Source organism: Dasypus novemcinctus, chromosome 17, assembly GCF_030445035.2.
Source record: "Dasypus novemcinctus isolate mDasNov1 chromosome 17, mDasNov1.1.hap2, whole genome shotgun sequence".
Taxonomy (NCBI): Eukaryota; Metazoa; Chordata; class Mammalia; order Cingulata; family Dasypodidae; genus Dasypus; species Dasypus novemcinctus.
Genome location: NC_080689.1, coordinates 91922510 through 91994598, shown reverse-complemented (window position 1 = coordinate 91994598; position 72089 = coordinate 91922510). Strand labels below are relative to the sequence as shown.

The 72089-nt window shown below is 38.2% G+C and overlaps 3 protein-coding genes across 3 annotated transcripts; all 3 read right to left on the bottom strand.

Annotated features, from left to right (window-relative positions):
- Positions 1-43306: 43306 nt before the first annotated feature.
- Positions 43307-45016, bottom strand: LOC131273823 (syncytin-1-like). The gene has a single exon (XM_058277986.1). It carries the CDS (start codon positions 45014-45016, stop codon positions 43307-43309), a length of 1710 nt encoding a protein of 569 aa, XP_058133969.1.
- Positions 45017-48097: 3081 nt separating this feature from the next.
- On the bottom strand, positions 48098-48691 carry LOC101434719 (endogenous retrovirus group K member 7 Pro protein-like). Its single transcript, XM_004476084.2, has one exon. The coding sequence runs from the start codon at positions 48689-48691 to the stop codon at positions 48098-48100; it is 594 nt and encodes a 197-aa protein (XP_004476141.2).
- A 179-nt stretch (positions 48692-48870) lies between these two features.
- Positions 48871-51090, bottom strand: LOC131273822 (endogenous retrovirus group K member 9 Gag polyprotein-like). The gene has a single exon (XM_058277985.1). It carries the CDS (start codon positions 51088-51090, stop codon positions 48871-48873), a length of 2220 nt encoding a protein of 739 aa, XP_058133968.1.
- Between the last annotated feature and the right edge of the window lie 20999 nt (positions 51091-72089).

Genomic DNA, 72089 nt, shown 5'->3' with positions numbered 1-72089 from the left:
ATAAATGTGACTTATTTTTGTAATATATAGTGAAATATATGGTATTTGGAATACCTGCAACACTCTGTGAACCAATATTTTACAGTTAAAACTTCATGATATTATGAAATAATGCATGAGTAAAAGATATACTCAAAAGGCCTTAATAGAGCAATGAATTTAAATCTTACAGAGCATGAAACGGTGTTAATATGATGTCAGATTAAAAATTTCAAGCCTTCTTTAAGAAACCGCTCTTTGCTGACTTTTGGAGTAGCATTAGAAAAATATGACAATTTTCTGAAAGTGCTATGACTATACTCCTTTAATTTTGTAACCATTTTTTGTGTGAGACCATATTTTCTTCATATTTTTCAACCAAGAAAATATTGCAATAGCTTAAATGAAAAAGCCAATATGAGAATCCAGTTCAATTCTACTAATCCAGAAATTAAAGAAGGTGTAAAAATGTAAAGGGGGATTTCCGCTTCTATAGATTTGATTTCTAATCACTATTCACAAAACTTCAGCCTGACTTTTATAATTCTGGTGATAAACTGTAAAGGTATAGAAAGACATCTAGTTTTGAGCCTTCATTTCCAAGATTTTCCACAGAGTTTCTTAACCTCTCACACATTATACTTCTCTCCAGATCCCCAGACATTAATAAAAAAAATTGGAACAATGACTATTGACTCCTTCCTTAAGAAAGTCTTCTTGGGGGTAATGATTTACATTCTGAAGGAAGCTTAAATTTAGTGATCACAACCTATGTGTGAAGACCTGTTCAAAAAACATTTGGTGAGCGAGTCCCACTCTGCACCTCAAACACTTTTTTTTTTTTAACATATTTTCCTTTTAAAATCAATTCTAGAGTATTTCATTTTCTTAAATTTAGTAGCTTGTCCAAATTGATTTTTATTTTTTCAGTAATTTTTGATATGCATATGATTTTTCTTAATGCCATAATGTTAGTACTCAATTGTTAGAAAATGAATTTTTTATAGTTAACAAGTTTATGTATTTTCTATATAAAAATGACATTTATATTCCGATATAATATTAAAAATATACTGATTTGTCTGTGAATTTGGAAACTAGAAGGAATAGTTTGTTAAATTCAACAAAAAAATTTACTAATTTTATTCCAAAGGAACACTACTACAAATTTAATTTACCTCAAGGGTATAGAGAAGGAATTCTTACCAAGCAGGAGTTGAAGGAAGGTGGTTCTCCTGAGATTGAGATTGACAGTAAACCAGGTCTCATGAGAGGTATGACCCATAAATGTCCTTACAAAAGGAAAAAACATTTATATAAAGAATCCAGAATCAGAATGGTTGTTAAAAGTGTATGTACATGATAAGGGATTTCATGAATTTTATTCAATGAAGTAAGAGGCAGGATCATGGATATTATCCATATTTTATATATTTCAAAGATATACTCATGTAATGGAAGATAATCTCTCAACTTTTCAAGTATATTTGTATATTATATTTAATTTATTTCTTTAATATTGCTAATGAATAATTCTCTGACACAACACTGTTATGCCTCAAGATTGTTTGCACACTTGTTTGTTCCCCCTCTGACATATTTTTGCTCATAAGATAGGCTGGATTTTTCTGATTCAATTGTTAACTTCATGTTATTTTTTAATATGGTAACTGAAGATTTGTCTGTGAATACACAGTTTGACTCAAAATAGTGAAATATAGTGATACCAAAATTTCCTTGATATTGAAAGAGTGGATGCAACAAGTATGAGATATTTATTGACCCAGATTTAAAAGTAGAGCAAAGAAATTTACAGGCAAAAAAGAGTGATGGTGGCATGTCATGGAAATTTATCAAAGTAAATAAAAATCAATATTAAAAAATCAATGGAAATGTAGATTTCCAGTGGAGTTGAGCAATTTCTGATATTTGTTTGTTGGATATTATGAAGCAGGCATGCTTTATACTGATCATTTCAGTACATTATTATATATCGACTTTTAAAAAATAGACAAGGCATTAGCAATCCAACTCATTATTCTACTGTCCACAATTTAAAATTGTGAAGTATATGCTTCCTAAAGGCCCCTGAGGTATTAAGGCATAGAGGAAAAACCCTGTACTTTTGGTGTGGCCATAGCTTCATTTGACCATTGTGGTACATTTTGAGGGAGAAGTTGTGTGGTAAATTTAGGGTAATTAAACTTGAGAATTTCTGTAGGCCAAGGAGAAAGATGATTTCTGAAGAGATGGAAGATAGGAAAGAGACTTTAACGATCAAGGGCTAATGCATGACTCTGATAAAGCAAACATTTAATAAAGACCAAAATGTACATCTGGGTTAATTTAGTAACATTCATTTGCATTCACCTTAACCACTGAGTAATGTTTTCATAGCTAATAAGGTATCTGTTTAACATAATTTCTTTAGTTTAGAAATTGAGAATATTAGAAAAAACTACATATAATTGAAAGGATGATATAGGAAAGAATTTGCACAAAATATTTTGCAATAAACTAGAAATTCATCTGGATGAAACCAATGCAAGCAAAACAATATTTTCATTACTGTATGTAAAAAAGGGTACAAAAATTGAAAAAATGTATTTGTAAAGACAAGGCATTTTCTATAAAGAAAATATCAGTAAAATACAAATTCTAAACATGTATAATTATAATTCCTTAATTCTAGGTTTCTGACAAATGAAAATTAAATAGTATTAAAATTCTACTTCAATAGAACTAGTTTTAGAAATAAAATATAACTTTGAAATAATATTTCTTTATGCATTGAACTGCTTCAAGACAAGCCCAGTTTAGTACATTATAGTTAGCATAATTATTTATGAATGAGGAGATTTCTACAGACTAGAAAAGCATATTGGAAAGAGACTTGGCCAGAAGTGAACCTTCATTAAATATTGGAATTCATGCTAAATGGTGAAAGGATGGTGTGTATAGGAGGATTGTCAACTGGAATGCTTTTTTTAGATGCTGTGTGCAGGTGAGAAACTTAGAGTGAAAACAAGGAAACTCAAGATATACACTCGCATTTAAATCAAATATAATTTTATGAACAGCGTCACAAAGAAGGAATGAAATAATTCATCTATGTTTCCTATAAAGCATCTAAAATTAAAGAATGTTGAGGAATAATCATTTGTCTCATTTGGAATAAAATCTCTGCTGATCCTCAAAACTATTCATTAACTTTGCTAGAAAAACAATTTCTATGTTATTTTGCCGTAGATGGGAGGTAAAGAATTCCTTGTTCTCTGGTACATGAAGAGATTCAGTAAGAGATATGTAGTGGCAGAATTCTCTGGTCTATATATAAACTTTCTCACAGGGCATGTCTGCTTTAATATTTGATATTGTAGAAAATAAGAATATAACCACTGAATGTGTTCAGGATTGGTTTTAGGTATATTTTAAGAAATACTGTAAATAAGAATCCATGATTGAAAGGTTGTTCAACTTTAAATCTCATAGGAAATAGCTCTTTAATATTATCTTATAATTTTATACTTTGCCTCCCAGGTTGATTTCAGCATATAAGTACATTGGGCAATCTTATCATCTTCACAGAATTTGTCCTCATGGATATTTCAAGCTCCCTGGAGCTACAGCAGCAAGGTCTGCTATTTTTAGTAATTTATCTGAGAACATTGACTGGGGATCTTGTAACTGTTACTGTTATTGTGACTGACCCTTATCTACACTCTCAAATGTATTTCTTTATAGGAAATTTGTCCCTCATAGATCTTTGTTGCATTTTAATTACTATTCCCAAATTCATTGTCAATTATCTGACAGACAGTACATTAATTTCTCTCCCAGCATGTGTTGTTCAGATTTTCCTGTATATCTTCTTTGCTGGGACAGACTTTGCCTTCCTGGTGGTGATGTCCTATGATCGCTATGTTGCCATTTGCCACCCTCTGCACTATGGGCTCACCATCACCCCATGTCTGTGCACACAGGCAGCTGGTGGCTCATGGGTAAGTGGGTTGCTGTATTCTTCTATCCACACAGGCACAATGTTCAGGCTTCCCGTCACAAGGTCCAATGTGATCCATCAATATTTCTCTGATGTACCTCAAATTTTGAAGATCTCATCTTCAGATGTTCACTTTTCTGAGTTCATTATCCTAGCTATAAGTGTAGATCTGGGCTTCATATATTCTGCCTTATTGTTCATGTCATATAGTAACATATTTTCGATGATGCTTAGCATGGATTCCATGGAAGCCCATAATAAAGCTTTATCCACCTGCACTCCACAGTTGGCAGTTCTAGTTACATTTATGATTTTTGGAATTATTGCTACCTTAGGTCCCATTGCAGACAAAGCATCTCTTAGCAGTCTGCTCACAGGCATGTCCTTCTCCATGATGCCCCCAGTTGTAAATCCCCTCATCTACAGTCTCCAGAACAGATTAACATGGCTATAAGAAGAATGTTCCACAGGTATTTTGAGTTCCCAAATAGGGCTCTCTTTGGGTAAAAAATAAAAATAAAACTACAATTTCAAAGAATTTTAATTCATATTTTGTATGTTTTTAAATTTAATTCTCTCCCTATAAAATTCTAAGCCTTTCTGGTCTGTGCATATCTTGTTATTAACATGTAACTGTAATCTAGAAAACTCTTGTCATAATTTTTCATTCTCAATTCTATATTTGTATGTAATTCATGTATTCTTCTTGAATAGGTTTTCAAATTCTAAAAATGTTTTGGAAAATTTTTATGATAGTTTACAACAAAAACAAAGTATGGCACCATAAGGAAAAGACTGTGCTTTCTATATCAGTGCCTGAACAGGTGCCTATGCTTTTTATGTATTTCCATGGCACTGGATATTGTTACCTTGGAAGAAAACGTTGCATGTTTCAATTTAGAGCAAATTGCTCTCCTTGATTCACTCCTATGCATGTGTCTGCTCAAAGTAATAAAGTGATTAGAACTAAGAGACAACTATGGGATTGAAGACTCGACATGGGTATAGCACAGAGACGTGTATTATCGTTGGAATACTGGAGATTTGTTTCCCTCTTTCAAATGGGGGCATATGAAAGCCCTGCCCTTTAACAATATAATTTGCAAATTTTAGGTTTTATTTATCTCTGTGTGAAAGATCGATGCTACACTTATTTCATCCAAGCTTTTGCATGAAGAAAAACAGGATTCATTAGTTATAAAAAGAGTAGATAGAACAATGAATGCTATTGGATTTGCCTGCAGAATACCAGTCTTGCTAATACTATGTGATTCCCTTTTCCCGTAAGTAAGAAATAAAAGTTATACTCTCAAGCTTGAATGAGTTTTATTTTTCTGATTCCTAAATGCTTAGCCAGCATTCTGATAGCCTAAGAATACACTAGACCCTTTATGTCTAAGAATTTAATTCTTTGATGACTTCCTTTTTAACTCCAGGATCCTAGATAGAAAATGTTTACTTTGTAGAAACTTAAGCTCAGTTATATTCAGTTACAAGTTGTACAATTTACCAAGTCTCATTTTGGCTCAGTATGGATTATTTGACATAGAAGCAAGATGTTGATGATGAACTCTGCTCTCCTTTCATGAAAAGTAATAATCCTACGAAAAATCTGAACTTTCTTCATATTCATCTAATGTCTGAAATATGTACTTATATTGTCAATGTCTTGACAACTGAGGGAAGCATCATATTTCTTTGTAAAAACTGCCTGAGGTTTTTCCTAGCTATTTCATGGGTTAAGGCATCCCTGACTGATTTCATAGTCAAGTAACAACCTTACAAAGATTAGCTACACCCTTTCTGAATCAGTGCATGTGTGAATATGTCTTCATATCTCATCATGTATTATTTATATTTACGTTTATGTTCACATGTATATTTTCTGTCAAAGTTAATTCTCTCCAGATATTTGACTATCTAGATCTATTGAAGTCTATTTTCTCAGTGGTTCCTGATAAAAATCTAATTGTCCTCAGATTCTACTTCTTTCATTTTCTTGATATTATGTATTATTTTATTTTATGCATCCTTAATATTCAGTATTTCTAAGCATGTGTTTTAATCAAGTGTCTGGCATGTAGTATGCTATCTTAATCAGAAAACTTAAGTTTTCTATTCCTGAATATTTTTTCTATGGATTTTATTTATGTAATATTTAATCACCAATTTCATTTTTATTTCAGGAATAGTATGATCATTTAATTTGGCCACCTTTTCAACTTTCAACATAATTTTATTATAAATATATATCATGAAAAACATTTTTAACTGTTTCTTCAAACATATGAAATGAACTTCTGATTAAAGAAATTCGGTACACATATATAATATCCTCCAATACTTTTTCTCTCTTTAGTCTGTAATATATATTTCTCATGGCACAATACAGATGCAAATTTATCCTTTATCTCTTTGAATATATTAATTAGATATCTTAAAATCTCATACTTTCCCAAGTAGTGTCTCAGCATACTTTCGGTCCCTTAAAAATGGTTTATGTTTATTCTCATCCAAAATCGTAATTTCTGCCAATGGTGTGCTTTATTGAGATCTTTGTTCACAATTGTAAATTAGAGGATTTGATTTTCTCCGTGCAAACTCACAATGTTCTTACCCTTTCTCATAGGCTATACGTTTCTGATTTTTAAGGTGTCCAAAACCATCTGTCCCTCAGCCTGCTTCCATACCTAACACCTAAGGCTTCCTTGTCCATTCATTGGACACCAGTTTTCTTTTGCTGATTTCAAATTTATCAAGTCCACTCATGAGTATCTTCCTATGCTGTTTACCAGTGATATGCATAAATTCATTTTTCCTTACTATTATTTTGATGGTGTATACATCACAATTACATTCAGCTTAGACTAAATATCTATGGAAGATTTTAAGGGGACATATAACATGTAGAAGTGTGCATTTCATTAAAAAATGAAGAAATGATTTCTGAATCTCAAATAGATAATCTGATGTTTAGAAACTGATTATATTTTAATTGTTTGTCACAGGAACTTGGGAACTACTGTTTCATCTTAGAGCATTTATTTATAAGTCTCCTTAAGTCCATATTTTTTAATTCTTGCTATGTTAACATGTTAGAAACCTGGCTTCAGGTCTAGTTGATCTGTGTGTCCCTCTCCCATCATTCTAGAGATTAGGAAATTCAAAGTTGAAATATGTCCAAACAAGAAACACATAATCCACTGGTGAAGTAATGAATTAGTAAACCCAGCTCATGATGCTACTTCTGGTCCTATATTCACCTGTCACATGGTTGTATGCTAAATATTCAGTAAGGCCAACAGCTCACAGGGGAAGATTCTCAAATATTGAGCAGTTAACAAGGTGCAAACTTGTTTCACAAGATTAGGTCCATGCACATTTATCTATTACATCAGCGAAAATAATTCCATAGTTCCTGGAAATGTGAATTAATGGAGTGAGCCAATTTTAAAAGAATTAACTAGGAAATTTAGTAGTAAAGATTTGTGTCTGTAACTGTCTTTCTGGCTTTAAATGCTGCTTTATCCTGGGATCCCTAGTTTCAGTGGCCGTTAAATAGAAAACTTGTTTCTCATTCATAGTGAACGTCCGTTATGTGTTGCCTGTACAGATCTTTCATTTTAATAGACTGTGCTTCATATGGTTTTTCTTAGGCTTAATACGGTCCTCAGTGGAGAGGCTCCTATAGAAAGCCTGTGGGAGCCCCTTCCCACCCCAAGGCTCCTAGTAGAAGTGAAGAGAATAGTCCCTGTGTCAGTCACAGAGGACACCATGTGCAGAACCCAGTGGACAATGAGTTTTAGGGGATAGGGACAGAGGGAGGACAGAGACCAACTGAGCATCTCTTTCCCAGCATAACTCCAGAGGTGGCACTGGGCCAGGAGCCCCAGAGCTCAGACTTCCCTGGAAGGAGAGACAGTAACTGGAAATCTGCAGCCAGGCAGCCAGAACATCTGTCCTGCTGGCAATGACATTGCTCCTGAGCTGGAAGCAGCTTAGCAAAGGTGGTGATTGTGGGGGGATGTTGTCACTTTAGTTTGCTCTCTCTCTGCAGTTTTATCTTGGAAAGCCCTGGTCACACACACAGACCACACCATTGCCCCACCAGGGAGCTGTGTGCTTATGACATGGGGCAAATGGGCTTCTGGTCACCTGGCAACACCATGACAGGGACACTTCTGCCACTGCAGTCAGCTCTGATATGGCTGTGACTCAAGTGTGTGCAGAATGAGGCCTCTTCCCTGTGGGGCCATGTGGGATTGGACCACTCCTTCCTCCTCTGTAGCAGCCACCATTGCTGTCTTGGTGGTTGTCACCCTCAGAGCACTCTCATGGGGGGAGAGGCTGTAACTTAGCCCACAAAGTAAAACACTCCCTTACTAATTTTAGCAAGATTTTAACAATTGATATTTTAAAAACTTTTTGTGCAATAAATCTACCAGGGCCAGGGATCTGCTTACAGTTGCTCAGCTCATGTGTTCACCCAACTTTCTGTGGTTCCACTGTTAGGGGCCCTTAAGTAGTGAGGGGGAACTCCTTCAACAGCCTTTCTCAAATCCCTCTTTTGAGTAAATAAACTGACCCATCGTCACATACTACCAGGGAGTCATGACTAGTTCCCCCCTTGGAATCCAAAACTGATATTCCCACTCCCTAAGCATTCTCCAAGAACGTCACTTGTCCCTGGTAGCATTTCCACAGACCATTGGCATGGCTGGAGAAATGCCCCAGGATCCACTAACATCTCTTCAGAGGGCTCCACAGATTCTGCCACGTCCTGCCATAGGTGTCCCACAGCAGCTTCTGGTTTTCCAGAACACCATCGTGCTTAATTGGTTATGATGCTTCCTGTGCAAATTTTATTAAGAGATGAGTTCAGCTGCCAGGTGTCAAAAGTAGCTGATTTAAATACTCAAAGCCAAGATAGTAGTAACAAGTGGGGACTTTAGTAGCCTTAGTCACTTAATTTAAGCAGAAGGGTAAAGAGGAAAGACAGATTTAATCCTGTCTCATTATGGTCTGAAAAGCTGCTACTGGGGGAGGGACAGATGGGTCAGCACAGACATGGGGATCAACTCACTGCTGAGGGAGCACCTGACAAAAGGCTCCTGCAGTTGTAGGGCCCAGGAACTAGGAGTTTAATATTCTGAGGACTGAGAAGGAGAGAGAGAGTGGCCTCAAGGTCTCCCCCACCTGCCTCCAATAAGGAGCTCTCAGCTGAGGCACCTGAGGAAGGCCTGGGTTTGGGGCCCCTGATCAGAGGCTCCTAGTGGAGGCACCTGGGATGGGAAGGCAGCTGTGCTCAAGAGCAAGCCTGGTGAGGGGTCCTGAGTCCTTGACCACAACTTCCTTCAGGGACTGGGACGTGCTGGGTGAAGTCTGTTGTGGTGAAGGCACCTTCACATCTGTGGACCGCCAGGGAAAGCTTTCGTAATTGTCCATGGTCAGCAATGAAAAAACACTCATATATTTTAATCAGGAGTTTGACTCCTTAGAGGGAACACATATTGATGAAATTAGAATCAATACATTTCAGAAATCAGCGACAAGTGTAATACAAGCTATCCACAGTAACCTCAAATAAATGAATAAATATTAATGAATATGTGGTGACTTGACAAAGTCACTAAAAATTAACACTAAAGTTAATCCATATTTTGCAGGTGATTTGGGCTCTACATTGTTAATCAGAAAGTAAGAATGCATTATATTTCAAATCACACTCAGAGTTGAGCCCATAATTTTGAAAGTAATCCTAATGTAGTTACCTTAGAATCCTAGAGAATTTCTGTGTTTAGCTCCTTTTTCTCACACTTTATTCCACCATAAAGGTAACCACTCACTCTCCTTACTGGAAATGCAATGTCATAGCATGTGTTTCTGAAATGTAATATATGAAGGCTAACTTGGATCATTATTCAAAACATCAATGTATTTTGAGATACCCCTCTCTGCAGTGCCCTTTTAAGTGTGAATTATAATGTCCCAATTCATTACTGCTAGACTAGGCTGCATGTGTGCATCTTAACAATAACTTCTCGTTCTGCCACAAGAACCAGTAACACCCCATATACAAGCTGCTCCGACAGCCTGGACAAAGAATGTGAATGGTGTGTAGCGAAGTAGAGCCAACACACATGGGGCATGTGTCATAAATCAAAAGTAATCTTTGTTGCTTTCAGCATCATGAATTAAGACTAATTGGTGACTGCAACCTAACAAGGACATAGCTGACTGAAAGAGAAATTAACAGTTTTCCAAAGCTTCTGTTCTAATTTATACACACACATCAATAATCTATTAGCAGTTCCTTTGCTACATGTCCTCGGCAACAACTGGTGTTTCTAGAGTTTTTTTTCAATCTATTGAGTTTGCTGTATTACCTCAATGTAGTTATACTTTTTATTTTCCTTTGGTATGAATGTCATTAGGTGTAAATGAGATATTTGTGCTTCTTTGAAATCCTTTTTGAGGCCTTATAAGTGACATTTATTTTCACTTGATTAATGGTGTGGGTTTCTGTGCTCTTGTTTTGTATCTAGAAAAAAATATTCTTCATCTTAATGCACTCAAATTCACAAAAGGTTTCCAGTTGTGTTTTTATATCTTTTTCCTCAATTTCCTATTCCTACTCTTCCTCCATCTATATAACTCTTTCCTACTTTAAGGTTCTGAAGATTTCTTCCAAAATAGTATAATATTGTTTTTCACACTTTATTATTCAATCTACTTAGAGTTGATTTGGACAGGTGGGAAATATGAATATAATTTGAATTTTCAATATTTTTTAGCCAATTGTCCTGGCACCATTTACTAAAATACACATATTATTCCTACACTTAACAGCACTGCATCTTTAATTACTTGAGTTTTCTTATATGTACCCTCTATTCTGTTGCATTGTTTACTAGTCTACTTTTGTCTCTATGGCACAATGTTTAATTACTCTTATTTGATAATAAGATTTCATACGTGTTAATTAAAATCATGTAACTCTTCCTTATAATTGTTTAGATTATTTGCTTTTGTATGAATTTTTAGGATCTAATTGTCAAATATTAAATGATATGCTGAGATTATTATTCTGTTATCTTTTTTAAAGTAATATCATTTATATCTTTATAATACCGAGTCTTCTAATCCATAAATATGGTCAATCTCTTTGTTAATTTAATTCTTCTTTAATCATTCACAATGAAATTTATAATTTCATACATGAGGACTTGTATATATTTCATATTATTTTCAATTGTTTCATTTAAATTACATGTTTTTTGTTCATTGTTTCTAGGTATTTGATAGTTTTTGATGGCTTTCGGCATCCAATTTGTTTTTTGAAACTATTCAATTAATAGTCTCACAATATTTGCACAGATTCTTTTTTACATTTCCAGGTATTAACATTCTTAATTCAGTCTCCTTGGACTCCTTATATGGAATCTTCATACATTAGTATGAGTTCACTACTTGGGTGTTTACAATTTTTTTATTATAACAGTTCTATATTTACAGAAAAATCATAGAGAAAAATAGCACTCCCATACCGCCATAAATATACATAAACAGCTTTTCCTGTAACTAATAATTTACATTAGTGTGATATGTTTTTAACAATTGATAAACTGACATTATTACAATTATATAATAAACTGTAGTCCAAAAATTAAATTATGATTTACTGTTTGTATTAAACAGTCTAATTTCCTTTAAATTTAGGTTTATATATATATGTACACAAATATTTTTATACCCAAATTTACCCTTTCAGTAACTTTCAAGTGCACAGTTTGGTGGTGATGAATACATTCAGAATGTTGTGTTCCAAACACAGCATTACCAAAACATATCCATCATCTCAGCTCTCATTTCCGCACCCCAACCATACCCCTGGTAAACTGTGTTCTAATTGCTAATTTCTCTTTGAATTTGCATATGTGAGATCAAAATATTTGTGAGTTGTGTTTGGCTTGTTTCATTCAACATAATATCTTGAAGGTTCATCAGTGTTGTAGAATATAGAAGAACTACATTTATTTTTGCAGCTGAATAATATTCCACTGTATGTATATGCCAGAATTTGTTTATCCAATCTTACATTGATGGATATTTGAGATATTTCCACAATTTGGCATTTGTGAATAAAGCTGCTATAAATACTGCTGTGCAAATATCAGTTCAATTCCTTGTTTTCAAATCATTTGGATATATACCTAGGAGTGGTGTTGCTGGGTCATATGGTAATTCTATACTTACCTCTCTGAGGAAATGTCAAACACTTTTTCACAATGACTGCACCATTTTACAATACCAACAACAATAAACCAGGACACCAATTTTTCTACATGCTTGCCAACATAAATTTTTCATTTTCTAAATAGTAGCCATTCTAGTGGGTATGAAGTCACATCTCATGTTGGTTTTGAGTTGTATTTTCCAAATAGCTAAAGATGTTGACTGTCTTTTCTTGTGCTTATTGGCTATTTATATATCTTCTTTGAAGAAACGTTGATGTCTTTGTTGTTGAGTTGTAGGATTTATTTTTTAACACTTGATCCAACATGGTGGCTGAGATATTCTACTGGTCTGAGTTGACCCTTTTATTTGAGGTCTCTTTCCAGTTGCTTCTCCAATTAATGATTGGTAGTAATCCCTCAGGGCCAGGAAGCTCATCCCCAGGAGTCACATCCATTGTTGGGGGGAAGGTAATGCATTTACATACTGAGTTTGGTTTAGAGAGTGGCCACATTTGAGCAACATGGACTCTCTCAGGTGGTAACTCTTAGGCACCCTACAGCTCTGGACCTAGTTTATATTTCACTCACACAGGCTCCTAAGCATAGTCATCAGTATCAAAGGCTCATTATTGGGCCATCCTTCCTTGTTGATCTTTGCCATTGCACTTGGGGTATTATTGTTGTTCCATTGGGGAATGTGACAGAGCTTCCCTGGATGGGAACTCAGCATTCCCTCACTTGATGTTCATAACTGTAACTACTATCCTAACATATTTATGTTCCCTATATACACACCCTGGAGAACTTTCCCCCACCCAAGAGCCTCCCATCAATAACACCCCACAACAGAGTTCCTCCCCTGCCATAGTTGAACCTCTCTATGGTGCAAAACTTCTTCAACAATGAATCCTAATATATTGCCAAATTCAATTAATAGGAAATTGAAATACAGTGATGGGTTTAAAGTTTAGAAATATAATACATATTAATTTAGAAATACTAAAATAAAGTATGTCAAGCTCGCAGCATTGTTGCAATATCTGTAAATCTGGTTCCTCAAGTAGTGAAGATTGAGTGTCATGTTGTGCCCTGAGGGGAGGGGGAGAGAGGTAAAGCATGGAGGGAAGCAGGGCAACTGGGGGGCAATGGAAGTGCTCCACAAGATCATGCAATGATGGACACGTCAACTTACATCTAAAGTGTATAAAAGTCTATAAACTAAAAGGTAAACTATAATGTAAAACATAAGGAAACTAAAAATTTAGAAATTGGTACAGTCTAAAGTCTAAAAAATAATGCAAACCCAAATGGAACCATATTTGATAGTTATGTTTCAAAATTTGTGCATCAGCTGCAGTGAATATAATATGAACATGTAAAGAGATCATTGCTGGGGAAGGGCAAAAGGGTTTGATGTTGGATATCTGGGAGTCCCCTATATTGTGTGTGTGAATTGCTGTGATCTAAAACTTTTTTTGAAGACAAAATTAAAAATTAGAAAAAAAGAAGAAAGGATGTAGATGCTGAGGAAGAAATGAAAGTGCCTTGCCACTGTACATACAGGGCAACACCAATTACAGTGATGAAAGGCAAAATGTTAGAAACAAAGCTTTATAATATATTTCATTTTAATACACATTTACTTTTAAATCCATAAAACTTTTGATGTGTCAAATGAGGGAGAACAGGCCCGAATATGGCTAGAGAGCCTGGCTGAATCCAAGGTATGAGATTGCATTCGTCTCCCTTGGCAGCAAGGTGGTACAAGGTTGATTACACCTCCTATCATTGCTCAGCCCGCTCGCTGCTTACTGGACAGTTCTAAGCCTCATCTACCCAGCAACTAGAAAATCATCCAATCATCCCCTAGACGCTCCTAACCAATCACCTTGTTACATGCCCTATAAATTGTTCTCACTTCCTCATTAAATCGGATCGGGGCCATCAGCCTGTCTCCGTGAGTTCTTCTCCCGTCAGTTCTACCTGCTTCGAGGCCCTCCGACCACTTCCCTCAAGTGGCACCCGAACAGGGACCCTCGGCGATCCTCAGGTAGGACCCCCGCCCACATCATGGGCTCCGTGCTTTCTAAACGACAAGCCCCGCAGGTATGGGCCCTTGCCGTGCTTTTAGATTGGCACCGCTGCCGGGTTTCTCTCCGACAGCTTCAGAAATACTGGGACCTACTAGTCCCTTTTAACCCCTGGCTAGCAACTGCAAATCTATGGGACCCCGATACCTACCGTATGTTAATTGATCAGGTCTCTGCCTCTATGGAACGTGAGAAAAGAGTTTTCCCCCCGGGGTTAATCCCTACTTTAATTACCATCAAGGCCTGCCTCCAAGGCGCGTCCCCGCCAACCGGCACATACAATCTTGATAAACAGGAGGCTTCCTCTGAGGAGGAAGAGGCTCCGAACCGATCGGATGTCCTTAGTCTTTCAATTAAACAATTTGTTAGAACAATCCCCAGACCTCAAGCCCGACTCCAACCTCCTCACAGGGAAAAAAGAAATAAAGCGAGGTGGAGCGCTAGACGATTCGCCTCCAGAAAAGGGAGAAAAGGGCCAACGCCCGCAATATGGCGAACTTTCGCCTTCTTTTTCAACAAAAGGGCAATATGGTGAATTTCCGCCTTCTTCTTCAACAAAAATGAGGAAGTCCTTATACCCAGAACTTCCTGATTGTGAGGGTGCAGTCACCTCCCCCTCGCCATCTTATGGTTTTGGAGCGGAACCACCATCTTACGGCTTTGGAGCGGAGCCCCCTACCGACAAGCCTAACACTTCTCCAAAACCACAGGCTAGTCCCCTTTTAGCTCTTTATGAGCTATCCTCTAACCCCTGGCCTCCTTCCGTAGAATTGGAAACCTATTTTCAAGCTATGTGCCATGCGAGAGATCACAACCAAGAGAGATGGGGGACGGAGGTAGAAGGTGCGTGTGGGGTAGAACACCCGCCTTTATGGCCCCCTGCCGCACCGGTATACAAACCTATATATCCAGTGAATATGAATCGTACTCCGCAGCGCCCCCTTCCGTGGTATCCACAAGAGCATAATGACATCAAACGCCTCCAGGACGCAGGACGGGCTTAATAGTCCGTATGCTCAACAGTTATTAGAAAATTTAGCAATCAATCTCAATACTCCTCTAGATTGGAATCAATTGTCCCGAGCGGTCCTTAACCCAGGGCAATATGTTAATTGGAAAGCTCACTTCCAAGACCAATGTGAGCAGCAAGCGGAGAGCAACCGGCAGAGGGGCGTTCAACTTAACCTAGACTGCTTGCTAGGCATTGGAATATATAGCAACCCAGCTATTTACACGCAAGCACCCCCGGCATATTTTGATCAAGTAAAGAATTGTGCCTTGAAAGCCTTTAAGAACTGTTCAGCGATAAAAACAGATAAATTTACCAAACTATTACAAAGAAAGGATGAGGATTTTTCTGCTTTTGTGTCTAGGGTACAAGAAGCATGTGCTCGCAAGGTAGATAACCCGCAGGCTCAAGAAGCATTAGCCCGCGAGCTTATCCTAGAAGGGGCAAATAATGTATGCAAACAAGCAATAAATCCCATCCGATCAGCAGATATAAATGAATGGATATTACACTGTAAAGACCTAGATCAAACCACACAGGTACTAGCCACAACACTTGCTAACACTTTAGCTCAGGCCTTAGCAATGAATAGCACTGGGACATGCTTTCATTGCAAGGAAATGGGCCATTTTGCTAAAGAATGCCCAAAGAAAGGAGCAATAAGCAAAGCAAAACCGCCCACTCCATGTCCTAGATGCCAAAGAGGTTATCATTGGGCAAAAGATTGTAGATCCAAAACCGACAGGCTAGGTAAACCTTTAAACTCCACAGGGGGCAGACCCCAGCCCCACAACAAAGAGGTCCCTCTGTTCAAAGCTCCAAAACCGTACTGTGGACTATTCCCATACGACAGAACAAACCCCTGTTAGCAATTAAGGCTGGAAACCAATGGTTTCATGGGACTTTGGATTCAGGAGCAGAGATCTCTTGTTTTCCTGCTTGTTATGAGCACATTTGGGAAACCATACCTGGACCCCCAATCCAAGGGGCAACAGGGGAAGCTGCATCCCGTCAGACTAAGAAATTTATCCCCTGGGAAGATGAAGAGGGACACTCTGGCGTTTTTCAACCTCTCTTCATACTAGCCCTTCCCACTATCTTGTGGGGGCGTGACATACTGGAACAAAGTCAGGCAACAATCTCCACTGATCACCCCCAATAATGCAGGCCATTGCTCCTGTGGTAAAACCACAATCTGTTCCTCTACTATGGGACACAGAGGAACCTATCTGGGTAGAGCAATGGCCACTCCCGTCCCATAAATTGCATGCCTTGCAAAATTTAGTACAAAAGCAGTTGCAAGAGGGACACATAGAGCCCTCCACTAGCCCATATAACACTCCAATCTTTGTCATCCAGAAAAAGGATAAAACTGAGTATAGGCTCCTTCATGATTTGAGAGAAATTAATAAACACATCTTGCCCATGGGCTCCCCACAACCAGGGCTGCCACATCCTTCGGCTATTCCACGTAATTATCATATCTTTATAATTGACATCAAGGATTGTTTTTTCTCCATTCCCCTTCACCCTACTGATAAACATAAATTTGCCTTTATGGTACCTCTCCCCAATAATCAAGGAGCCAATCTTAGATACCAATGGAAAGTTCTTCCACAGGGTATGAAGAATGGCCCAACTATATGCCAGAATTTTGTAAATGCTGCTGTTCAACCTTTAAGGAATCAATTTTTCATTATTCATTATATGGATGATATACTAATAGCTCACAAAAGCAAAGATCAGTTGATAGGAGGACTTAAACAATTGCTGAACAATCTCACAACCATTGGACTGCAAATCAAGAAAGAAAAAATACAAGAAGTGGCACCCTTCTCTTTTCTTGGCTATTATATTACCAGTCATATCAAGCCTATTTTGCCAAGATTAGAGGCACCAGAAAGGGCCACACTCACACAGCTACAACAAATTTGTGGACACATAAATTGGCTAAGACCTAGTTTACCCATCTCAGCAGCCCATTTAGAACCTCTTTTCAGCCTTTTGCAGCAACCCACCAATGATCCTGAATACCCTAATAACAAAATCAGACTCACCCCTCCAGCCAAACAGGCCATAGATCATGTTTCGGATGCTCTTTCAAAAGTATCAAACCAAAGATATGATGCCCAGAAACCTGTCATGGCCTTAATATTAAACACCCCTAACATGCCTATGGGGTTATTGTGGCAGGACGGCCCACTCCTTTGGGCACATTTATCAAAATCAAAACTTCCAAAAATCACTCCACTCATTGAGGCATTTATTCAGCTGGCTATGGACCTCCTTTTCCTCTGCCGGCATACATACAACACAGACCCAAGAGCAATTATATGGCCACTTACTCCCAGGCAAGTAAATGTGTTGTTAATTGACAATCTTCACATGCAAACACTTCTTTCCACCTTCATGGGCACATTTGATAACCACTACCCAACCAGCAAAATATTACAAGCAATAACTCACCTGCCATTCCAACCTGGGCATGCCTTTCCTTCAGCAACTCCTATTCCCCGAGCTCGAACTGTGTTCACAGATGCCTCAAAAAAGGCCTACGGATATATATCGTTTATACAGAATCAGGAAATACCTGACCAACAGCGCTTTCCATTAATCAATGCAGTACAGAGGGGAGAAATACTAGGAATAATAGCAGCTCTTCAAACCTATTCTCAGGAAGCTCTAAACATATTTACAGATAGTCAATATGCCTTCCAACTCTGTAAAGTTATCGCCTTTAGTGTTTTCTCGCCACAAGAGTCCCCCCTTGATCAAGCTTTGCAAGTCCTGCATAATACTATAGAACACATATATATCCCTTGGTATGTTGCACACATACGTAGCCACTCCCACCTTCCAGGTCCACTTGCCACCGGAAATGCCTTGGCCGACGCCCAAGTAGCTGCAGTAGCGATAGCCAATCTATCCAAAGATTTAGTTAACCAAGCTAAGACCTTGCATACTCGGTTCCACTTTTCTGCGGCTTCACTCCGACATCTCTTGCTGGAGCTCCCTGCAGATGTCTGCAAGCATCTTGTACGCTCATGCAGTATTTGTGCACCCTTTCTGCCGCTGGGGCCACTACAACCTCAAGGAGTCAATCCCCAAGGACTAAAGCCCAATTCGCGATGGCAGATGGATGTTACACATATCCCTAGCTTTGGGAGACTCAAATACGTGCATGTCATAAAGGACACATACTCTACTCTAACTTATGCCATTGCCCTTTCAGGGCAACGCGCAAAACACTGCATAAAAGCCATGAGACAAGCTATTCTTTTTATGGGAGTACCTTGGGATGTAAAAATGGATAATGGTCCTGCTTATCACAGCACCTCCTTTCACCAATTCCTACAATTATACAATATTACTCATCACTTCAGTATCCCGTACAACCCACAAGGGCAGGCTATTATTGAACATACTCATCACCAACTCAAACAAATAATACAAAAACAGCACTCTTTATACCCTCAAGCAGGCCCAGATGAGTTAGTAACCATGGCACTAATCCATATCAACCTCCTAACTTTTGATAAAAATGGACTATCCCCCTTACATAAACACTGGGGCCCTTCAACAATACAAACACCAGTTCCCCTAGTCCATTGGAAGGACCCCCAAAGCAACCAGTGGAAGGGTCCTAGTCCCCTGTTAACCCAAGGGAGAGGGTTTGCCTGTATTTTTCCAGATGATGAGCCACAGCCACTCTGGATCCCAGGATGAAACATCAGGCCCGCCACTGGTGAATCAAGGAGCCTCCCGCTGACAACGACGGAGAATACGGACCCTCACCCACCAGATGGCCCGACTTGATCTCACCCCCGAGACCACAGATGACCCGCTTCGTCGTCAACTGTTGGGGCTCTATAGCAGAGCTCGCTGTATGCATCCACAACCGATAACTCTCCGTGCCCTCCTCCTCCTTCTCTTATCCTTACTACCACCTAGCAATTCTGTGCCAGTATGGGGGGCTGTCCGCCACCCACCTGGATTTCTTTTCCTCACCTCCGAGAGCCCTAACTATCCCAAACCATACTCTACAAACTGTAACGCCTCTCTAACATGTAATCCACATGTCCCCGTTACTTCAGTAAGATTCAACCACACCTTAATACCCCCCCTTGATGCTATACTTCTTTGCTACAATTGCTCTACAAACACCAGCATATCTTTTCACGGGTATCTCAGTTCTATATTCTTTACCTTAAAGCCCATGGGAGACTTCTTCATCGGGCCAAACCATTATCAAGGCCATGACAACACCGCATACAACGGTTCCGAGGCTCGTACAGGGACATATATCGCCATGAATGGCTCCTGGCCCTGGCTCCCCAATTGGGCAAACCGCACCCTACGGGGAACGGACCCTCCCCCAGCGCTCCCACTCTGTGAGGCCATTTTTAACCAATCCTCCCGCCTGGACGACTTTACATGGCAGCCCTGTTTAGCCACCATGCATCCTCATACACTCTACTCTCCCAATCCTACCGGCTCTCTCTGGGTGAACCCCGTTGCCCTAGTCAACCAGTCTACCTATCCATACTCAGTTCTTAATCGTACTATCTGCGGATGCAATTGCCTCCAACCCTTTTTTCTGCGCAACCCACGCCTACATATCTGCACCGTCTTCGCTGCCATGCAATATTGTGGAGGGTTAGGTAAATGCCTTGACCTCCGTCCATTTCTCTGTTTTCCCCATTGTGTCATTCACAATGGCACTTATACTACTAACACAACGAGGAAGAGCTTTGAAACCACACTCCACCTCTCTAGCACCCATCAACGTAACTGCTCTCGCGCTCTACCCTGTGTCAAGGCTCCCTTTACCTTTTACACCTGCCCCTCCCTGAATTTCACAGAACCCCAATGTAACATTTCCAATTGCTGGGACCCAACACACCCCTATGCTTTCCTCATACAACAACCTATGCTCCTCTGGTTACCTATCAATATCTCCACTTGGGTTGCCCCCATTTTTCGCGAATATCCTTCACAGGCACTCATCACACCACGGACGAAGCGAGATTTTGGTCTAATCGCCATGCTCATCGTGCTATTCATCACCAGTCTAGCCGCTACCACAACTGCTGCCCTGGCACTCACTCAACAAGTTCTCACCGTGAGTGCCCTGAACGACATCACCTCCACCGTTTCCCACGCGCTTCACCAGCAAGAACAGATAAACCTCCTCACCCATCAAGCAATCTTAAACCTTCAACAACAAATGGATCTCTTGGCCGAGGAAACTGCTGCGCTGTGGCAAGTGTCTAGCACGCTCTGTGATGGACGCTACCCTTTTTCATCAATCTGTGTCACGCCTGTCCCAGCGATAAACTCCACCAGATACCAGCTGCGAAATTGGCTTGTTACCTCATACAACAGCACGTTCTGGAACTATACCCTGGCCCTCCAAGCGGACATTAACACTTTAGAGACTATCCAAATTCCCACCTTCTCCTCCAATTTGTTTGGTGATGTCATATCAAAATTAACTTCCTTGTTCTCACCTTCTTCCCTCATAGCTTATGGCTTTCTCTTCCTAGTGCTGATTTTCCTAGTTGTTATGGTCAAATGTGTACATCGGTCTGTAACTACCGTTAAACAAAATCAAAGACTTATTGCTGTAGCCACCCTTGCCTTAAATAAAAAAAGAGGGGGAAATGAGGGAGAACAGGCCCAAATATGGCTAGCGAGCCTGGCTGAATCCAAGATATGAGATTGCATTCGTCTCCCTTGGCAGCAAGGTGGTACGAGGTCGATTATGCCTCCCATCATTGCTCAGCCCGCTTGCTGCTTACTGGACAGTTCTAAGCCTCATCTACCCAGCAACTAGAAAATCATCCAATCATCCCCTAGATGCTCCTAACCAATCACCTTGTTACATGCCCTATAAATTGTTCTCACTTCCTCATTAAATCGGATCAGCGCCATCAGCCTGTCTCCGTGAGTTCTTCTCGCGTCGGTCCTACCTGCTGTGAGGCCCTCCGACCACTTCCCTCAGTCAAAAACACTCTCACCCAGAGCTTCACCTCTTATAAGCATTTGAGAAACTGTGTCCAGTGGTGATATTTGAATATCTTAATTGCCAACACTCACAATGGACTATCAGTGCCATCTTGATTAGAGGAATTAGTCATTAATATCTATCTTTGAATCTAATCAATGTAGAGAACCAATTCCACAAACCCCAGAAACAATTTGGAAATCTCATCCTTAAAATTCTGTTTCTCAAGAATCACTCTAGTACCAAAGCTGTATTAGTCAAAGGTCTCTAGAAAATAGGAGCAGAAAATTTCTGCTTTCATTTCATTGGCCAAAGAAATTCAAGTGGTCAAGTCTGGCATTAATTCTCTCTTAAAAGGGACACTGCAAGAAAGCCATTTCAGAAGGCACTTCAGATATTTTGAATCATAGTGAAATTTAGGCTTCATGTATTAAACTTGTAGATGGCAATTACTTGTAAGCTGGAAAAAAAGATTTATGGAGTGAGAAAGGAAAACAAATCTTTAGGACTCTGTTCTTTATAATTATTATTTTATATAAGGACTATTTTTATAATTATGGATTAGTTTCTAAACTTAGATTTGAAATATAATAAATTATTTCTTTCCTATTTGTAGTAGTTTGATATAGTTATGAATTCCAAAAAAAGATTTTGGATTATGTTTGTAAACTTGTCTGTACCTAGGCATGATTAAATTATGATTAGGGCTTTGATTGGGCCACATTAGTAGGGTGTTGAGTCTTGCACCAGGGTGGGTGTGGACTCACAGATAAAAGGCATGGAAATGGACAGAGTGGGAGTTTTGAGCTAGAGCCCAGGAAGTGAACACACAGGAGAAAAACACATGGCAGAAACCCTGGGGAGAGAGACAGAGCCATTTGTCTGATATTCTACAGCTGGCCCTGTGGAATGAGCACAGCAGCTGAGCGTGGAGAGAAATGCAGCCCTGGAATGAGAGGAACCCAAGAAACCTGAACTCTTGGAAGATATTGGCAGTCATCTTGCCCCAACATGCCTCAATGAGGGAACTAACTTATGCTTTGTGTCCTGGTAACTGTAAGTTTCCACCCCAAATGAAAGTCAACAGATTTCTGGTATTTTGCATCAGAACCACTTTGGCTAATACACCTATCAACAGTATATTTGGTCTTGCCACCCAGCTGTGTATGGTATAAATTTAGAGGTTTAAACTTGGTTTAAAAAAACAATCAAATATCTATTAATTTATATTCATTTTCTGAGATTATTGTCAAAATCTTGAATTATAGTTGGACTTTAGTTATGAAGTAAATTGAATCTATTTTTACCAATATTGGTTCAAAAATTGCAAAATTCCTTCAATTAATAAAATAGTCATAGAAAACCTGATCACTTAAAATCCCCCTTTGCATGATTTGATGGTTACTTTCATAGATCAGCTTGGCCAAGTGATTGTGTCCAGTTGTTTTGTTAAGCAAACACTGGTCCTGATTGTTATTGTGTGGGCAATTCATGGACTTAAATCATTAGTAAGTTGATTTCATCTGTGGCTGACTAGATCTAGAATCAACTTAGGAGATATCTTTGAACAATTATAGACTTCACATTCAATCAGTTAAAAGCTTACAAAAAGAGAAGTAATGAGTTCAGCAATCAGATGATGGAATTTTCATGTCTAAGTCAGCCAGTTACTTCTTGGGAATTCATAGAAAACCTTCATCAGAGTTCCCAGCTTGCAGGTTACCCTATGGAATTTGGACTTGTGCATCTCCATAGTTGTGTGAGACAATTTTTATAAAATATCATGTTTACAGATATCTCCTGTTGCTCCAATTTTCCTAGAGACCTTTGACTAATACAGCAGAAATAAAGAGAGAAGAACTAAGATATCTGTATGACTTTAGAGCATCTTTTTCTTCTTCAATTCAACCTGCAACATCCCACATAGAAGCTGTTCCAATAGCCTGGGCATAGAATGTAGATGGTGGGCAGCAAAGCCACAGTCAACACACAAAGGATATGTGTCATTTGTGAAAAAAAAAATTTGTTTTGCTCTCAGCACCAAGAGGAGTTAATGAATAACTGGTACAAAGTTTCAGTGTGGGGAGATGGGAAATTTCTGTAGTGTATGATGATAGTGGTATCACAACATTGTGAATTTCATTAAAACCATTGTATTGTATAGTTGATAGTGTTTTAAATGGTATAATGCAATATTTACTGAAATAACTGTGATATATCTCAATATGGAAAATATAATGTTATAGATATTAATAAGAAATTAAGCTAGTGAAAACACTAATAATGAAATATTTCTTTACCTAGTTTGGAAAGGGTAGATAGCTATGCATTCAGAACAATAGTGAGTTACCATAGTATCACCATGTAAGCAAATATAATTTTTCAAATATATATACATTTGTTAAGATACCAAGTGAGATATTTACTATGAACAATTTCATATAAATATAATTTCTTGGATATTGGGAACTAGATATGTGCTAGTTAGATTTTAAATATAGTATATTTTGCATGTTAAAATTTCCCACTCTCTTTATTGCTTTTTCCTATATTTTAGAATTGTGTAGTAAACAATTTCTAAATATCCCTGAGGTAATAAGGAGCAAGGAGAAACCCTGAAATCTGTCTTTCTCTTACACCCTAGGCTTTGCGGTTAACTATTGCAATGCACTCTGAAGTAGACGATAAATGGGAACTTTAGCATAAGGAAACGTGAGAATTTGTACAGACCAAAGAGAAAGATGCAATCTGAAGAAATGGAGGAATATTTCTAGGGTCAATAATAATGCAGTGGAGACACACAGGTTCTATGGTCATGGCAGACGGCTCTGGAGTTCAGCTCCTTGTCAGTGGGCTCTACTTTGGAATTTGTGTTCCTGAGTGTGATGGGGTTGGACCCAGATGTGACCTTTCCACACATGCCTCTTCTGTCATTTTTACTGAACCTGTGGTTGGTGCTGGGGTTGGTGTATACCCAGGAGACTTCAATCTCTGGACTGGCCATGTGTCAGCTGGGCCTTGAGCCTCAGCAGAGTTGCAACTCCTACTCTCTGGTTTGTTGGGCTCGCCCAGGTCAGCTAACAAGGAGGTGAAGGTGGTCAATCAACACACAGGGAACTGAGAGTACCTACAACTGCAAGCAGGAGAATCGCATCCACAACCATGTGGGATCTAACCCCCTCTCAATATAGCTGTGAAGTGGCATCACCAACCCAGGGTCCACAGGATGGAGGAATAAAATATGGATTAGAGTGGACTTATTCTACTATAGAACTACTGTGACAAGTAATGAAAGAAACGGTAGCATTGATGTGGAGAAAATGGCCACGGTAGTTGCTGAGGGCAGGTAGAGGGAAGAAGAGTTGGGATGTGGGGGCATTTTTGGGACTTGGAGTTGTCTTAAATGATATTACAGGGTCAGATGCTGGACATTATATATCCTGCCATAACCCACTGAAAGTAGCAGGGGAGAGTATAAACTATAATGTAAACTAAAATGCATGCAGTGTAGCAGTGCTCCAAAATGTATTCAGAAATTGCAATGAATGTGCCACAATGATGAAAGAAGTTGTTGATGTGAGAGGAGTTTGTGTGGGGGTAGAGTTTGGGGTATATGAGAATCTCATATATATTTTGTAAAGATTTATTTATTTATTTCTCTCCCTTTCCTCCCCCCTCCCCCATTGTCTGTTCTCTATGTCTATTTGCTCTGTCTTCTTAGTCTGCTTCTGTTGTTGTCAGCAGCACAGGAATCTGTGTTTCTTTTTGTTGTGTCATCTTGTGTGTCAGCTCTCTGTGTGTGTGGCACCATTCCTGGGCAGGCTGCATATTCTTTCACACTGGGCGGCTCTCCTTATGGGGTGCACTCCTTGCGCATGGGGCTCTCCTGCATGGGGACACCCCTGTGTGGCAGGGCACTCCTTGCGCGCATCAGCACTGCACATGGGTCAGCTCCACATGGGTCAAGGAGGCCCAGGGTTTGAACCACAGACCTCCCATGTGGTAGACGGATGCCCTAACCACTGGGCCAAGTCCTCCGCCTCATATTTTTAATGTAACATTTTTTTTGTGATCTATATATCTTCAAAAAAAACAATAAAAGTTTAAAAACATAATGTATGATTTTGATAAAGGAAATTTTAAAAAAATCTAGGTTATATAAATGTCCAATAACCTGCTCTTAGGTCAATAGTATAAATTTAATCACTGAATATTACATTTGATATTTAATAAAATTCTATGCTAAAAGTAATATTTGTCTTGATAAAAATGAGATTGATAAAAGAAACATGCTTGTGAAGGGTTATTTCAGAACAAGTAATTTGCATACAATATTTTGCAAGTGCACTTGAAATTCACATAGGTATAATTAAGGAAATAAATGACAATTAATATTACTATTTTTTTGGACCTAGACAAATTGCATACTACATTTTGTAATTATGAAAAGATTAAATACAAATAAAGTATCAATAAGAATATGAATTCTAATATTTTATAGTTATTATCCTCTCTTCATAGTTTTTCTAATATAAAATTAAACAGTTATGAAGTGATAATACTCAAGTTAATTAGTTTTAGAATTGAAAGTATAGTTTAGACTGAAATTGGATTTGTGATTCAGAATGTTTCAAAGAAAGCACAAGTAAAATATTTGTGGTTACATAATTATTTTGAATAAGGAGGTTTTAGTAAAATCTAGAAACACAAGTAGCCAGGACATCTGGATATAAATTAGTCCTTCTCTTTCATCTATTATTGGAATTCATGCATGATTGTAGGAAGGGTTAGGTGAGGAAGAGTAGTATGTGGAATGCTTTTCTTGGATACTATATTCAGGTAACAAGGTAAACTAGAGAGTGAGCAAGGGAATTCTGATACACAGTGCAACAAAAAGATGGAAGCAATTATATCTGAATTGAATCAAATCTTTTGCAAATGAGGAAAGAAAGTACTCACAAGGATGTCTTACAGTACAACTAAAATGAAAGAATAGTGAGGCATAATCTGGCCTCCTTTAGAAAAACATTTCATTGTTATACAGTCCCACATTACATTTTTTAGCTTTCCTACTAGTAATAAAAATGTCCTTAGACTTTCTGTTTCAAATGACCTCCCAACTCACTTTGAAATCCCTTGACCATAAAAACTCATTTGTCTTTAGTATTTCCATCTTTGGGCCAAGGTGTTTTTTCCCAGATGCATCACTAGTCAGTGCTTGGAAAAAGTAATATGTTTATATGCTGACTTTGGCTTGGAGTAAGGCCACATTTCAGCAACAAAGAGGCTTTCAGGAGATAAATCTTAGCATTAGATAATACTAGGTTAAGTTTCAATTTCACAAGAAGAGATTCTTAAGTACAGTCATCAATATTAAGAGCCTTAGCCTGTGCACCTTCACTAGGCACTGCCCCTGTACCTGGGGGATTTGTGATGCTCTATTAGAGAATATAGCAGGACTCCCTACGGTGGGGATTTGATATTCTTTTGGTCATTGTGTGGATCTTTGAGAAAATGCCCCATAAACACTTGAACATATTCATATGCTTTAGAGGCATGCCCCAGGTTAAGCCTGTTCTCATTCAATTCATAATTACTGATGGCATTGTTACAAACCATACTGTGATAATGAGATAAGAAGATCTTTTTCTGAGAGAAACAAACTGATAATAAAAGACAGATAGTGGCAAAAGTCAGGAAAAGGTCATGAAGCTTGTTTGGAACATCTATTTTAAGAGAGGGCATTGAAAACTCAATGTCTAAAGTGGAGAGATATAGTTTGGAAAAATTAACTACAGACCCCCTGGTACAATATGATTTTGCTCACTTTGAACAGGAAAACTGACAGGATAGAGATATAGACAAGTCCATGCTGCTTTTAGTTTGGGCTGCAGAAAGCTTCATAGTTATTTTTCCAACTGCAGATTTCCCAAGCAGTAAAATCTTATGTAAAACTATGCATAAGTCTATAGTCACCCTAAACATAAAGGCAGTAGACACTTGGCTATAAGGCATGGCACAGGGCCAGGATATGGATTAGCTTATCCTGGCTAGGACAGCATTGAAAGTGTTCATGAAAGAAGGCCTTTGCCAATTGAAGACCCCCCTTCCCATTTGTTGTCCCCAGTGATGATGGTTGGGTTAGGGGTAAGACAGCTTCACCATATAATATTGAGCTTTAGGGTGGATATAACAGGGAGGCGCCAGCCGTCTTCACTGAGGCAGGTCAGGGAGAGAGGACCCAGGAGCTGAGCACTGGGAAGCCCTCCAGTTGAAGGGTGATAAGGGAACACAATGAGCAATGAGGGAAAGGCAAAGGAGGGGCAGGGCTTATTCAGCTTTGGCTAATACAACAGGATATAAACAGAGTGAAATGCAGTGAATTCCTGTGGAAGAACTCTACCACTGCTACTGGGCAAAGGGTGTCCCTATAAGTGCAAATATAGTATAGTTTAACACAACTGATATGCCACACTATATTCTAAACTGCTTGTACCAAACATTGCACACATCATTAGTGTTGAGCTACAGTTGCTCAAAATCCTCATTAATAATTTATATTGTCAGATATTTCAAATGCTTCTAATGAGCTTAGTTTGAATATATATGTTTGTTTTTAAGTTTTAGCATACTTTAAAGTAAATCTGGGTTTATCTACTATGATATTCCTGTCTACATTTGTTGTGAAATATACATTTCCTCAGCTTGTTACATAAAATTTTGAGCATTTCTAAATTCTTTGAAGAACATTCTCAATTCAAATATTATCAATTTTTTTCATTGTAGTTTGTGTTTTACTTCTTACATGAGAGATATTTTCCTAGGCTGCTATCCTGAAGATATTATCCAATGTTAGTTACTTAGCCACTATAGTTTTGACTTCTGTGTGTTATCCTTATACTACATTACTTGAGCAGGATTAAAGACAGGTGTGAAATTTCTTTTTTATTGTCAATGAATATCCAATTGCCCAATCACCATTAACTGAAAGTATATATACTAGCATATAGTACCTTTATCATATATTGTTTTCCTAAATGAATTTTTCTGAAGCTGTGTACTTATTTCTGTACTCATGCCACATATATGCAAGTGAATTTAATATAAATTATATTTGGGGAAATAATATTGGAAAAAATACATGTTGTTCTTGACTTCATATGTTCCAAGGAAAGCACAAGGAAGTAGTTGAATTTTTATTATGGATTTTTTTAAATTGGATAATATGTTTTATAAAAATAAAAATGAATGGACAATGCTGTAGAAAAATGATTCTTGGAAGGATATGATATATTCATTAAATGGTGGATAGCATTACATTAATTTACAAAATTATGATTTTGGGAGGAATAATTATCAAGTGCTTTATTTCTCTTAAATGTTGATTTTCAAATAAAGGAGTGAAAACAAGTTATAAGTGTTTTGTATAATTATTTGGTCTGATGGATATGTGCACCTTTCAGGCAACCAATTCTGATTTAACTAGAATCAACAAATTTCAGCAGTCATGCCCAATTGCAATTCTACTTTTCAACAGTAACCTCAAGGAAATGAATAAATATTAATGGATATTAGGCTACTTTGCTGAAGAAAGCTTTAACACTCTAAATTTAATCATAGTCACCAAGGATACTTTAACTGTATATTTTTAATTGGATATCATAGAAACTAATATAGTCCAAATCACACTGAGAATTCATTGAGTGATTATAAAAATTGTCTTTATATATACACTTGAGGATACTTGAGTTTACCCTGTTTATCTCTTGGAATGTGGGTTTAATAACCAACATATGAGAACTTCTTTATAACTGTGAGGGTAAGGCCACATTGGGAAAATAGGAATAGAACTACATTGGGAGGTGGGAATTGCAGGTGCCTTCAGATAGATAAATGACTTAAGGCAGCCTCCAAGGAGAGTGCTAGTAAATAATTTAAGGCAGCCTCCAAGGAGAGTGCCAATAAATAACTCAGGACTGCCCACAAGAAAAGTGCCAATAAATAACATGGGGCTTTTAGAAAAAAATAGATATGCTATCTTCACTAACCACAGTGTTCCGGTTCTGTGCCTGCTTGTTTGCTTGTATCCCCCTCCTAAAAGGCTATAAAAACACCCTTCCCTGAGACTCGGGGCTGCTCTCTCTCCTGTGTAGGATGAGACAGTTGCTGCGTGGCTAATAAAGCTCTCAGAACTATATTCAAAGTCTGGGTTTGGTCAATATCGCTAATCTATAACAAAGCATCTTTTCATTCTGCCATGAGAATGTAGAACACCCCATGTGCAGGCTGCACCAATATCCCAGGCAGAGAATGTGGATAATACTTGGGCAAAGAATATGGGCATAGACTGTGGATAAAAAACATAGCCAACACAAAATGGACATGTAGTTTGTTGCTCTTAAGACAAATTTATTTTTTTACTGTAATATAGTCTTAGTTTGCTAATACAATTTCAAATGATTTTGCAGAGAATCTGTAGAAAGTTATGAATACACACAATATTTTCACATGTTTTTTGTTCCATATCATCACCCAAAATTGGTAAATCCAGATATATTTTTTTGCAAGCTGCAGTATATGTAGTAGTATCATGAGCACATACTTTTATTTTCCTTAATACTATTGATGAAGAATATACTGTCATGTGTAAAAAAAGACATGCTTTCTCTAGTATGAACAAAACGTCACAGAATTAGACATAAGCCACTGAAAACATGTGTCATCTTTCAGGTCTGGAAAATAATTTTTAAGAAGAAGAAACAATTATTGGAGCAGCCTGCACATGGGGTGTTATTCATTCTCATGGCAGAATGAAAAGATGTTATAAAGAAGTTCTCATATGTTGGCTATTAAACCCACAACCCAAGAGATAAACAGGGTAAATTCAAGCATCCTCAAGTGTATACATAATGTATATACATAAAGACAATTTTTATAACCAATATTGGGAGGAAAACATGAGTCATAGGTCCTCCACAGTTCTCTAATCCTGCAGGGAATACTTCATTAGATTTCAAAGTCCGATAATTCTCAAGATGATGGTTTCTTCTCTCTGGAGCCTCATGGGGATCCACCCTTTTGACAGACTTGCCCAATGCCCATTTTCTTGGTTCCACCCTTATCAAGTGTCTGGGTGGTAATTGAGCTCCAGACTTCACTCTCTAAGAGCACTGGGGTGATGACCATACTCTACCAAATATTTGGCTGATAATCATAATCCCACCTAGTAGCGTGAAGTGAAGACAACATCCTCCCTCAACTTTGGCATACAGATCCAACCCTCTCAAAGAAGAAATGAGTTGGCAAACTGGCCTTCCCTGATCTATGTGGGACAGGCCCACCCCTCTCAGACTTGGAGTGTTTATCTCACCCTCCCTAATCCTTGGGGAATGTGCTCCACCCTCTCTGTAAACTGGGGTGACAAAACTTTCCCTGAAAAATGTGCGGGAATATCCATCCTCTTTAGCTGCCAGGGACAAACTCACACTCTCTCTTAACATAGGTGGGGTTCCTCTCTTGACCCAAGGCAATGTCTTAATTCCAGGTCTTAGCTTCCATGGTTTTCCTCTTAAATCTGTTTGCCCTTCCATCCTTCCCCTCCATGTCCCTTTTAGTACAAGCTGACAGTAGTTTGTTCGTATAGCTCTCTCAAAAAGCTTGTTGATTTAACATGTGGGTCCAAAATATCAGACAGTATGACTTTCCACAGTTACTTCCTGGATAGCTGCACTATCAATCCTGATTTACCAGTTCCAAATTTAGTTAGGTCCTCAAATGGGGCACTATCAGCTGGGGTTTTGATTTCCAGAGGCATGGTATTTCCAGAATCAGTTTCTGTTTTCATTGTGCCCAACAATTCAGTTCTCAGCTTACCTCTATCATCTAGTATTTTACTATAGGCTGCAAGGAGAAGCCAAGCTGCATTCTCCAAGTTTGCTTTGTAAAGTTCTTCAGCTAAATGCCCAGGCTCACATTTTCAATTTTAGTCTTCCAGAATACATCAGTAGTTTATTTTGCTAAGTTCTCTGCAACTTTAAAAATGGATCACCTTTCCTCCGGTTTCCAGTAATAATTTCATCATTTGCTTCTGAGGACTAATAGAAAGTCTCTTGTGCATCCACATTCCTACCAACAGTCTCTTCAAAGCAATCTAGGCCTTTTCTATCAAGTGTCTCACAATTCTTCCAAAAAACACCCCTTACCCATTTATAAAACCATTCCAGCATTTTGGTAATTGTTACCAAATTCTGTATTAGTCAGGCAAAGAGGTGCTGATGCAAAGTACCAGAAATCTTTTGGATTTTATAAAGGATATTTATTTGTGGTAGAATCTTACAGCTACCAGGCCCTAAATGGTCCAACTCAAGGTAACATAAGAGGTATTTTCTTACTGAAAATTATTTTCCACATGTTGATCAAATGGCAGGTGATGTCTGCAAGGGTTCAGCCTTCTTCCTCTTAAGGTTCTGTGCTCCCAGTTTCTTCCAATCTCAACTGTAGGCTGGGATAAATCTTGTCTCTCCCCAGGGTTTGTTTCTGTCGGCTCAGCTGCTCTGCTCTCTCCACAAGGCCAGCTATAAACTATCAGTTGAAAAGCTCTTCTCTCTTCCTGGGTCATATGCCATTTCTAATGGAGTTTTCTTTCCTCACATATCTGCTTCTCTGTGTATTTACTTCCTGGGTCTCCAGCATCAAAATTCCAACTCTCTCCTCCATTCTTTAGTTTGCTCTTTGAGTCCCTACTGACCTGATCTAATTAAACACTAATTATAATTTGACCAAATAAAAGTGAAACCTATGAAATTAATACAATCTAATAAATCCAGAGGAACAGACCACTTTATAAATATAATCCAATATCTATTTTTGGAATTCATAAATAATATCAAACTGTTACAGCTGAGTGAGATGATATTCCCACTGCAATTCCTTGCTTCATCTGGAACTGATGAAGCATTAGTAAGTAAACATTGCCACTATGTTTATTTACTGTTATTTTATAGAAAGACTTGATTTTTTAAAGGAAATTCTTTTAAGTCCCTAAGAGTGTTTATGTTCTTTGGATTTAACATGAGTTCTAGCATCAACTTTTCAATTTCAACATTAGAAAAGCTGCAGGGGTATTTCTACAGGTGTCATGCAACCAAAGAATATAATTAACATTGTTATAATATTGAGTCTTCCAAACCACATATATGGTCTATCTTACCATTAATTCAGTTATTCCAGAGCTCTCAATGGAAGCTTTATTTTTTACACAAGATCTGGAAAATCTCTTTGACTTTTTATTTCCCTCTATTATAAATTGTTTCTTTTATTTTTTTAATTTTGAAATCTTTATTAATATCTTTTTTAAAAAGATACATGGATCACTCAAAATGTTACATTAAAAAATATGAGGTTCCCATATACCCCACTCCCTACCCTTCCACACTTCCCACATCAACAACTTCTTTCATTAGTGTGGTACATTCATTGCATTTGATGAGTACATTTTGGAGCACTGCTACACAGCATGACTTATAGCTTATGTTGTAGTTTATACTCTTTCCCAGTCCAATCAGTGTGTTATGGCAGGACATATATTGTCCTGCATTGGTGCCTGCAATATCATTGAGGACAACTCCAAGTTCCAAAAATGCCCTAATATCACACCTCTTTTTCCCTCTCCCTGCCTTCAGCAACTCCTGTGGCCACTGTCTCCACATCACTAATATAAATTCTTCCATTGCTAGAGTCACAATATTTCTATAGCAGAATAACGGTAAATCCACTCTAATCTATATTATATTCTTCCATCCTGGAGACATGGGCATGGTGATGTCCAGTCCTCTTCTAAACTGAGAGGAGGCTTAAATCCCATATGGCTGATGGATGCAATTCTCCTGCTTGCAGCTATAGACTCTCTCGGTTCCCAGGTGTGGTGGTTGATCAACCTTACCTCCCTGTTAGATGACCTGGGTAAGTCCAATGAACTAAAGTGTAGGTGTTGCAACTGTGCTGAGGCTCAGGGCCCAGTTGGCACACAGACATTCCAAAGAATCAAGTCTCCTGAGCATACAACAATTCCAGCACCAATCACAGGTTCAGTAAAAGTGACAGAAGAGTCATTCATAGAGAGGTCACAACTGCGTCCCACTCCATCACACTCAGGAGCACAAGTTCCAAAGTAGGGTACACTGGCAAGGCACTGAACTCCAGAGCTATCTTTCATGACCATTTGGCCTGGGTGTCTCTGTAGCCCTCAGGAGCACCACTACCTGGGGTTGTATCTACTTTGTCTCTGAGACCCTGGTGAGATATACATAAGCACAACCCCTCTGATGACCTCCTGACTCATTTTGAAGTCTCTAAGCCATATAAACTCATTTGTCTTTACCATTTCTCCCTTTTATTCAAGGTCTTTTTCTAGTTGCATCACCAGCTGGTGCTTGACAGTAATCCTTCAGTGCCAGGAGTCACGTCCTGCACTGGAGGGAAGTAAATGCATTTACATGCTGAGTTTGGCTTAGAGAGTGGCCACATTTGAGCAACATGGAGGCTCTCAGAGGATAAATCTTAGGAACCCTGCAACTCTAGGGCTACTTGAAATTTCAAGAATGCAGACTCAAAAGCACAGTCATCAGTATCAAGGGACCATTTTGGGCCTTCCTACGTCACAGGTCTTTGCCCTTGCACTTGGGGAATTTTTGCTGTCTACTGGGGAGTACGACAGAATTTCCCAGAATGGGAACTCAGCAATCCCTCAGTTGTCATGTGAAACACAATCCCCTATGTCAATACCCAATGAACATCCAAACATATCTATATAGCTTATTTGCTTGCCTAGGAGAATTCCTTTCTACCCATGCACCCCCCAACAATGACACCCCACATCAGTGCTTCTCCTCTGCCATAGTTGAACCCCTCTCTGAACCAAACTTCTTAAGAAATGAAATCTAATATATTGCCAAATTTAATTAATAGGAAAATGAAGAGTTAATGGTAGGTTTAAAGATTAGAAAAAGAATACATAATAATTTAGAAAAGCTAAAATACAGTAAAAATAAATTGGGATATTTAAAAATGAAAAATATTAATTTTTTTTGACATTTTGCCTTTCATCACTGTAGTAGGTGTTACCCTGTGTGTACAGTGGCAAGGCACCTGCTTCCATTTCTTCCTCAGTGTGTACATCCTTTTTTGGTTATATCTTCAAAAAAGTTTTAAGTCACAGTAAAATCACATAAAGAATATAGGGAATTCCCATATACTCAACATCAAACTCTTTTCCTCCTTCCTCAGCAATAATCTTTTTACATGTGGATGTTATATTTGCTGCAACGGATGTACAGATATTGAAACATAGGTACTAATCATGTTCCATTGTGGTTTACATAATGGTTTACATTTTAGACTATACACCTTTATAAATTTTGGGTGATATTTAACATGGCCTGTATCCACCATTGGAGGATCATGCAGAACACTTCCATTGTCCCCCAGTTAACCCCTCTTCCAACTATTCTATTACCCTCTCCCCCTCCCTTCAGGGCCCACAGTGACAACCAAGCTTTCTTGCTTGAAGGGGCAAGGTTCAAAGATACTTGCAACAATACTGAGGGATTGACAAACTAGTCTGAACTCCCCTTTGGGAGCCTCCTATGCTCTCAAGGGATACTCTCCCCTCTGTTTGAGAATGTTAGTCCTCACCAGGATTCGGAAATAAAATCTTCCTGCTCATTGTATAAGTCTGTACCAACTGACATAACACACTATGACATGATGAGCACTCACACCCTCCCTAGAAACCTAACCCAGGTACACCCTGAACCAGCTGTCCCCCATCAAACATCCTTCCTTATTATATTTTCTAAAGAGTTTTCTCAACATTATAGCTTCACCCACATACCTGACAATCTCCTGTATTCACTTGTTCCCTGCCAATCCTCCCCCCAATTCCTTGGACCATCTGACCCATCCTACCAACTCTATCCCCACCTCCAGCTTGCAAAGCCCAATCCAATAGTATCCCTAAGCCCCCATCTTATCCTTTACTGCACAACTTCTTACCTCCACTTTATCAAAGATTTCACCCATGTCGGGGTTGGCTCACAACCTTCCTTACTCCTCTATTTCCTGTAAGCCTATCTTCCAGTCTCTAGCTCTCTGAGACAGCTTGATTTGCTTAATTCATATGAGAGAGATCATGTAGTATTTGTCCTCCAATGCCTGCTGTTGGAAACTGAGGCATGGTGGTCTTGCAAAGGGAGACATGCTGTTTCCATGGCTATGCTTTTAACATAGGAATGCAGCAATTAAGCCTTTCAAGTCCACGGGATAGAGCTGTCTGGGGCAGGGAGAAATATGAGCAAACACACTTTGTAGTTTGAAAGGAATACTGAATCTTTGTACTTCGAGATAAGTTCTTTAATTTATGAGTCTTGTTAATGTGTAGTTACACTGCTTGTTATCTCGATAGTTTGAGTATATATAATGCCACATGTAGAAAATAAAGTTGTCTGAGGAGTCATTACTTGCAGACCCCTTGATCCCAGCTCTCTCTTTCTTTCTCTCTTTGTTTCACTCTCTCTTTCTCTCTTTCTTTCATTCCAATACCCTTCGGGTCCAAATCTCCAATAGCCTGCCTTGCTTCACTCAACCTAAGGTCCTCAAAATGTATCCATTTTATCCCACGTGTTAGTACTGTATGCCTTCTTACAACTGAGTAGTATTTCATTGTATGTAAATACCATATTTTGTTTACCCATTTATCTGTTGATGGGCATTTGGGTTGATTCCAACTCTTGGCAATAGTGGTTAATGCTGCTATGGACATTGGTGTGTATACATCAGTTCATGTTCTTGTTTTCAATCCTTCTGGGTATATACCCAGCAGTGGAATTGCTGGGTCATATGGCAAATCTATAACTAGTTTTTTGAGGAACTGCTGAACTGTCCTCCAGAATGGCTGGATCCTTCTACATTCCCACCAGCAGTGGATAGGGTTCCCATTCCTCCACATCCTCTCCAACACTTATAGTCCTCTGTTTAATAGCCACCAGTCTAATGGGTGTAAGATGGTATCTCATAGTAGTTTTGATTTGCATTTCCCTAATAGCTAGTGATGTTCATCATCTGTTCATATGCTTTTTAGCAATCTGTATTTCTTCTTTGAAGAAGTATCTTTTCAAATCTCTTGCCCATTTTCTCAATAGGCTATTTGCCCTTTTACTTTTGAGATATATGATTTCTTTATATATGCTGGATATCAGGCCCCTATCAGATGTATAGTTACCCAGTTTTTTTTTTTTCCATTGTGTAGCTATCTTTCACTTTCTTGATAAACTCCTTTGAGGTGCAAAAAGCTTTAATTTCAAGGAGGTCCCATTTATTTTTTTCTTTTTCACTTTTCATGCTATGGGTGTGAAGTTCATGAAGCCATGTCCTATTACAACGTCCTGTAGATGCTTCCCTACATTGTCTCCCGAGGTCTTTATGATCTTGGCTCTTATATTTAGGTATTTGATCCATCTTGAATTGATTTTTGTATGATGTGTGAGATGGTAATTCGTCTTTCATTCTTTTGCATATGGATATCCAGTTCTCCAAGCACTATTTGTTGAAGAGACCATTCTCTCTCAGTTGAGCGGGCTTGGTGGCCTTGTTGAATACCAGGTGACTTATATGTGAGGATCTAGATCCAAACTCTCAATTTGGTTCCATTGACTAGTATGTCTATCCTTATGCCAATACCATGCTGTTTTGACCACTGTAGCTTTGCAATATATTTTAAAGTCAGGTAGTGTGATTCCTCCAATTTCGTTTTTAATTTTAAATATGTCTTTGGCTATTTGGGGCCTCTTTCCATTTCAAATAAATTTCATACTTAGTTTTTCCAAATCATTAAAAAAATCTGTCTTGATTTTTATTGAGATTGCATTAAAACTGTAAATCAGTTTGGGTAGCATAGACATTTTAACGATATTTATTCTTCCTATCCATGGACAGGGAACATTCTTCCATTTATTTAAGTCTTCTTTGATTTCCTTTAGATGTGTTGTGTAGTTTTCTGCGTATAACTCTTTTTCATCTTTAGTTAAATTTATTCCTAGGTATTTGCTTTTTTATTTACTATTTTAAATGGTATTTTTTTCTTGATTTCCTCCTCAGATTGCTCATTACTGGTGTACAGAAATGCTACTGATATTTGCACATTGATCTTATAACCTGTGGTTTTTCTGAACTCATGTAAAAGCTCTAGAAGCCTTGTAGATTTTTCAGGGCTTTCTATGTATAGGATCATGTCATCTGCAAACAGTGAAATTTTGACTCTTTTCTTTCCAATCTGAATGTGTTTTATATCTCTTTCTTGCCTCATTGTTTGAGCATGTACTTCTAACACAATGTTAAATAGGAGGAGTGATAATGGGCATCCTTGTCTTTTTCCTGATCTTAGAGGGAAATATTTTAGGATTTCACCATTGTAAATGATGTCAGCTGTGTGTTTTTCATGTATACCCTTTATCATGTTCAGAGAATTTCCTTCTATTTCTATCATTTGCAGTGTTTTTTTAATCAGGAATGGGTGCTGTATTTCATTGAATTCTTTTTCTGCATATATAGATATGATCATGTGATTTTTCCTTTTGATCTGTTCATGTGGTGTATTACTTTGATTGATTTTCTTATGTTAAACCATCCTTGTATACAAGGAATGTAACCCACTTGGTCATGGTGTATGTACTGTTGATGTACTGTTGAATATGTTTAGCAAATATCTTTTTGAGGATTTTAGCATTAGGTTCATTAGAGAGACTAGTCTATAATTTTCCATTCTTGTGTTGTCTTTGTTGGAACTTGGTATTGGGGTAAAGTTGGCATCATAGAATGAGTTAGGCAATGTTTCTTTATTTTGATTTTTTGGGAGAGTTTAAGCAAGATTGGTGTTATTTCTGGAATGTATGGTAAAATTCACCTTTGAATCCATCTGGTCCAGAGCTCTTCTTAGTTGGGAAGTTTTTAATGACTGAATCTGTCTCTACTTGTGATTGGTTTGTTGAGATCATTAATTTCTTCTTTCATCAATGTAGACTGCTTATGTGTTTCTAGGAATTTCGCCATTTCCTCTAAATTGTTCTTCTTGTTGGCATATAATTTTTCAAAGTATCCTCTTATGATAGTCTTTATTTCTGTGGGATCAGTGGTAGTATGCCCTTTCTCATTTCTTATTTTGTGTCTTTGTCTCTTCTCACTTTTTTTCTAGCTAAAGATTTGTCAATTTTTTTGTTCTTCTCAAAGAGCCAGCCCTTTGTTTTGTTTTGTTGGAAACTGAGGCACAGTGGCCTCTCAAGGAGAGATGTGCTGTCTCCATGCTAGTGCTGTCTCCATGACTATGCTAGCACCCTAAGGAATGTGGTAATTAAGAGTTCCAGCAAATGGGATGAAGCTGTTAAAGGCTGAAAGAAAAGATGAGCACTTACCTTTTGTAGTGAATAGGACACTTAGACTTTGTACCTTGAGATAAGATTTTTAAAAATTTCTTAGACTATGGGTAATGCTGATAGTTAATACGTGTTGCTGCTTGATGACATGTAGGCTATGTGTTTATGTTTATTGGCACGTAAGCTACATATGCCTGCTTCTTGGCATGTACACTGGTGTATATAAAGAGCCCCTTGTAAACGATAAAGTTGTCTGAGGAGTTATTACTTGCAGACCCCGTGATCCCAGCTCTCTTGTGAGTTCCTTCCCCCTTTTCTCTTTCTTTCATTGCCGATACCCTTCAGGTCCAAATTTCCAACATCTGGTACCCCAACGTGGGGCCCAAAGAAGTTAGTGAGTCTTCTAAATCTCCAATATTGTTTATTTTTTCTAGAGCTTTCTTATTTTCTCTTTCATTTAGTTCTGCTCTATTCTTTGTTCTTTCTTTCTTCTTCCTTTGGGGTTAGTTTGTTGTTGTTTTCTAATTCCTCCAAGTGTACAGTTATGTCTTCAATTTTAGCTCTTCTTTTTTGATGTTTGAATTTATGGCTATGAATTTCTCTCTCAAGACAGCTATTGCTGTATCCCTTTTGTTTATTATTTTTTACTTTTTATTTATTTATGCCCACTCCCCCCCACCCCAGTTTTCTGTTCTCTGTGTTCATTTGCTGTGTGTTCTTCTTTTGTCCTCTTCTGTTGTTGTCAGCAGAATGGGAATCTGTGTCTCTTTTTGTTGCATCATCTTGCTGTGTCAGCTCTCTGTGTGTGTGGCGCCATTCCTGGGCAGGCTGAACTTTTTTCATGCAGGGCGGCTCTCCTTACAGGGCATACTCCTTATGCATGGGGCTCCCCTATGCAGGAGCAACCCTGTGTAGCATGGCACTCTTTGAGCACATCAGCACTGCACATGGGCCAGCTCTACATGGATCAAGGAGGCTCAGGGTTTGAACCATGGACTCCCATGTGGTAGACGGACGCCCTATCCACTGGGCCAAGTCTGCTTCCCCCCCATTTGTTTTGATATGTTTTGTTGTCACTTTCATTAGTTTCAAGGTAGTTGCTGATTTCTTTTGATATTTCCTCCTTGACTCATTGTTTGTCTAAGATTGTGTTGCTTAACTTTCATATATCGGTGCCTAATCTGGTTCTCTGGCCCTTGAGGATTTCCAGCTTCATTCCACTGTGGTCAGAGAAATTATTTTGTATGATTTCAATCTTTCTGAATTCACTGAGACTTTCTCTGTGGCCTAGCATGTGATCTGTCTTGGATAATGATCCATGTGCACTTGAGAAGAAATGTATATCCTGCCATATTTGGGTCTAGTGTTCTGTATGCCTTTGAGGTCCAGATCCTCTAGTATATTATTCACATCTTAGTTTCTTTATTGATTCTCTGTTGAGATGTTCTTTCTAATGTTGATAAGAGTGTATTAAAGTCCCCCACTCTAATTGTAGAGGCTTCTAATCTTCCACTTAGTTTTTCCAGTGTTTGCCTCAAACAGTTGGAGGCACCCTAGTTAGGTGCATAAATGTTTATGATTGCTCTTTCTTCTTGAAAGATTACCTATTTTACAAATATGTAGTGTCCACCTTTGTCTCTAACAATAATTTTGCATTTAAACTCTGTTTTGTGTAATATTAGTATCCCTCCTCCTGCCCTTTTTTGGTCATTGTTTGCTTGTAAGATTATTTTCCAGCTGTTCATTTTCAATGCCCTTGAATCCCTGAGTGTAAGGTGGATTTCTTGTAGACAGCATATAGATGGGCCATATTTCCTTATCTACTTTGCCAATCTGTGCCTCTTGACAGATGAGTTTAATTCACTAACATTCTCTATTATTATTCTCAAGGAATTACTTACATTAGCCTTATTTTCTTTGGTTTCGTGTATGTCATATATTGTTTTATTTCTCTTTTTATCTTTTTAGTTGTTCTTACACTCTCCTCCAACTTTGTCTCTCCTGTATTCTTCCTTCCTCCTGCAGAACGTTCTGTAGTATTTCCTGCAGGGCAGGTTTCTTATTGGCATACTCTCTTAGTTTCTGTTTATCTGTAACTATTTCACACTCACCATCATTTTTGAATTCCATCTTTGCTGGATAGAGTATTCTTGGCTGGAAATTTTTTTTCTTTTAGTACTTTGTCATACCACTGCCTTCTTGCCTTCATGGTTTCAGATGAGAAATCAGCACTTAATCTTATTGAGCTACCCTTGTATGTGATGGCTCTCTTAGCTCTTGCTGCTTTCTGTATTTTCTCTTTGTCTTGAGCATTGGTTAATTTGACAAGTACATGTCTTGCAGTAGGCCTGTTGGGATCTATAATGTTTGGTTTCCTGAACATGTATATCCATCTCTCTCAATAGGTTTAGGAAGTTTTCAGCCATTCTTTCCTCCAACACCCCTTCTGTTCCCTATCCCTTCTCTTCTCCTTCTGGGATGTGTATTCTGCATAGGTTTGTACATTTTGAGTTGTCATTCAAATCCCTGCATCCCTGCTGGATTTTTTCTAACTTTTTATCTTTCAATTCTACTATGTGTTTGATTTCAGATGTATTGTCTTCCACATCACTGTTTTTTTCCTCTGCCTCTTCAAATCTGCTGTTATTTGCTGAGAGTGTATTTTTGATTTCTTCATTTTTGCCATTCATGTTCATCATATCCATTATCTTTTTGTGTATGTTTACAATTTCTTCTGTATGCTCTCCAATTTTTTTCTTTATATCCTTAATCTCTTCTTTCACTTCATTAAGTTGGTCAATGATACTTTTTGGAGACCTTTGAATAGTTGTTCAGTGTTCTGCTTCTCTTTCTGGTTTTTAATTTGTTCATTGGATTGGGCCATGTTTTCCTGATTATTGGTATGTATTGTAATTTTTTGTTGCTGTCTGGTCATTTTATCTTGATGGGTTTGTTCAGTTGATTAGCTTCTCTGTCTAGTCTCGGGTTTTATTTACATGTTGTTTTTGTGAGTTTGTGTTGTTTTCTCTTTGAAACTTTGTTTTTCTTATACTATTTCCTTCTCACTGTCTAAATTCACTTTAAGGAAAAAGATTAGTGCTCAGGAAAGCAAAAGAGATAAGAAAAGAAAAAAGGATAATAGTAGTATGATAGTAAATGTTAGTAGAAGAACCATGTAAGTCCTAGGAGAATGAATATTAAACTCATGTAAGCAGTGTAGAGTTATAAGACTAAAAAAGGTGGAGTACCTACAATGAAATGGGAGGCTCTATATGAGCTTCTACCAGAAGGTGGAAGATAGAAAGATGTAGGAAGGAAAAGAGATAGCATTGGTAGCCAAATCAGTACACACAGAAAAGAGGAAACTGAGGACAAAGAAGCAGAGTGAACAAGAAAGAAGCCAGCGGCATCTAAAAGAAAAAAAAAGGAGGGGGGGTGGGAGATAAAGATGAAGGAAAGAAAAGAAAAGAAAAGAAAAGAAAAGAAAAAAACCAAAAAACCCAGACAAGCCTTCAAGCAAGGAGTTAACCAAACCTTATGAAAAACTAGACTTCCTTCTTATGCCCCTGTGGAACATATCAGGTTGCTAGTGTTTATCAATCAATTACCCTTTGTGAATGCCCCGGCCAGCGGGGCTACGAACTGGGGCTCGTGGCTTGCGTGGAGGAGAATGATGAGACAGGAGACACGAGGAATGACAGCGAGACAGGGTGAGGATCAAGCTGCAAATTTTATTGAGGGGAACAAAGGATATATACTCTTGGGAAAAGGAGGGGTAATGGGTGGAGGTGAAAGTTAGGGATTGGTTGTGGTCACTACTGATATGTAGAGTGGGTTTCAGTTTACCTGCCTTGCACCTGCCCACTGCCTTGTCAATCTAGGCAGTGGCGGGAAGACGGAGAACAAAGGCCTGAAGGGGAAGAAGAATGAGGAAGTGACAAAGCAGATTTGAGTTCTGCCATGATGTGGGACCCACCATGTTGTGGTGAGCTTATAGCTTGCTCGAATGAGAAGGTTGGTTCCTCTCTGGCAGCCGTGCTGTTAACTCTTGCTGAGTTCGGCATACATTCTATTTTATCGCTCCCAACATCTCCTCCCTTTTTCTTTTATTAGCACAGTACTTTGTGCATGGCTAACTGAGGGAAACAGAGGCCTCATTTTCTCGATGTGAAGAGGGGGCTTTACCGACTGCGCTACAAGGGCGAATAAAAAAGGGGGGACCGTGCCTGTCTTAGGTCGGAACTGTACCCGGTGAGCCGTTTTAGCTCACTCACACACGTGACCAGTCTTACCCGTCATTGGGAAGCATGGCAGCGAAAGGCCATGTCCCTGTCTTAGGTTGACTGTTAGGTCAGTTCAGTTGCCCGTCATTGGCTAACCGGCCCAGCTCCCTGAGCGGCCAGTGATGCTATCGATGCATGTGATCGAAGCACCCTGCCCAGTGGCCCTTGCGAACAGAGCGGGTCCCCTAAATTAGTGAGGCATGCTTCTCAGAGAACAGCTAGGTTGTGCTTACCTCTAACCGTCTCTTGCAGTGTTGTACCTTGCACTCAGCAGCTTATTAGTGGGGGGAGTTGGTATCATAGGGGAGACAGTCTGGATGGTCCATAGATATACCTTGATCAGTGAGGTGGAGTCGATGGTAGTGCACTTGAATGGGCTTGCCGAGAGCGGAGTCAACTTGGTCCTTAACTAACTGAATAATTCTTTTTACAGCCCAGGGTCCAAATGATATTACTAAAAGTATAGTTATTAATGGGCCTAATACAGGGAGTAAGTATGGTAATATTCCTCGGAATCCACTCCATGAAGGGTAACTAGACAGTTCCCTCCTTCTATTATCTAAATCTTCTTGAAGCCGTTTGATCTTATCGCGAACAATACCAGATTTATTAACATAAAAACAGCACTGCTCCTGTAAAGCTAAGCATATTCCTCCGCGCTCTGCGGTAAGCAGATCCAATCCCCTTCTATTTTGTAATACTACATCAGCGAAAGAATCTATTTGGTCTTGAATTTCTTTGATAGTATTTGACAAGGCTCGAACATCACTGACTAGTTGGTTAGATATCTGCGTGTATTGGGTAAGGGAGAGCCCTAGCCCCGCAGTGCCAGTGGCCAGCGCTCCAGAAACACCTAAGGTAACAAAAAGCGGAATAAGTTGTACAGCTCTTTTAGATCGACTGGCAATGTAATCCATACTGGGAACGGGTACAGGTTCAGTACCATTGATGATGCTAACATCAGGAAAGAGAGTAGCAAGAGTGCATGTTCCTGTCCAGTTGTGAGGTAGAAAGGTATAAGCGAAATTCCCACCACAGACAAACACTGCACCATGATTTGCGCAGAGGGCATCAGATGTATTGCGTGTGGAGTTGCATAGAGCGAAAGAGAGATGTCCTAAAGGAATTTCGTTAGTATTATTGGTTGATGGGGAATGTAAACAGATGTTGGTGTAGGTAAAGATGGGTTGCACCCTGATTGGTGGAGTGATGAGGCAGGTGCTATTGATTTGATAAGAGTTATTGCTTACAGGTAAAGCTATGGGTATGGAGGTCCCTAGTCGTAAACACAACCAGCAGTTTTGAGCAGTATAAGGTTGAGATAGATTGAGTAATTTGAAGGTGCTTTCAAGAATGCGGAAGGTTTGTGCATCTAAGTTCAAATCTTCCGTCTTTGGTAAAGCTAGAGGGTGATATTCAATTTGGGGAAACGTGTTTTTTATGATTTCTTCCATTCTTTCTTGAACAATTATTTGCCGGGCCTGATCTTGCGGCCCTCCTCCATCAGAAATATGTGCTGGAGGGATTTTGTTCCAGCAAACAGTATCTCCTATAGTACCATAACAGCCAGCTTGAGTTAATTTACTATTTCCTAGGGGGCTAGGTTTGTTACTCCAATCCCCCCCCACGACAGCAAACTTTGTGCGGGCTAATATTGCGGTATAGTAGGTCTTGTTGTTTCTGGTGTAAGACTGCACTTCAGAATAGCAATGAACATGCATAGCTGGATATGTAAACTTACAGGTACAGGGTCCAGGGCAGCCATCCTCTGAGGGAATTATTCTAGGTAAATTTCGGCAAACCCATTGTTGTTCTGTATATCCTCCGATGTTGCTGGTTAGGGCTTGTAAATAAGCAACTTTATTGTTATTACATTGGACCGACCGTGTGTAGAGGTGTGGGACGGTGGTAACTTGTCCCCCTCTGCACTCACAAGGGGTGCCATAAAGGGTTTTTAAAACTTCTCTTAGGTTGGGTGGTGGCCCCATGCCCGCTTGGGTGATTGTTAAAAGGTATTTTAGAACAAGGATAAAAGAGAATACAAAAGAATGCATATCAGTTATGGGAGGAGGACAACAAGGGAAGCAAAAATGAGAATGAGAAACAGAAAAGCAATAGCAAGAAGAATTCGCTGGCGGAGGTTCCAGTCTCTTGGGGCTGTAGCAGCTAGGCAGACAGCAGAGAAGACTGTTAAGAAGATAAATATTATAAGGAAAAAGTAAAGCAAAAGTGGTTGTGAAGGAAGTGAAAGGAGCATCCGTGCTTTGCTTAAAGGCTTTCGATTGTTGAAGTAAGACACTTCTCCGCTGGATTTGCAGAGATGTAGTTAGGCACGTCTGGTTGAGGTGAGGCGTTCTCTCGCTGCAGGTTGCCACAACAGCAGGAGCTTCTTTTGTGGATTCTTCAAATAAGCTGTAAGAGAAAAGAGAGAGTTTTTTCTCAGGGGGAGGCTATCTCCCTGGAAGAATTAGTTTGTGAATGTGCAGACGGGGGAGGGTTGACATGTTTTACTAGCCTTTCTGGTAGCCAGCGAGGGCCATTCCCTTTTTGGTCATATATACAAGCAGAGCCACGTCCCCAAATGATTACGGGGTCGGGCCCATTCCATTGAGAAGTCAAAGGATCGCACCACATTACTGTAGCTTGTTGTTCTTGTGAGGTAGGATGCCAGTGTCTATCGGCTGCAGATTGTCCATGTGTGTCCAAAGTTAAGAAATTGAGAACAAAAAGAGCATGGTGTAAAAGGTCTCGTGGTCGCTGCTTGGATAGGCCAAGAGAGCTCTCAGTTAGGCGACCCAAGGTGTTTTTTAAGGTGCGATGGGCACGTTCTATAATTCCTTGGCCCTGAGGGTTGTACGGTATGCCTGTAACATGGTTGATTTGCAACTGTTGGCAAAAGATTTGAAAATTTTTCCCAGTATAACCCGGGCCATTGTCTGTCTTGATGGCTTTAGGCTGGCCCAGGATGGAGAAGCAATGTAATAAGTGGGATATAACGTGCTTGGAGGCTTCCCCTGATTGCAAACTGGCTAGAATAAAGCCACTGTAGGTGTCGATGCAAACATGGATGTACTTAAGCTGTCCAAAGCTAGGGAGGTGAGTTATGTCCATTTGCCAGATTTCATTAGGGATAAGCCCTCTGGGATTAACCCCTAAGTAGGGGATTGGTAATTGGGTCACACAATTTTTACAGGTCTTTACAATTTCCCTTGCTTGATCCCTAGTAATATGGAATTTCTGTCGGAGGGTACTTGCGTTTAGGTGGTGTTGCGCATGAGCTTGTGTGGCTGCAGTTAGAGAAGTAGAAAGAGAGAGAGAGAGTAGTTGAGTAGCGGCGTCCGCCAGTGCATTTCCTTTTGTTAAAGGTCCAGGGAGATGCTGATGTGCGCGGAGATGCCCAATGAAAAACGGATACTGCCGCATAAGAATAACCTTTTGAAGCTTAGAAAATAATGGTACAGCATTGCTAGATGGCTTAATGAAAGGGGTTGTTTCCAGTAATGGCACTGAATGTGCTATGTATGCACTGTCAGTGTACAGGTTAAATGGCTGATCTGAAAGGCGAGAGAAAACCTGTAAAACCGCATAAAGTTCGACGAGTTGGGCTGAAGTATAAGGGGAGGGTTCGGAAAAAGTCTGATCCTGAATAACATAGGCAGCAGTTCCATTTGCTGAACCATCAGTAAAAACTAAAAGAGCTGGGTTGATAGGTTTTTGTTTTGTAACTTTAGGAAAGATGAATGGGTGGATTTTTGCAAATTGGATTAGTGGGTTGGCAGGATAGTGATTGTCAATGTCACCTGTAAAGGAGGAGCATGCAACAGCCCATTCATCATCGGTTTGAAAAAGCCAATTAATCTGTTCCTGTGTGTACGGGACAATGAGTGAATCTGGGTCTTTACCGAAAAGTTGACGGCTAATTTGCCTGCCTTTAGTTATGAGGGCAGCAGTGAGAGAGGGATATGGCGAGAGCACTCGAGGAGGGGTAGCTGAGAGGTGAATCCAAAGTAATGGGCGACCTTGCTTGCCCCACTGATTATGAAGTGACTGCCAAAAGACACCTGTTGGCGTGTGGGCTGTAGCGAGGACTATAAACATTAAGGGGTGGCTATAGTCAATTTGATAGCAAGTTTGAGTCTGAATAGCTTGGTTTATGGCTTCAAGCGCTTGTTTTGCCTCCTTAGTTAAACTTCTACGAGAGGAGGGGTTGGTATCTCCCTTTAAAATTTCATTAAGGGGGAGAAGTACCTTGGTGGATATATTAAGGTAGAGACGAAGCCATTGAATATCCCCTAAGAGTTTTTGAAAGTCATGTAATGTGAGTAAATGGGAGGTTTGTAATTTAATGCGGGGGGTAAGAACTCGCTGACCCCAGAGTTCAAACCCCAGATAAGAAAATGGGTTAGAAGTCTGTATTTTATCAGGGGCTATTGAAAGACCTCTTGCTGTTAAATGTTCTAAAAGATTTCGATAACAAGAATAAAGCTTGGCCGAGCATGATCCTGCTAGTAAAATATCATCCATATAATGGAGAATATAAATTTGTGGCCAAGTTTGTCTGATTGGATTAATTGCTGCGGCGACAAATTTTTGACACAAGGTGGGGCTATTGGCCATGCCTTGTGGTAAAACCTTCCATTGAAAACGGGGCATAGGGCCCTGAAAGTTGATCTGAGGAACACTGAAGGCAAAATGTTGTCTATCGTCAGGGTGAAGAGGAATGGAAAAAAAACAATCCTTTAAGTGTATGACTATTTTGTGAAAGTTAGCAGGAATCGCAACTGGTGAAGGGAGGCCAGGTTGTAGGGCCCCCATAGGGATCATAGCCCTGTTAACGGCCCGCAAATCTTGCAGCAATCTCCATTTCCCTGACTTCTTTTTTATAACAAAGATGGGTGTATTCCAGGGAGACTGGGTGGGTTCAATATGCCCAGCAGCAAGCTGTTCCTGTACTAACTCAATTGCTGCTAGGGTTTTGTCTAAGGTTAGTGGCCATTGATCAACCCACACGGGCTGTGTAGTTTTCCAAGAAATTTTTTCCGCATGGGGTACAGGGATGTCAACGGCCATTATGTTAAATCCTGGGAAAATCCAAGTCCCTTTCTATCTGCCTTGGGCTTTACTGAAATAGGCTGGGCAATTCCTTGATTATGTTTACCTAAACCTTTACCTGGGAGAAAATCCATATTAATCATCTGTGTGACGACAGCCTTATTTGGGCTGCACATGAAGACTTTCATTTGAGTAAGAATGTCTCGGCCCCACAAGTTGACAGGGAGGTTATGGAGAACGAACGGTGTTACAAAACCTTTATTCCCTTCATCATCCTCCCAATTAAGTGCTTGTGAACTCTGGAGAGGGTTAGCACTTTCGCCAATTCCCTGTAAATGAGTGGCGGCAGCAGTGAGGGGCCAGGATTTAGGCCAGTACAGTGCGGAAATAACAGTGGCATCAGCTCCAGTGTCTAAGATGCCTTCAAAAGATTTACCATTTAATTTTAGTGTTAGAGTGGGCCGATTATGAGTTATGGCACGGGCCCAGAAAACATCAGAGGAACCGGGATTATCAGTAGTGCGCTGCAGCTGTTTGAAATTTGAGTTAATTTGGCACAGTGGAAAAATAACAAGCTGCGCTAGTCGTATACCAGCCGAAATGGGAATCATGTCATGTGTGGTTGTTACAATTATTTTAATTTCTCCTATGAAATCGTTATCTAGCACTCCTGGGAGGACCTGGACTCCCTTTAAGGAAGTACTGGCTCTGCCCAGAATAAGGCCAAAAGTATTTGGGGGCAGTGGTCCGTATACTCCTGTTGAAATAAGGAGAGGGCTGGACTCTGGGGTTAATACTGCTGTGGAGGTGGCACAGAGGTCCAATCCTGCACTCCCTGCTGTTGCTCTCCATAAATCAGAGATGCGGCGGGGTGGCTGACAGGTGGGAGTGCAGGCGTGGTGGGAGTGGTTGGCTGAACAAACCGTATTGCCCCGGGGTTTGCTCGGGGAGGGGCCTGGGGCTGGCCCGGAAAGAAGTTTCCCAGCTGTGCTTGTTCTATGGGTTGTCCGTTAATATTATAATTGGAATGGCAGTCAGACGCCCAATGAAACCCCTTCTTACATCTAGGACAAACTGTATTGGGGCGTGCAGGGCGTGGCTTATTTATTACTAAGACTGGCGTAGGTGAGGGCCTGCTAGGTTTCATGCTCTTAAGGGGACAGGACTTAACAAAATGTCCTGTTTGCTGGCAATTAAAACAAATAGGTGGGTTAGCCAGGGATTTCTGTATGGCCGCACCAATAGCCATGCCAATAGTTTTAGCGGCTGTAACGTTGGCACATAGACGCACCCAATTTGAGAGGTCAGTATTGCGAAATGGGCGAATAGCCTGCTGACAGGACTCGTTTGCATTTTCAAAGGCTAATTGTTTGATAAAATCACACCCGGTGTCTGCATCACGGAACAAATGCTCAGCTGTAGTTTGTAACCGACTGAGGAAGTCCGCAAACGGTTCCTCAGGCCCTTGAGTTAATTTAGCCAAAGAGGAAGCAGGGTGATTTTTTTGTGGCAACTTCTTCCAGGCCTTAAGGGCGGCTCCTTGAATTTGAGAAATAAGCCCGGCACTAAATTGAGCTTGAGCTGCATTAGACTGAGCTGAGCCTTGCCCTAGAAATTTTTTAACAGTCCAGCTCCTTGTTTCCTCATTTAAAGCGTTGCGCATGGCACGCTCCCTGGATGCCTCTTCATAGTGAGACCGCCAGGTGATGAAATCTCCCCCTGAAAGCACTGCTTTTGCAAGTTGAAACCAATCATTGGGTGTCAGTTCCTTCTCGCCCAAAGCTTCTATAAGGGCGAGCGTAAACGGGGCTGTAGGCCCATATGAATAAACTGCCTTTTTTAGTTTCTCAATAGTTTTGAAAGTTAGAGGGCAGTGAACATCAGGGAGAAGGGTAAGCGGCCGTGTACGAACACCCGCTTCAGGCTGACTCGCAGTGCCCCTCTCACTGGGCTGGGGCCCATTACTTTCTCCCTGGTCATCTGCCTCATCATCATCAGAGTCAGGAAGGGGGGTGGAAAGTGGATCTCCAACACGAACAGGAGGGCGGGGTCCAGCAGAAGTGGACCTTCCACTCCGAAGAATGGGATAAACCTGATTTGGCCTGGAAGGCGACGCTGCGCCAATGAGGGTGTGTGCGAGTGTTTCTAGCTTCTCCGTCAAAATGATAATTGGTGTGAAATCAGGAAGGGGAGAAGTGCTGACACTGGCAGATGTAGGGGGTGCAAGCGGAGAAAGGTGATTTGCAGTTGCATACGGCGGGGGTTCGAATACAGGGATTTCTCTAGGGGTAAAATTAATTTGAGGGGGTAGCAAATGGTGATTTAAGGGAGCAGAGGCGGTGGTGACAACAGCATCTGCTTGATTGACCTTGTGCGGTAGGCAAGATGGCCGGGGTTCTTTGTCTGCTCCGCGCCAAGATGGCGAGGCGACCGGAAGAGGCGGATAAAGAGAGGCGGGGCTTTCACCCGCAGGTTTAGATTTCTGTTCCTCGAATGAGGGAGAGGGAGGAAGTGCGCCATCTTGGTAGTTGAGCGAGGGCTTCTCTCCCTTTAACAAAGAAAGGGGATTTCCACCATTTTGGTGACTTCCGTTTGGTAGGGGGTTAATCTCTAATGAATTGCCAGCAAGTGAGGCAATGGAGGGCGCCCGGGAGGGCGCCCCAGAAGGAGTTTGTGATTTTAGAATGTTCTCCCCTTCTGTAATAATTTCAGTAACATCAGGAAAGCAGGGGGAAGCCCGAATCATCTCATATATCAGTTGACAATAGCTAAATGCAGTGACAGGGATTCGGGAGGGACCAAAAGTCTTATAATAGTCGTTCAAACAGTCACTGACTCTTTTCCAACATCTTTCATCTATGGTTCCCTCCTCAGGGAACCACGGGCAAGTTTTTATGATAAACCTAAAAAATTCACTAAGACCCTTCTTTTTTACCACAATTCCTCGCGCCTGAAGTGCTTCCTTTACTTGATTAAGAAATAGATCGTGTTGTGATTGTTCCTGTCCCATGGTAGAAAAAAACTTTAATTTTAGAAAAGTAAGAAAAATGAAGAGACTAGAAGAAACTTTACCTCGAGTAGGTTTTCCCAGGACTCCCTCCTGGACAGGATCCTTCCCGGATGCCTGGACTTCTGCGCCGCTAATTTCGCCTCTGCATCGGCCAGTAGTGAAGAGAGCTCTCTATCTTGGTGGGTGCGGCGGTTCCCTCTCACGCGCAAGCCAAAAGCCCCACGTCCGGGCGCCAGCTGTGAATGCCCCGGCCAGCGGGGCTGCGAACTGGGGCTCGTGGCTTGCGTGGAGGAGAATGATGAGACAGGAGACACGAGGAATGACAGCGAGACAGGGTGAGGATCAAGCTGCAAATTTTATTGAGGGGAACAAAGGATATATACTCTTGGGAAAAGGAGGGGTAATGGGTGGAGGTGAAAGTTAGGGATTGGTTGTGGTCACTACTGATATGTAGAGTGGGTTTCAGTTTACCTGCCTTGCACCTGCCCACTGCCTTGTCAATCTAGGCAGTGGCGGGAAGACGGAGAACAAAGGCCTGAAGGGGAAGAAGAATGAGGAAGTGACAAAGCAGATTTGAGTTCTGCCATGATGTGGGACCCACCATGTTGTGGTGAGCTTATAGCTTGCTCGAATGAGAAGGTTGGTTCCTCTCTGGCAGCCGTGCTGTTAACTCTTGCTGAATTCGGCATACATTCTATTTTATCGCTCCCAACAACCCTTCAGCTTTCTCCCTGCAAATTTTGAGGTGGATTTTAGTGAGTAAACTAAATTGTGTAACAAAAGTAATCTTTTTTTTTTTTTTGTATGAAAAATAAGGTACCCAAGGCAAGCTAATACAGAGATAATGTCTTTGTTTTCTCTGTCTCAGAATATCAGCTAGGTGTTTAATATCCCAGGGGGGTCACTACTCTAAGAGGAGCTGGGAACTGAACCAGAGACCTTGCACATTCAAGGCTGAAACTCCTCCACTGAGCCAAACCCTCCTTCTGGGTCAACCTGCTCCTCAAAAAGAGTCCCCTTCCTGGGGCAGAATCAACTCTTTGCAACTGAAAAAGCTGACTAGGATTCTGTCCTTCACCTTCTCTCCCTTTCTCACTTCCCTCCCTCCCAGGGCAGCAGGAAGCCCATGTGAGAGTTCACCTCTGAGGCGCAGATGGAGCCCTGGTGAACCAACTCACCACAGAAATCAATGATTCTCAGTCTCTTTGAGAGAGAGCACCCACACCCTACCAGGAACCCCAAATATGTTCCCAGAAGCCTACCAAGCACTTCCCAATGTCCCCCTCCCTTGTATGTGTTGCACAGGACTAGTCAATTGCTGGACTCCACCTGTTCCCAGACCAACTCTCCCTTATCCCAGGTAGTTTGGGTAAATCAGGCTGCCTCAGCAGATTCACCTCTCACCTCTTCCTAGTCTCTCCTCAAGCCAGCCGGCATGCTCCTTAAAGCTCAAGAAGGGGGATACAAACATTTGAACCCACACTTACTAGACCCCTCTGCACCCCGCTCCAGAACCCTCCCATTCCCAGAGTCCATCTGATATTGGACAAGGTTCAGAGAATGCAGAGGCTCAGGGCTCAGGGAACCCTGACCTCAGGGAACGCGGACTCAGGAAACATGGGTTTGTGGAAAATGGGAATTTTTTCTTTTAAATATTCATTTTTCTGTAAATTATTTCTATTTTGAAAGAGTTTCATATTTCTTTTTGGTATGTTGAATACAATTCCCTTTTCAAACATCATTCAAATAAGATTTATTGCTATATTTGTATAGCTTGCTTTTTATTAATTTTCCCAATCAAAATTACATGTGTTTTTAATGAAGGTGTTGTTTCTTAATTTCCATTTGTATATGTTTTATTTTCTTTTTCTTACTACACTATGCTACCTAGTGAATTTGGTGAGAGGGGTCTTTTGTCTGGTTCCCTATGAAGGGAGGTTTCTATCATACATATTTTAAGTTATATGATGTTTGACATAAGCAGGTATCATTTTAATAGTTACTTTCCCTCTTTCCCTCAGTGTCAGGATATTCCTTTCAATATATTCTAAAGCAGTTTTTTAAAAATCATGAATTAATATTTTAGGAACAGAAATGATTTAAGGAAAAAAAAAGGGCATGCTTTTATGATGATTCTTCCATAAACTCTGCTATTATCATTAAATACTATTTTAAATTTTCTAAACCACATGTTTTTGTAGATAAATATAACTTGGTAATGATATAGATATAGATATAGGTATAGATGATATATACTTTTCCAGAAATCCTCTACATAGAGCTTCATATACAGCAAACTAATTTGGACTGTGTGTTAGTTTGCCAAAATGTTGCCAATGAAAAGTACCAGAAAAGGATGGCTTTTAGAAAGGGAATTTATTTGGCATAAAAATCTTACCCTTCCAAGGCCTTGAAAAGTCCACACTAAGATACCATTAGAGAAACTTTCTCACCAAAGTTACCTGCCATGTATTGAAACAAGATGACCACTGATCTCTGCCAAAGTTTGAGTTCAGCTGAGGGCAACAAAGGCATAGGACATGTCTCTTTATGGGCCTCCTGTATCAGTATTGGTTGTTTCAATTCCTTTCCTAGTACAGCTGTAAGCTATCAGGCAGATAGCGGGGCTCTTCTCCTCTTAAGCTCCTCCATGGGCCCAGCCTCTTGTGCTTCATGCTTCAGTGATTCTCTAGTTCCCTCTCACAGGGAAAGATCAAATATGGCAGCTTCCTTTCCTTCTGTCTGTCTCTCTCTCTGTATCTTTTTTTATGAGGCACTGGGGATTGAATCCATGACCACTTACATGGGAAGCAGGCTCTCAAGCACTGGCTACATCCATTCCCCACTCTGTGTATCCTTTTGTATCAGACCCAGCAAGAGGGAAGTAACTTAACCTGAGTCATGCCCCACTGACCACTGACAGCACAATCAAAACCTCTAAAGTGAGGGACCCAAGAGTGCCTACAACTGCAAACAGGAGAATTGCATCCATCATCCAAATGGAATCTATACAGAGGTGGAGTGGTCATAACCGTCCCAGGGTTCACAGGATGGAGGAATAGAGTATGGATCAGAGTGGACTTACTGATGTTCTATTCTGGAACTGTTGTGATTAGTAATGGAAGAAAATGTAACACTGATGTGAAGAAAGTGGCCACAGTAGCTGCTGAGGGTAGGGAGAGGGAAGAAGAGATATGTTATATGGGGATTTTCAGGACTTGGAGTTGTCCTGGGTTGTACTGCAGGGACAGTTGCTGGTGCTCAGAGATGTATTCACCAAGTACAATTAATGTCCCATGATGATGGAGGAGGTTGTGGTTATAGGAGGAGTGGGGTGAAGGGGGTAGGGGACTATATGGGGACCTCATATTTTTTTAAAGTAACATTAAAGATAAATAAATAAATATTAAAAACCCCTCTAAAGTGATCTTGTCAAGTAATCTAATTAAATGTCCTCAATCAAATTTTATGCAATCAAATGGTATCATACCCATAAGAATAGGCCTGTTTACAAATGCAATCTTTCTCTTTTTTGGGATTCATAAAATAATCTCAAATTGCCACGGACTGTTGCATGATATGGCTTCTGTTTGCATGTCATGCTAGTCCCTCACTTTACTTGTCTTTTCCAGTCTAATTACAAGTTTAAATAAAATTAGAAAGACATATAATAAATAGGTTCAGTTAATTATGTAAATAACATTTGTGATAATTAAACATATTTAAATTAAAATATTCATACTTAGATCCTGTTGTTTATTTGTTTATTTACTCATTTAATAGTCTCCTTTACTTCAGAAATATTGTCATGAATTTTACTAAGCAATAAATGCATAAATAGTTGTGAATAAGATTAATTTGAATTGATGGCCATCTCTCCTGTCAAAAAGATTTTAGAATGTTCTATTTTCATGTCAAAATTCTGAAAAAAGAATTGTTTTCTAATTTCTTATATACCTATATCATATATTTATTGGGTAAATGCATTTTCAAATGAACTTTTCAAGTGACTATTTTGATAAGTGTTTATATAATTTTCAAAGAAAATTAATTTAATGTCTTTTATGATTGAGACATCGTACAATGCATTCATTTAAATTTATGTTTCCTTTTCTTTAAAACACATTTTTCTTTCAAAACTTTATTATTCCTTTGGGTTAAGAAAACTGAAGAAAATTTAATTGTTACATTTTTCTGAGGAGAAATTTGGGTTCATTCTGCATGTTTTCTTAAATAGAATTCTCACATTTTTTGAATTGTCTTTTTTTTTTAAAGACACATAGATCACAAAAATGTTACATTAAAAAATATGAGTTTCCCATATACCCCACATCCCAACCCCCGACTACACCCACATCATCAACGTCTTTCATTTTCAAGACTTGAAGCTGTCCTAAATGATACTGCAGGGACAGATGCTGGATATTATATATCCTGCCACAACCCACTGAATGGACTGGGGGAGAGTGCAAACTACAATGTAAACTATAATCCATGCAGTAGAGCAGTGCTCCAAAATGTATTTTAAAAACGCAATGAATTCTCACATTTTGACTTTAAAATGGTATCAAAAGGAATTTGCTGTTTATCCATTTGAAAATCATAGAAATTATTTTGTAAATATGTCTTGAACATCACATATTTCTTTAAAATGTTATTTCTATGAATTGTAAATATCATTTTAATAAACAATTACACATACAGTAAAGATAAATATATCAGTTTTATCTTAAATATTGAACATGAGCATTTTGCTATAACTATTTTATTATATATCATATCATTTCATCTATCCATTATGCTTTCCTTCAAGACAATACTTTTACCTTTTAAGTTCTTTGCATATCAAAGTTAGCTGCACACATGAGTAATCTTTACCTATAATCACATCAGGACATATAAATAAAATGAAGCTAATTTTTTAAAAATAGGGTACTCTTTGCATTTGGCATAATTTACAAACTGTTGAAAGCATGATAATTAAATTCATATAATTCAATGGAATTAAAAAATATAAAACCACTGTAACACAAAGAAGTAAAATATTATGGCATAATGTCTTCAAGATTCAGCCTTTTTATCACATGTATCTTAATTTAATTTTTTCTTATTGCAACATACTATTCTATTGTATGTACATACCACATTTTGTCTATTCATTCATTGGTAATGGACACTTAGGTTGTTTCCATCTTTTGGAAATTGTGAACCATGCCATTAGGAACATCAGTGTACAGATGTCTGTTTGTGTCATGGATTTCAGTTTTTCTGGATATATTCCTAGAAGAGGATTTGCTGGTTCATATGTCAGTTCTATATTTAGCTTCCTGAAGAATCACCAAACTGCCTTCCACAGAAGCTACACTATTTTACAATCCCACCAAAATTGAAGGAGTGTTCCTATTTGCCCATGTTTTCTCCAGCACTTATTGTATTCTGTATTTTTATTTTTAAAATAATATCCATCCTATGCAGTGTGAGATGATATCTCACTTGCATTTCCCTAATAGCTAGTGATATGGAACATTTTTTTTTTTGCTTTTTGGTCATTTGTATTTCCTCTTTGGAGAATTGTCTACTTAAATCTTTATCTCAGTTTTTAATTGGATTGCTTGCTTTTTAATTGTTGAGTAGTATGTTCTCTTTATATAGAATGGAAATCAAACCCTTATTGGATTTGCAGTTTCCAAATATTTCCTCCCATTAAGTGGGTTGATCTTTCACCTTCTTGACAAAGTCCTTTGAATTACAATGTAAATTTCAGTTGAAGGAAAGCTAGAGAATAACCTAGAGACTAAATAACACAATGAATCCAGAGGTGGATGAGAATTGTTGGTGACGGAACTGATGCAAGAGTGTCTGGTGGTGAGTTAAAAGAGATGTTCATCACTACTGCAGGGCAGTGGGAATGTAGGGAAGCATGGGAAAAATACAGTGATGTAACTTATGGACTGTGGTAAACAGTAATACTGTAATATTCTTGCATCTATATAAAATATGTACTGTGTTCATACTGGGAGAGCATGGAAAAAGTGTGTAAATGTATGCGATGGGCCATGTTTACTGGCAATAGTCTGATATTATCTCATAAACAGTAATAAATATTCCACCATGGCTTGGTGTGTTCATGAAGGGGTGTTGTCTGGGAATTTGGCACATAGGCATAACTGCTTTGTAAGTTTACTTCTTCTGTAATAAAAGTATGTTAAAAATAACATTAGGGTTAGTTGGGAAAAATACACAAAATGTATGATATAGACTATAGTTAGCAGTAATATTTGACAATATGATTTCATAATTTGTAAGAGGTGTTTCACAAGATGCAAGGTGTTTGTGGTGGGGTGATATATGGGACCCCTGTAGGATGTGATGCGTGTTTGTTTTGTAAGTTCGTAACTTTTACTATACATTTATTGTTTATGTATTTTCATGTATGAACGATATAACATTTAAAAACGAAAAAGCAAAAAAATTAGGGCACACCATCACCATCATCAACCCAGAGATTTTCCTTGTCTCAGTATATTTGTATTTTGTTACCTACTTTCAAAAAGCAACTCCTATTCTATATATTTAAACATTTATTTAATCATATCTTCATATTTACTATTCCAAACCTTGATATATATCATGCAATGGTAAATAAGTTATTCAAGGATCTTTTTGAAAACACAAATGTTTTTGAGATTCATGCATGTACTTGGTGTACCAGCATTCTGTTCCTTTAAAATTGGAGTAATGTTAAATTTGATAAAGTCACAAATTGTTTATCAATTTTCCTTTGGTCAAGTCTTGTGTCATATCTAATTTTTAGTCATTGTGAATAAAGGTGTGTGACATTCTTGCAGAAGTTTCTTTGGATATGTTTTCCTTCGTATTAGGTAAATATTGAACTGTAAGCTTTCAGGTTAATAAGTTTGACTATAATTAGTACCATAGGAAACTGGTTGGCATTTGCAAAAAGTTAATAACTCATGTTACCATAAAATTCATGATGGATTAGGTTGAGTGGACTTATAACCATCCATTTTTATTGCCAGATGATAATTTAGAAATTCTAGAGGTGTTTAATGAAATAGCATTGCACTCTACTTATCACTTCCCTTGAGAATATACCTAGATGAATGACATACTGAATCATTAAGCAAGTCTTCATGAATTTAGGACTTGATTACCCAGAGTATGTTCTCTTACCACAGTGGAATTAAATCATATATCAACACTAAATTTGGATATTTTAAAAGACACATTTGTACAGTATGTAATTCAAAAATATAAGGAGGCAATTTTAAATTTATTTTCAATTGAATTGTAATGAAATTATAATATATAAAATTTGGTGGAATAAATTTAAAGCAGGGCTTAGAGAAAGAAACACTTGAAATTGCAAGTGTTAAATACAGAAATGGAGAAAGATTTAAAGACAATGACCAACATTTCCAGTAACCACATAAAGAAGAGCAGTGATACTCCACTTAGAAAGAAGAAAATGGTAAAGGAAAAGAGGAGAAAATTAGGAAAGGGAAATGAAAAGACGCAGGGAAGTGACAAAAGAAAAAAGATTCCTTTGAAAAATCAAATATATTAATTACCTTCGACCTATATTTTTCAGAAATAGAAGAGAATGTAAACACATTTCCAATATCAGGAATGAAATATGGGTTTTCACTGACAAACATTGTACATATGATTTTATATCTTTTCCTCTTTTTCTTGTTCCTCCTTTTCCTTGTCCTCCTTCTTCTCCACTTCATTCCAAATAATTCTTTCCCAATTTAGTCTTGAAGACGACCTACAAATTACTATTGTATTTCCCCCATATTATATTTTATTTTCCCCATATTATATTTTGTGTTGGCTGTTAGAGAGGGATTACATTTCATATTTCCTAATTTCTGTAATTATATAATCAAATAGTTCTGATAACTTTATTGATATTATATGCTATTCTCCAATCCTTCCTGTATATGCCAGTTTTGATTATTCCCATGCATTCTTTATTCTGTTGCATTGTTTACTTCTCTGTTTTTGTCTCATACTATAATGATTACTTACTAATTTTTTACAGCAAGAATTGTCTCTTAAAGACATCCTTCTTTGTCCTCCTAAGTAGTGGAATGCTAGTTGGGAATCACAAATTTTAGTGTGAATTTTTTTATTTCTCCAGAGAAAAGCTGCTGTGATTTTAATAAATAATTATAGCCGACATCTTTATAATATCCTATTTATGGGTTGGAAGGCTATCCATGATTTTAGAGTTTTTAAATCTCTTAATGAAATTTTTATTTTTTCCCACAAAGTCTGGAATATTTATGTTACATATCTGTGTGTAGATATAGATACAGTATGCATATAATTTCATGCTTTGTTTTCTTTAAATTTTCACCTTCTGTCTCTTGTTCCTAGTTTATACGTGTTTGTTTTTTTCTATTGATTTGATCCAATGAATTGCCTTCTCAAACCTTATTCCAATATATTTTCTTATTTCTTACTTATTTTTTTAACTCTCATATATTTCACTTTCTTTTCCTTTCCTCACACTGTTGATTTTGAGAGTCAGTGACAGCTGAGTTTTTTGTTTGATTCCTTACAAAATATGTTTATATCAGGCTTATATTAGATTCTCTGAAGTTTGAAATAAGATATTTTATTTTTAGTATTGCTTTTTTCAGAGTAAGGTTTTTTTTTTTTGTAAGCAAGGTATAGGTGTGACAAGATAGGGAATTGGAAGCTTAATTTAAATCTCTCTCTTCTAGGACAGGGAATTAAAATCATAGTTTGCCCTATAATTCCCCAATTTAAACTTTTTAAAAGCCTTAAAATTATGCAATAAATAGTCCAATTGCCATTTCAGTAAGTAAAGTAGAAGTCCTTGAAAGATATGAAAAGATCTTTTCTATATTATTAAAACAATCAATTATAGTTGTTCCAGAACCCCACAGTCAGTATGCTTTTGGTGTTATCCATAGTTTTAAATTTTTATTAAAGAAAAGATGTTTTACCCTCCTGTGAAGGATGCAAAGGGAACATATTTTGCACAAAAAATAATGCTTTCATTTTTATTTTGCTTGGGTGTAATCTCCCTAATACAAGATATTAATAAAATAAATTAACATTATACACATTAAATCACTAAGAAAAAATTGTTTGTGCTTAATGATCTTAAGTTAAAAAGGAAATGTATATCTATCCTAAAGTGAAATGACTCATTTTCACAGAACAAAATAAGGAATGTAAGACAAAACTTAAAAGGATAAAGTAAATTTCTTTGTTTTCTAATGGTAGTTTAATAAGCTTATTTAAAGGTATATTACCTAGTTTATATGGTTATACTTGGTTATAGGAAGTTTGTTAAAGCATTGTCTAAACTGAAGTTTTTAAATAGTTTAATTACAGGAAGTCATTATTAAATAGGAATTTGCTACAAATTTTCAATATGAATGAATTTTTTATTGCAACAAAGATTTTGGGCTTCCCCGTCAATGATCCTATAATATCTCTCCTTTAAGTTCTGTCATGGAATACTATATTTAATTTTCTAATTTTAAACCACATATATTTCTAAAATAAATATAACTTGGTCAATATATTATATCTCTTTTATAGCAACAATCTTTTCTAGAATTTTTATTTACATGCTAACTTATTTGAAATACCTAATTTATTGAATATGTCATCATCTATCAAAATTCTTTATCCAGCAATCTTTTTGACAGCTTCCTCTCCTCCTTTGGTAATTTGTCATGTGGACATTACATGCCCCATATACAACAGTCATGCTAATTCCACCCTTCAGTGTTCTTTTGATGTGGATCTAAAGTAGTTGCTTAATTTATTTAGTATTCTAAAAAAATTCAAGTAAGCATCAAATAAGCATTTATGCCTTTTTTGGGTCTTCCTAATCTCATTCCTTTTCCCAGATTAAGATCTTCTCTTTAAGAATTCATTTTATTTTTCTGCTTTTAAATGTCATGATTAAGTATGTACATTTTTAATACCTTGTATTTCAGTCGAGAAGAATGATTTCAATATTTCCTTAGTAATAGTTATTTTGTAATATGTTTCCCTCCCTTTCTCTGTTTTCTCATTTTTTCCATGTATGGGTACTATGAAAGCTGTCCTCTTTGGCATTTATCTATTTTCTTCTTTCTAAATTGTGATGTTTGTATGTTTTAGTTTATCTTTTATAGAAAATAATTTCCTCTTCTCTCTTTGATTTATTTCAGCCATACTATATGTAAGGTATGAAGGATTTATTGTTCTCATTATTCTTTTTTAATCGCATCCATTTCCCTTCATATATATATATTTGTGTTTATGTGTGTGAAAGGTACATATAGATTTATATGATCATATATATATGACCTTCAAATATCCTTCTGAGTTGATTGAATTGGAGTATTCTATAATAGCCTCTTACTTCTCTGAAAAAGAAGCATTTTTCATTTGTGCATGCAGCTGTGTAAATGGTTTTATTTTGTGTGTGCCTATTCATAAATATAATTATGATAAATATTCCCTTTATTTGACTAACCTGTAATTGTGGGTTTTTTTTTTTTTTTGGTTATTTGTGTTATTATAAAAGTATCCAAGTCAGAAGCAATGTTATATAATCCTGGACTTGGCAGAATTGAAATGTGGAGAAAGCATCTGAAATTGTGAAGTTGTGTAGTAGAATATTATAATGGTTTTAATTACCATTTCTCTTAAGAATATAACAAAATGAATGATACTGAGCCTTTAAACAAGACTCCATGAACTTAGAGACCTTAATTATACAAACTATATTCTCTACTATAATGGATTAAGTTAAATATCAGCTGCAACTAAAATTTTGGAAATTACTTTAAGCACATACTTAAAGAATCTGTGAGTAAAAGAAAACACAAGCAGAATTTTAAGAAATACTTTAAATTTAATGATAAAGTAAATAAAAAACAAAAGGTTGGAATATATATGAAACAGGGCATAAGATAAAATGGTAAGTTTTAAACTCAGGTTTTTTCTTATACTAGAAAAAGAGAAACATCTAAAATCAATGCCCTACAGTTTTTATTCAAGAACACAAGAAAAGAAGAGCAAACTGACCCAAAATTAGGTAGAAGGATGAAAATAATAAAGAGTAGAAGTCAAGGAAATTGAAAATAGAGTAACCAAAGGAAATTGTAACTAAAGCAAAAATATTTACTTGAAAAGAAACCCAAGTTCATGTATTTCTACCTAGATTTATCAGGAATAAAGAGAATAAAATAGTTTAAAAATATCAAGAACAAAATAGGGTTTTAATGATAAAGTGATTGCAATAAGTGCAAATGAATAGAACTTTCCATGTAGAGAGAATATGATTTCATATCTTTCTTTGGTGCAAAATGGGTGCCATATAGTATAAGCAATATCTAATTTCCTGCAAGCAAAATCCAATTCCACTTGTGACTACTTCTCACGCCACTGTGTAACTACATGTGTACCATCATGCATAAAGATTAAGTGAACTAAGCATGGTATGTGTCTATTCAGCCAACTGACAGGCAGAGAAAAAAGCTCACACATTGTATGCTCTATTGAGGCATAGGTTTTTATTTCCACATTTCAAGGAGGGAAGTTAGTTTATTGGTGACCTCAGTGTTGGCTCTATTTTGTGTCTGTAACTCTGCAATTGAGTCTAAATGCTAAACACTATATTACTTAGTGCAGACATTAGTAAGCAGTTGAATATAATGAGAGCAATTGTATTATCAAATTCAAAATAATCCATATATACTCTTCCAGGACATCAGGATCTTGAACCTTGAAGTTCTCTCATATACCAATGCACCTGTTAAGGTACTCCTCCATGGTCATCTTCTCCATATGATATCATTATTTGTTTTTAGCAAAAAATCATCCTAAAATCATTCAAAATAATTTTAAAATGTGAAAAATATTTTCCTTGAAGATGTGTGAATTACACAAATGCATAGATTTGAAAATTAGGACACAGGTGCATAGCTCATTACTATGTATGTAAAAACAAAAGGTTATACAAAAAACAATCTGAATATTTAATTGTGACATGATGAAATTTAAGAACATATATCAGTTATGAATTAGACTTCATTTCATTATTTTTCAGAATTTTTTAATAAAGAAAAACTTGCTTAGAAGGTTAAAATACCTGTGGAACATTCTGCATAGAGCAGTTTTCATTTCCCTGTTCCTCAGGCTGTAGATGATGGGATTTATGAACGGGGGCACCATGTAATAGAACATGGCTGTGAGAAGACTACTGAAAGATGCTTTATTTTCAACAGTGCCAAAAACAGCAATTAATGCAGAAATAAATAAGAAAATGAGAATTACCAAATGTGGGGTACAAGTGGATAGGGCTTTGTTTCTGGCTTCCACAGAATGCATCCTAAGCACCATTGAAAATATTTCAATGTAGGACTTAAGCAAAAAAGCAAAAAATACTGCAAGAATACAAATACTTAGAGCTAAGACTATAAACTCAGAAAACTGAACGTCTTTAGAAGAGATCCTCAAAATTTGAGGTATGTCACAGAAATATTGATGGATCACATTGGACTCTGTGAATGGAAGCCTGAACATGACACCTGTGTGGATGGCAGAATAGACCAATCCACTTGCCCATGAGCCACCGGCTGCCTGTGTGCACAGACGTGGGGTGATGGTGAGCCCATAGTGCAGAGGGTGGCAAATGGCGACATAGCGATCATAGGACATCACCACAAGCAAGGTCAGCTCTGTGAATAAAAGCAAGATAGACATGAAAATCTGAACAGCACATGCTGGGAGAGAAATCAGTTTGCTACCTGTCAGAGAATTCACAATTATTTTGGGAACAGTAACTGAAATGTAGCAAAGATCAATGAAAGACAAATTGCCTAGAAAGAAGTACATTGGAGAGTGTAGTTTTGGTTCTGTCACAATGACAGTAATGGTTAGTAGATTCCCAGTCAAAGTTCCCATATAAAGTACTAAGAACAGCAGACCTTGCAGGATTTGGAGCTCTCGTGAGGTTGAGATATCCATGAGGAGGAATTCAGTGAAAATAGTGAGATTGTCCATTTCTCATAATTTGTTGCCATTTTCCTGTATTCAAAATATAAAATAAGAATATACTAAAATAAAATGGAGATAATCCACATCAATAACAAATAAAAACCATTTGTATCCATATACATGGCTTCTCCTGAGAAATTCAGCTTAGAAATAGAAAAAAGTCAGTATTTTGAAATCAATTTATTCACATAATTTCCTTTTCACTTTTCCAACTCTACTCTAATATGTTAATTTCAACATTTATAGGATCACATAATTTAAGATTTCATATTATTAAAAATGGAAACAAGACACAAAGACCTTTCAGTTATGAGCTCTACTTACAGTATTTTAGTAAACTATCTTTTCAATCTCTGCCAGGAGACATCCAATAATTAGTTTCCCATCTTATTCATTAACAAGTTCTAATTTCAGATACTCAGTGTAAACGAGTCTCTGCATCAGCCCTGTTTTTTTTGAACACTGCACAGCTATTCTCTCCATGTACCAGGTGACTATGTTAATTGGTGATATCTCTCAGTCTTTGTTCAGCTGAACAAGCAATGGTTTCTGTAACACAGTTAATGGATGGTTCCGATGTTCTTCTCAGAAAGGAAAAATTCAAAGGATACCAGAGGACTATGCCTTATCACTCTTTTTTTCTTCCTTTGAGCCTGAGTACTTTCTGTCATCCTTTGCAGCAAAGATCCCAGAAAATAGATTCTTTTGAGATCTAATTGATTCCAATTTTACTTTACAGTGTGTACCAGTGTTCCCTTGCTGTCTCCCTGGTTTATCTTCTTACCTTCACTCAGTACCTCACAAAAACTTCCCACTTGATATTAGTCTTCCTCAAAACATCCTTTCTTCCATGAGGCATGAATTCCAATATTTAAGGAAGTACTATCTTTCTGTCCAGATAGATTGCCTATATGATCTAGATTTTACAGAAATATGCTTATTCTAAATAACTATTGTGATCACAACTATTTTACTTGAATTTTCTTGTAGAATATCAAACCATAAATAAATAAATACTATTTCTATCTTAATTAGACTTTGAATTCTAAAATTAATTATTTTAAGGGATGCCAATTGAGAACCATTTAATTTTATTTTGTGAAAAATTAAATGGAGGCAAATAAACATAAAATTATAGAGATACATTTTAATATATAATAATAAATTTTATATATTTATATTATGTATCTTCGTATATTTTATTCATTTGTAATTACTAAATAGCATGCAATTTGATAAGAATATTATATGGATAATAATATTAATGGTGTTGATTTACTGTTATTGATAATATTCTTATGAAATTCCTAGATTTTTGAAAAATATTTATATAAATTATTTACTATAATAATTTCATTATGCATATTTCTTCCTTCCTAAATTTTATATGGAAGATAAATATCTTTAGCAGAGATTTTATTAAATAGCAAAACAATTCTCCATAATTAATTTGACATTATTTACTTAATGGATGGTTATTGGCTATAACTCAAACCCAGATTATCTTTTAATTTTCTTTCTTAAACCACACATGCTTATTGATCCTTAGAAGTTTCATTCATTCCCTTTCTTCAGATGGCATCTTTCCATTTGCTCTATAAAATTCTCCAAGTTTCCCTAGGCTAAATTTACCATATATTTTATATTTCAGAGTGCATTATGATAGCCTTAGGTATAAGAGGCAGAGAGAAAATGCATGGTTTATCCCTGCTTCTTATTACCTCAAGGATATTTAGAAAATATTTACTTCACAATTTATGAATGTGGGGGAAAATTCATGGAATATATATTCCTCATCAATTATTAAACACATGAACTATGAGCATAATAAAAATCTATTTAGTGTATATCTAGTTATTAATATGTTCTAAATAAATATGAAATTTTTCTTAGTAAAAATTTTACTGGCTATCTTTCCAAATGCATTCATGTTTGAAAGACTATTTTGCTTATGAGGATTGATTTCTATGAAATGCTATAAAATAGTTGCCTCAGAATTTCTTAGCTAGCCTTCACAACTTAGTTCAAGTAATATTTAATACATAGTGTTTGCAGTAGTTCAATTTCTTGGTAATTTCTGTATCACTATGTTTCAGTATTTGGAATGCAGCCTACATATCACATACATGTTATCAGGTATCATTTTAAAACTAATCACTTATAATAAACCAGAAATAGAAACTTTCATATTCTCTAGGAGTATCAGTTTATAATATGGGACAGAAATAATTAAATATGCTAACAATTCTGTTCATATTACAGCTATGTCATTGCTTTTTCATTAGCCATTTTAAAGAAACTCATGAATTAAACATATAGGTATACCTGAGAAATGAGGAAACATTTTTGTCTTCTGTAATATGAATATTTCTTTTGCACAACTGCAGTGACTTTAGAAAATCTGTGATATTGCTTCATTCTTCACTGAATAAATTTCATGGTGTTACTTCTCTGAGAAATTCACTTTTACCCATAATCAATTGGAACAATTGTGCTTCTAGATTTTTTATAGACATACTTATTATTTAGGATGAACACTTATGGGTCAGATCTCTTAGGAATACTGGGGAACTGGTGATTTCATCATCTAGAGGAGCCAATTTTCTTTCTGAGGAGGAATTTTTCACTGTACTCTTGAGTTTAGTTGAAGTTATAATAGTGCTTATTAGCAAAGTTACTTTGTTGTTGTTAATATCAATAAAAGAAAAGTATTTCAAACATTTCATAGTGATTGGTGATTCAATACATTTCCAATTTTTTCAGATCATAAATAAATTTTATTAATATTTCAATACATGCATAAAATCATGGACCTCCAATAAAATTACATTTTAAGTTTTTAGAATAGAATTATAGCAATGAAGAAAAGTCATGTGATATACTGCGGCGGCTTGCTCGGTCGGTAGAGGTGGGGTCTGGCTGCGGACGAGGGGTCAGTCCAGCTTTGGACGAGGGGTCGGTCCCGCTTGGGATGAGGGGTCGGTCCGGCAGCAGACGAGGGATCAGTCTCAAAGGGGTTGCGTGGTTCGGCTGACGGGGTCGCCCAGCGAAGCTGGCGACGAAGGGGTCGCCCGGAGAAGCAGGCGACGAAGGGGTCGCCCGGAGAAGCAGGCGACGAACTGGGGACAAGGGAGGCCAGGCCCGTGTCGGGGGCTCTCAGGACTGGAGGGCGCACGGCAGAAGAACTACCGCGGAGACAAGGTAAACACGCAAGTCCACTTTATTGAGGGAGAGGCAACAGTTTTATAGGGGCTGGGGAAGGCTGATTGGTCGAAGCCACGCCCTGTTCTGATTGGTTGCCGGCGAAAGGTCAGTGGGCGGTACTGGACGGGGGAGGGGTGGTGGTTAGGGATTGGCTGTCGCTGTTGCTGGGGGAAGGGGCAGGGTTTAGGGATTGGTGGCTGCTGTTGCTGGGGTGGAGGGCAGACTTGAGTTTCCCGCCCACGCCTGGCTGTTGCTGCTGTCAGGGGAGGGGAAAAGGGCAGACTGGAATTTTCCGCCCTGTGCCTGCGCAGGGAGAAAGAAGAAGAAGGGTGCCGCCCCACAGGCATCGTGTGGTGCCATCCAGGAGGAGGGGCGGCCGCGGAAGCATGGCTGCCGAGAAGGGGAGACCCGAGGGCACTCTGCGCCCATGCCGAGCTTCCTTCAGGGGTGGCGGTGGGCCCGACCAACCACCCTATTATGGGGGCAGCGGAATTAGGCCTACCGTGGCCGCTCCCCTCGCCAGGCCAGCAAACCACACTTCAGCCCGAGGGGTGACCGCAATATACTGTTTAAATTATCAATAACCAGAAAAAGATTGACAAGTTTCTATTAAGTAAAGAAAATTAGATTTCATTTTAATATGAATTATTAAATGAAATCAAAAGAAATGTTTTGTGGCATATAGTGAGTGTTATATCAAATGCTCTTGGTAGAGATTTTTGGACATCATATATAATGATAATGTTAGGTACTTTCAGAGTTTGAGTTCCTACCCTCACAAGTAGATTGCAGTAAAGTAGCCCATGTGTCCTTATTATGAAAATGCTTCTTTAATGCTGTCAATCAGGAGAGTATCAGGGTATGGGCGAGGCTAGAAGTACAATGGAAAGTCTTAGAAATGAAGGCTCAAAAATAGAGGTCTCCACATACCTTACAAATTATCATCACAGGTATGAATTTCTGGAGGAAGTTTGTGGTTAGTAAAGCTAAGAAGTCAAATCTGTAAAAGAAGAAGTTAGTTTTGATTTAGTACAAGACACTTTTGCTTTAATCAGAGTCAGGAAGCCTCAGAAAGTGTTTCACAAAGCCCAAGCAGTTCTTTACCAATTTTCATATTCATTCCATGTTCTCAGTCTTTATATGTGTATTTTTGAAAAAAAAAGCAAATATTTGGAAGATTGCTCAGTTTCTTAGAGGTTGCAAAAAATCCCTGATATGGCAAAGATATTCAGAGTGAAGCAAAATACATAGGACTTTGCAGGTTTGCATCTGGAGATGAATATGAAGGAAAATGATGGGTAGACATCTAATATACCCATACTAATATTTAAATGAAGTTTACCACTCAGAAGGAGATAATGGTAGGAAAAATACAGGCAATAAATATATTACATGAAGTTCCTTGAAATATGGTAGAACATAATTTAATATAATTTTCATAAATCATCTGCTCTCATATTTCTTTGTTTCAGGGATGCTTTGTGCTTTAGAAATGATTGAAATTCCTAAATAATGTATAATTCTGTTGTTCGTATCTGTAGAAAACTACCATATTAGAAATTAAAACTGATATATGTATAAAATTATTTAAATTTTCAAAATAATAAATCATTATGTTTTAGACAAATCAATTTTATTGATACATATTAATAAAACACACAATTTTTCCAAACTGTATAATCATTGTATATGGTAGAATTACATAGTTGTGCTTTCATCACTTAATCATTATTAGAGCATTTTCATTAATTCAATAATAATTATAATTATAATAATAATAAACAAAACCATACAAGCAAATAAGAAAATTCCTCACCTTTCAATTTCTCTTTCTCCCCCATTCTACATAGCTGCTTCTTTTGGTTTTTCAATCAAAAGTGTACAATCAATGGATCTTAGTATAATCACAATTGTGAACATTCATGATCACAAAAATTTTATAATTTCATTACTCCAAAAATAAAGACTCTACACACCTTAGCATTCTTTCCTCAGACCTATCTAGCCACTAATCTCATTTCATCTTTATAAATTCCTTTACATTACAATTTGCATAAATTGAATCTTACAATATTTAGTATTCTTTTTCTCATCTCCTTCTCTTAGTATAATGTTTTTGTCTTTTTTGTCTGATAGTAACACTTTTCAGTATTACCTTACATTTGTTCAGCTTCAAAAAAAATAGTTTTTTCTATACAATTCTACCCATATTCATATTTCATGTAATATATATATTTTACATAATATATTAAGTTTATAAAAGTACAATCATACAGTATTGGTCTTTTTGTATCTAGATGCTTCACTCATAATGTTCTCCAGATCATCCATGTTGTCATATGTTTCATGACTTCATTTCTTTTTAAAGTACATAATATTTTATTGTGTGCATACTCCTCAATTTGTTTATGCATTTATCAGTTGATGCACACATGGGTTGTTTCCAACTTTCAGCTGTGATGAGTAATGCTGCTATAAATATAGGTGTACAGATGTCTATTCATGTCACTGCTCTCAGTTCTTCTCGGTATATAGGTAGCAATGGTATTACCAGGTTCCGCGGCAAGTCTTTACTCAACTTCCTTAGGAAATGCCAAATGGTCGTCCACTGTGACTATACCATTCTACATTCCTATCTCTCCACGTCCTCTGCCACATTTACAGTTTTCTGACTTTTTAATAATGGTCAATATAATAGATGTGAAATGATAACTCATTGTAGTTTAAAATTTGTATTTCCATAATTGCTTGTGATGTTGAACATTTTTTCTTGTGTTTCTATGCCATAATTTTTTTATTTTGTCTTTATTCTTTTTTTTAATATTACATTCAAATAATATGAGGTCCCCATATACCCTCCATTCCCTTCACCCCACTACTCCCCCCATAGCAACATTCTCCTCCATCATCATGAGACATTCATTGCATTTGGTGAACACATCTCTGACCATCGTTGCACCTCATGGTCAATGGTCCACATCATAGCCCACACTTTCCCACGTTCCATCCAGAGGGCCATGAGAGGACATACAATGTCTGGTAATTGTCCCTGCAGCACCATCCAGGACAACTCCAAGTCCCGAAAATGCCTCCACATCTCATCTCTTCCTCCCATTCCCCACACCCAGCAGCCACCATGGCCACCTTCTCCACACCAATGCCACATTTTCTTCAATTACTAATCACAATAGTTCATGAATAGAGTATCAGTAAGTCCACTCTAATCCATATTCTATTCCTCCATCCTGTGAACCTTGGCTTGGTTGTGTCCATTCCACATCTATGTCAAGAGGGGGCTTAGATTCCACATGGATGCTGGATGCAATCCTCCTGCTTTCAGTTGTAGGCACTCTTGGCTCCATGGTGTGGTGGTTGACCTTCTTCAACTCCATGTTAGCTGAGTGGGGTAAGTCCAATAAACCAGAATGTAGGAGCTGAAGTCTGTTGAGGCTCAGGGCCTGGCTATCATATGGTCAGTCCATTGATTCAGATCCCCTGGGTATATATTAAACCCCAGCACCAACTACAATTCTGGTAAAGTAACAGGAAAGGCTTGTGAACAGAGATCACATCTGAGTCCAGCTCCATCACACAGAAACACCAACTCCAAAGAAGGGCCAACTGACATGGCACTGAACTCCATCTGCCATGACCATAAAACCTGTGGGTCTCTGTAGCCCTCAGAAGAACCAATACCTGGGTTTGTATCTACTTTATCTGTCTCTGCGACTCTGCTGAGGTGTGCATAAGGGCAACCCTTCTGATAACCTCCCAGCTCTTTTTTAGAGACTCATAGCCATATAAACTCATTTGTCCTTTCCATTTCCCCCTTGATTTAGGTCACAAAGCATTTTTTAACTCCTGTTATTATATGTAGACAGAGATATTCTGCTGGTCCCAGTTGAACCTTTTATTCAAGGTCATTTTCTAGTTACATCGTCAGCTGGCACTTGGTAGTAATCCCTTGGCACCAGGGAAGCTCATCCCCAGGAGTCATGTCCCACTCTAGGGGGAAGGCAATGAATTTACATGCTGAGTTTGGCTTTGAGACTGGCCACATTTGAGCAACACAGAGACTCTCAGGAGGTAACTGTTAGGGACACTGCTGCTCTAGGCCTTGTTCTTATTTCAGGTGCACAGGCTCACAAGCATAGTCATTAATATCAGGGGCTCATTGTTGGACCTTCATTCTTTTTTCGTCTTTGCCATTGCACTTGGGGGATTGTTGCTGTTCCTTTAGGGACTGTGATAGATCTCCCCTGGCTAGTAACTCAACACTCCCTCAGTTGTTGTTTTTGTTTCCACTATGAAAATATCCAAACATTTTTATGTACCCTGGATATATGCCCTGTAGAACTCCCTGCCAACCATGTGTCCCCTGTCAATAACATCCCACACCAGTGTTCCGCCCCTGCCATTGTTGAACCACTCTGTGATCCAAAGCCTCCTGAAAAGTGAAGCCCAATATATTGCCAGGTTCCCTTAAGCCATAATTTTTTAACATCAAGTAGTGTTCATCTGGAAAATATTTGCTCACAGAAAGATTCAGATATTACAAATATGCCATTTCATTTTACAATTCCAAAATAAACCACCTTTATTAAATCACCAACAATCTTCACAGTTAGATCTTTATGAATGGGGAAGTTCTGAGGCTCATGTGTAGGACAGTTTTCTAAAATTTATTTTTGACTTCAAATTAAAATTTTATCATTAGCACCAAATTTAGTAGT

Bases quoted from the DNA above. Each gene is read 5' to 3' on its own strand.
- LOC131273823 (XM_058277986.1), bottom strand. From the start codon at position 45,016: ATGGGGCCACCACCCAACCTAAGAGAAGTTTTAAAAACCCTTTATGGC.
- LOC101434719 (XM_004476084.2), bottom strand. From the start codon at position 48,691: ATGATTCCCATTTCGGCTGGTATACGACTAGCGCAGCTTGTTATTTTT.
- LOC131273822 (XM_058277985.1), bottom strand. From the start codon at position 51,090: ATGGGACAGGAACAATCACAACACGATCTATTTCTTAATCAAGTAAAG.